Source organism: Phoxinus phoxinus (assembly GCF_949152265.1).
Source record: "Phoxinus phoxinus genome assembly, contig: scaffold_66, whole genome shotgun sequence".
Classification (NCBI taxonomy): Eukaryota; Metazoa; Chordata; class Actinopteri; order Cypriniformes; family Leuciscidae; genus Phoxinus; species Phoxinus phoxinus.
In genome coordinates this window covers 63,682-128,592 of record NW_027639422.1, presented here as the reverse complement: position 1 = coordinate 128,592, position 64,911 = coordinate 63,682, and the positions used below count along the sequence as shown (strand labels likewise).

At 40.0% G+C, this 64,911-nt stretch overlaps 2 protein-coding genes across 2 annotated transcripts; one reads left to right on the top strand and one right to left on the bottom strand.

The window, feature by feature from the left end:
• Positions 1 to 4,601: 4,601 nt before the first annotated feature.
• LOC306994239 (ribonuclease inhibitor-like) lies at positions 4,602 to 11,073 on the top strand. The gene is made up of 5 exons (XM_079639849.1): positions 4,602 to 4,769; positions 7,199 to 7,372; positions 7,466 to 7,639; positions 9,475 to 9,636; positions 10,415 to 11,073. Exons 1-5 carry the CDS (start codon positions 4,612 to 4,614, stop codon positions 10,485 to 10,487), a joined length of 741 nt encoding a protein of 246 aa, XP_079495975.1. The 5' UTR covers positions 4,602 to 4,611; the 3' UTR covers positions 10,488 to 11,073.
• Positions 11,074 to 33,223: 22,150 nt separating this feature from the next.
• Positions 33,224 to 34,717, bottom strand: LOC306994238 (zinc finger protein 862-like). Its single transcript, XM_079639848.1, has 3 exons — positions 34,495 to 34,717; positions 33,943 to 34,160; positions 33,224 to 33,752 (listed from the first exon to the last, which is right to left on the bottom strand). Exons 1-3 carry the CDS (start codon positions 34,530 to 34,532, stop codon positions 33,277 to 33,279), a joined length of 732 nt encoding a protein of 243 aa, XP_079495974.1. The 5' UTR covers positions 34,533 to 34,717; the 3' UTR covers positions 33,224 to 33,276.
• Positions 34,718 to 64,911: the final 30,194 nt, after the last annotated feature.

Genomic DNA, 64,911 nt, shown 5'->3' with positions numbered 1-64,911 from the left:
GGGGTGTAGTAATGATGGAATGAAAGATGATGGGCAGTGGTCTGAGGTTGGTAAAGATTTGTATACAGTTGAACAAATCAACTCTTTTCTTGACAAAACAAAAGGAAAACCTGGTGTTGAAATAGGGGATTACTTCCCTGATGTGGAAAAGTTTATTGCTTCTGTAATGTGTGCTAGAAAAAGGAGCAACTATGAAGAGCTTTCACAACAAAAGAGGTTTCGATTAAAGAAACATATAACAACTTTAAGATTAGGTAAGAAAGTAGGAAAAGCGAGGGGAAAAACTAAATAATTATGACAGTTAATCTCTCTTTTCTCTACTGCTTTCTTTTTCTCTCTCTCTTCCTTATGGAGACCTTACGGGTGGGATCCCTAAATGTAAATGGGATGAGGGATGGGAAGAAAAATTGGTTACTTTCAGAAACGATACGCCTGAAAGACCTAAGCGTTGTCTTTTTGCAGGAGACCCATAGTGACCAAAAAAATGAGGTTGACTGGGGTTTGTGGTGGGAGGGCGAGAAGGTTCTCAGTCATGGGACTAATCTTAGTGCTGGAGTGGCTGTGCTTTTTTCACCTGGCCTTAAAGCAAAAATTTTATTAAAAAATGAGGTAGAACCAGGGAGATTATTGCTTATTAGGGCTGAAATTAGAAATTTAGTTTTTGTGTTCATAAACATTTATGCTCCTAATTTAGGACCAGACAGGTTGCATTTTTTTGCCAAACTGGAGAAAATTTTAAGCCAACAACAGGATGGGGATTTAATCATTTTAGGAGGAGATTGGAACTGCACTTTAGATTTCACAAAAGACAGGAATGGAGAAGAACCTCACGCAAAGTCAGCTGCATTTTTGGCCAATGTAATAAAAAAACTAAATTTATCAGATGTATGGAGGGAACACAATCTATTAGCACAACAATACACATGGGTACATTTTAGTAATGGTAGGATTTCTGGGGCACGATTGGATAGGTTCTACACATCCTACAATATGAGAAATAGAGTTAAACATACAGCTATCACTCCTACATCTTTTTCTGATCACAAACTCATTACAATAGAGTGCTCATTGGTGGAAAGAGCTCAAAAGAGTTACTACTGGCATTTTAACATTAAACTTCTGGACGATAAGTACTTCTGTGAGAACTTTAGAGTTTTCTGGGAAACCTGTACAACTGAAAAATGTTTATATGAAAGTATAATTCAGTGGTGGGAAATCAGTAAGGTTCATATAAAAGGGTTCTGTCAGCAATATGCAAACCATTCATCTTTGGTTTTAAAAAAGACATTAGAGTTACTAGAAAAAGAGATCACTGACATTGAGAAGACCATGACTGATAATTATTCTGTGGATTTAAAAGAACTGTGGACAGAAAAGAAGAACCAGCTGAGCCATATTCTGAATGAAAAAGTTAAAGGAGCCCTTGTAAGGAGCCGTTTTTTAACCACAAGGGACATGGATGGTCCTACATCTTATTTTTTTAACTTGGAGAGAAAAGCTGGACAGGAAAAGCAGATGTACTGTTTAAAAGAAAACAATGGAAAAGAAACCTCTGATCCAGTCACAATGCGTAGAATCGCTGTGGATTTTTATTCTGATTTATTTACTGCTGAAACCTCAGATGAGCAGTGCACAAATGAACTGCTTCAGGACCTTCCTGTGTTATCTCCAGAGCACAAACACTTGTTAGAGACTGAGCTCACCTTTGAGGAGGTCACCGCTGCAGTCATGGGTCTCTCTTCAGGACGCGCACCTGGCTTGGACGGATTACCTGCAGAGTTTTATAAGAGCTTTTGGACTGTTTTAGGACACGACTACTTTGAGGTTTTGCAAAACTGCATTACAGAAGGAATCCTTCCTACAAGCTGTCGGCGGGCGGTTTTAACACTACTCCCAAAAAAGGGAGATTTAATGTTATTAAAGAACTGGAGGCCTGTAGCAATTTTATGCTCAGAATACAAAATCTTTTCTAAATGTCTGGCAAACAGGCTAAATACTGTATTGTATGAAATCATACACAAGGACCAGTCTTACTGTTTAAAGGATCGATCCATCACAGATAATTTACATTTGGTACGGGACATGCTTGATTTTGCTTTTAAAAACAATATTAATATTGGGTTTCTGTCATTAGATCAGGAGAAAGCTTTTGACAGGGTTGACCACACTTTTCTTTTTAATACGTTAAAGGCTTTTGGATTTGGGGAGGTTTTTATCTCTAAGATTAAACTGTTATACACTGGGGCTACGTGTATGGTTAAAATGGCTGGTGGCCTCAGTACTCCGGTGAAGATCCACAGAGGTATTCGGCAAGGGTGTCCTCTCTCGGGTCAGCTATACAGTATAGCTATTGAGCCACTGTTATGTAGGTTAAGAAGAAAGCTCATGGGCTTAAATGTTAGTACACTGGTTTTTAAAGAACCTACTAAACTCTCTGCATATGCAGATGACATTACAGTGTTAATTAGTGGTCAGAGTGAGGTTCAATCTTTAAAAGAAGCTCTAGCATGTTACGGGAAGGCATCTTCGGCTAAAGTTAATTGGGGTAAAAGTGAGGCTCTTTGGTGTGGTCTTGGTCTGAATAGTCCATCACTTCCTGGTGGATTACAGTGGGGGAGAACAGGCTTTAAATATCTCGGGGTGTTTTTAGGAGTAAACGAATTTAAAAGGAAAAACTGGGAGGGCCTAGTGGAGAAAGTGTGTGCTCGGTTGTCTCACTGGAAATGGTTGCTGCCTCGGCTGTCCTACAGGGGGAGGGTCCTGGTCTGCAATAATCTGGTGGCTTCATCGTTATGGCACAGGATGATGATTCTAGAGCCTCCAGAAGAGCTAGTAAAGGAAATCCAGAAAAACCTGGTGGACTTCTTCTGGTCGGGACAGCATTGGCTGAGGGCGCCAGTGCTGTATCTGCCTATTCAGGAAGGAGGACAGGGGCTGGTCGACATCAGTTCCAGAATCCGAGCCTTCAGACTCCAGGCGGCTCGGAGACTACTCTACGGGGAGCACGTGAGCTGGGCTGAGGTGGCCTGTGCCCTTCTGAGGAGAGCAGGCAACATGGGGTTAGACCGACACCTGTTTCTCATGGACATCGACAAGCTGGACTTAACAGGACTGACACCTTTCTATCGGTCAGTACTTAGAGCTTGGACACTTTTAAAAATATCTCGGGAGCCAAATGGTGCGCTGGACCTGTGGATGAGGAAAGAACCTCTGCTCCTAAACTCGGCACTGGCTTTGGACATTTTCAATTCAGTCTCCCTCAGAAAAGCTTTATGGACTGCAAACATTACTAAAGTTGGACTTTTGATTTCTGAGAATGGGTGGATATCTGCTGAAATTTTGGCTCAAAAGCTGGACATTAGATCAGTTCGAGTGGTGGAAAAGATGCTGACTCAAATACGTGAGTTTTTGCCCCAGGACTATAGACTGGTTTTAGAGTCGTCTGGTGGAGAGGAGGAAATCTCTACTTTCCCAGAACTGGCTTTTTCAGCAGACACTGGAGAATGGCAAGAGGCTGAGGGAGGCCTGCTTTCTTTTAAGACCCCCCAGTTGGAACTTTTTAGCAACACTGGGAAAAAAGCTTTATATGTACTGTGTGTGAAAGTGTCACATCTGCACTCGCTTGAGAGTGTGAGAGAGTCCAAGTGGCTGGAGGTTTTTGGGCCAGGCGCTTCCCCTAAAGGCTGCTGGAGGTCCCTGTACAAGACTCCTATAGAGAAAAGGTCTGGAGACCTTCAGTGGAGAATTGTGCATGGGATAATAGCCACAAACAGACACAGAGCACACCTTGACCCACAGGTAGGGGAGGGCTGTCTGTTCTGTGGGATGCAGGAAACAGTTTTTCATTTGTTTTTGGACTGTTTTAGGTTAAAGCCATTGTTTAACAAATTAGAAGAGTGGTGTCAGACCCTGGGGGAAGTTTTTATGCCTATGTTTTTTATTTATGGGCCTAAGTACTGCAGGAAAAAAAAAGAAGTTCATGTTTTATTAAACTTTCTATTTGGGCAAACAAAAATGGCAATTTGGTTGTCACGAAAGAGAAAATTGAATGATGGTGGATCAACTGATGTGGTTGCAGTGTTACAGGGGTTAATAAAATCCCGGATAAATATAGAGTTTAGCTATTACAAGTTGGTTAATGACTTGGATGGTTTCAGAGGTAAATGGGGCATAAAAAAATGTATTTGTGATGTTGACATTGATGGCTGTCTCCATATTTATGCATGAGTGAGTTTTGATCGTGAAAGGAAAAAAGGGGGAACCTTTTTTCTTTTCTTTTTTTTCTTTTTCTTGTTTTTTCTTTTTTGTCTTGAGACTCTGTGGTTGTTGTTGTTGTTTTTTTAAAAATCCATTGCTCTCTTTCAGTTTGGTTTTAAAAAAATATTTTTACAAAAAATGTTATCTTTAATATTTTTGTAAATAAAGTGATCTTAAAGTCAAAAAGTCTCTCTCTCTCTCTCTCTCTCTCTCTCTCTCTCTCCCTCTCTCTCTCTCTCCCTCTCTCTCTCTCTCTCTCTCTCTCTCTCTCCCTCTCTCCCTCTCTCCCTCTCTCTCTCTCTCTCTCTCTCTCTCTCTCTCTCTCTCTGCTAATGTAGGTTAAGCTGCTGTGGTATGACAGATGAAGGATGTTCTGCTCTGACTTCAGCTCTGAAATCAAACCCATCACACCTGAGAGAGCTGGACCTGAGCTGGAATACACTAGGAGACTCTGGAGTGAGAAACCTCAATGATCTACTGATGAACCCACAACTCAAGCTGGAGAAACTACAGTTAGTATCATTATACTGTACAGCAGTCACAGTGGCCCTCATTTATCAATCTTGCGTCGAAACGGGCGTATATGTTGGCGTAAGATTATGCTTACACTCCTCTCACCACCTGATTTTTGAAGCTGTGCGTACCTTTGAAATTCAGGTGTACGCAATACCTGCCTCTTGATAAATGCCGCGGCTGAAAACGATCGTCATTAGATTAACACGCCCCTATATATTCACGTCTCCGCCTCCCCCACGCCCTCATTTTACGCCATGGACACACGGAAGACGGCAAAGAGGAGAAACTTCTCCGGTGGAAATCCAGTTTAAATCGCTGGTTGGTTGAGCAAATTACCGTACCTATCACAATGCATTATTTTACAGCACGTGTTATGAAACTATTAGCGTTGAATTTCGCATGACGTCACATGTAATGGGGTGTACAATAGTGATGATGTGAATAATTGCATGACAATTTGTAATATTCTTCTTAATAGTATTATGATTTTGATTATTAATGACGCTTATTGTTATTTAGAAGAAGAATCTCTTTGTTATTATTATTATTATTTGTATTATTATTATTTAAAAGAAGAAGAATGTCATTTTAATTATTTTGTCAGTCTGAATTATTTTTTGGTCATTAAAAGCCTTTCATTACGGAACCCAGTCCGTGCGCACCTGCCGGGCTTAACTCACAAAAATAAACACTGAAGTTTATAATTTCTATGTTGTTGTTTTTTACAGTGGGTCATAATATATCACATCTTTATTTTGTCAGTGCGTTTTGTGGTGTTAGGAATTGTTTTTCTGCGCATTTCAGCACTAACACAAAATGTGCGTACATGTACACCTCCTCCTGAGCTGGCGTAGGATTTGAGCGTGCAGTACGCCAACGTCCATATTGATAATTCGCAAAGTCACCGTTGTTTTGGGTGTACGCACTTTTCATAAATGAGGGCCAGTGTGATTAAAGTTTGCTGTTTAGTTTATTTTAAGGCAACTGGACTCGAGTCTCATCATTTATAGCACTGCACTCTCTGGTGTTTCTCCATCTGAAGAAAGATTCAGAAATACTATTAACGGCTTGTTATGTGTATCAGTAGAAAGAGCTTTAAACTTTGAAGTATTTGAAACTTTGTGGCTATAAAATGATTTAATATGCTGAAATCTGACAAATCTTTGCTTTGAAACAATACAGAAGTGACAACAGACTAAAAACAGCGTAACAAATGACAGTAAATGATAGAGTTACAGTTATACTGGACTAATAGTACTTTTTCACAAAATCTTAATTTATTAAGCAAAATGTGTATGTAAGCAATAAGGTACGACCCATCAAACACATTTACGTTGTGGCAACATCTCTGGCACATTGCATTTCTGCTATGGCAACATCTCAGTCTACGTGCTCGCAACATTGTAACAAAACGTAGAATTGAAATGAAAATGTGAAATCAGTCCATTTAAATGTTAACTTGTCTATTGTTTGTATATTGATCCTATATATTAATCTACAGTGATAAATTCACTTATTTGTGGAGTGAGGACGGATCCAGACTTGGATTGTTACTAGTTTCCTCAAATGCTCCTGTCTTGGTTTGTTCATATCATTAAGTTTCCATTATGGCTGCAACAACTAATCGATAAAATCGATTATCATCAACAATGAAAACATGAATCAACAAATTTGATTATCGATTAGTCACGTCTATGCGCTGTGACCGGGAAACCACCAGCCAGTCACGTCGCTTCACAGAATACTGAATAACACATTTATATTGACATAACGCATATGGAAAATAGCGGAGGACACAGATGAGCTGCTGCGGGAAAGGTACAGGATCCAAGTTGTCCGAAACATGAGAATGCTTTATATTAATAAGCGCTCTGTTTATATAAAACAGAGTCTCAAAGTCTCAGTACACGTTTAAAATTCTACATGTAACACAATAAATTATATTTATGAAAGCAGTAACAGTAAAGTCATTATTGTTGGATTAGCCCATTAATGTAATACCGGTATAATTACTATGTTTAGAGGAGTGAATGTGTTCCTCATCATATCTCGTAAGTTAACATTTTGTGCTTTGCTTTGTTTATTATCATTTTTAATTTGTATTATTTTGAACACTTTTTTGCTAATAATGTTCTGCATCCTGCATAGATACATTCACTATATTTGTTGTCATAGGCTTTAGCTATATTACACATTGTTTGGAGGACAGCATTGGGGCAGGATTTGGAAAAGAAATAAAATAATGACTTAAAATGATTTATTAATAACAAAATTATGAATAATTGTTTTATTTATCTAATTAATTGAAAAAATAATCGACAGATCAATCGATAATCAAAATAGTTGAATGGCATTTATTAATGATGATTTTAACTCACACGTGAACTGAACATGGATCTGAGTCATTTTCTCTTTCTGTCTTCAGTCTGAGGGGATGCAGTATTACAGAGAATCAGAGTCTCATCCTGACTTCAGCTCTGCACTCAAACCCATCACACCTGAGAGAGCTGGACCTGAGTGAGAATACACTAGGAGACTCAGGAGTGAAGCACTTATGTGGCGTACTGAAGGATTCACACTGTAAACTGGAGAGATTGAAGTCAGTGACATTCACAGACAACAAAGAAAAATAGTTTTTAAATTTGAATGAAACAGAATACAGAGTTTGTTTTTCTCATCTCTCCTAATATAGGTTAAGCTGGTGTAATATGACAGTTGAAGATTGTTCTGCTCTGACTTCAGCTCTGAAATCAAACCCATCACACCTGAGAGAGCTGGACCTGAGTGAGAATACACTAGGAGACTCTGGAGTGAGAAACCTCCGTGATCTACTGATGAACCCACAACTCAAGCTGGAGAAACTACAGTTAGTATCATTATACTGTACAGCAGTCACAGTGTGATTAAAGTTTGCTGTTTAGTTTAGTTACACCGTTTATACCGTAGGATTGCATCTGGGGTCTCATTTATAAAACTGTGCGTAGGATCCTCACTAAAAGTGTACATGCGCCGAAAGCCAAAAATGGGGAACGGCAAAAGAATATTCCCTTATAAACCCGTGCGTACGCCAGAACCTGCGCACAATTCCCCATCGGTGACACCAAACTGCTCCGTCTCAAATGTGTGTACGCACGGCTCAGAGTTTGCCTGCAGGACCACAAATTTTCCTGTCAAGTTTGTTTTTATAAATCACTATTTATATGTCGGAAGTGGCGTACGCTTCTTTCAGGGCCAGTTTTGTGTTATAAATGAGGCCCCTGGCCTTCGCCATTGGTCAATATTAAAATAGGGTGTTGAACTAGTAAATAATTGCATATAAAGCTACAATATGTCATTTTTTCACCGCTAGGGGTCGCTAACCTCTTACAATAACACAGGCGTAGGTTGATGATGCATAAGCGGAATTATGGAACTTGCTGTCATGAATTATTTGTAATTACATGAATTATAAACCGCTGGCGGCGCCACCTAGCTGCGGAAAAATTTATATTGTTCAAACTACTGCTTTGATCAACACAAAATAAGTGTCATTTCAAAGCTTAGAGTCTAATATATATTTTCCATAATCTATGAATTTATGAAATATTTTTTGGTACTATGTACTGTAATATGTCAAAAACATCATACAGCTCAAATAGTCACGTGTCATGTCATTAGAAAGAGTAGAATATAACAAACATAATTGTGTTGGGCTTTGACCAAACTTGAGTGAGTTTTTGTACGTGAAGCCCCGCGAGACCCGTATGTAAATAATAAACAGATGCAGCATTTATGCCACTTTTTCTCTCATAACTTCATGAATTATGCTCCGATCATGGGAACCATAATCCGTCACACAGATCTACAGATATTCTCTCATGGAGTTATTATAACACATAAAACCCCACAGGTGTTGCTAAGTAAACTCAAATGTAGCTTTCTCGTGACATTTACGCTTGTAACTTCATGAAACATGCTCAGATCGTAGAAAATGGCTCATCATCACTCACAGTGGATGCTCCAGATTTATATGTGATCAACACTATGGATTATGTTAATTTTGGACTTGAGATATTCCTCACAGAGGAACAACTATTTTAATAATGCCTTCCAGATGTCCAGGGCTAAACAAAAAGGCTAGCTTGATTCCCAATGCTGTAACTTTTGATTACTTTATGCGATCACCACAGAACTTGATCCAGATGCAGATCACATGTAGAGGAATATATAGTTTGCTCATACCTTATTTCCTTCCTTTAGTTATTACATGTCAAATAAGAAAGATATTTAAAATTTCCCCTGAGCACTCTTTTTTTTGTCTTTTATCAGCAGTGTCTCAGCATGAGATGGTCCACATGTAATGAAAAATAATAATAAAAAATATATATATATATATTTATAACGTTTTCTATAAAATGATACCTACGTTTTAACTTTCCCTGATTTAGTTTTGGAGTTTTGAGTCTTTACTTTTGTGTCATTTAAAGCCTTCAGGACTTAAAGGGTTAATAAGATGTCCATCATTGATCTGAGTCATTAACATTCACATACAAGAAAGAAAATGTTTAAAATCACTTCAACAGTGTAAACCAAGACACTTTATATACTCAATATCTCATGAAGAGTCTGAGTTCACATTTTATTATCACATTATATGTAAAATTATTCATCTTAATGATCTGTTTGTAAGATAATCTCTCTTCCTCTGTTTGTGTCTTCTAGTCTACAGAACTGTGGCATTACAGATGTTTCTTCTTTAACTCAGTCTTTGACTGACTCAAAAGCACTGCAGTTTTTAAAAGAGCTTGATCTGAGAGATAATAAGATAGGAGACTCAAAGCAACGGCTCAGAGACGAGCTACGAGACTCAAACTGTGTCCTGAGGTGAGGAAACATCACTTTATGATATTAAAGAGATCTTCATTTACCTCTGATATGTGAACAAACCTTTCACACTTTCATTTAAGGAAATTATCATTACGCTTTATTGCAACACAGGGTTTGTGCGAGAATAAAATGTAAAGTTGATTAAAATGTTTAACACAAAGGAGGAAAGAGGACAAAAGCTCACTCTCACAGCTTTACACATCAACACCTGCTTTATTAACTGTGTCAGTCATAGTGGATCATGTCAGTGTGAAAGCAGACTCGGTCAGATTGTAGTGAAACGCTGCAGTCCTGCTAAACTCCTGCAGTTCAGCTTCAGCTCACAGCGTCCAGCTCACATGAGAAACGTCTCTGTCTCTGTGTGTTTTACTGGGACAAGCAACACTTTGCTTTACACTTACTTTACTCTCAGTTATTTACTAAGAGCCTATAAACAGGTTTAAACTAGAAACTACAAACGGCTTTAACTCGTGGAAATTGAACTGAAATGTTTTAACTGAAAGTAACGTGTGTATTTGCTGTCTGTGGTTTATTCCATACGCCGTACACTCATCAGTGTGTGTTTCTCTTTTACAGAGACTCAATAGGAGTCGCAGGTCCTTCTGCAGTCACACACACACACACACACACACACACACACACACACACATTCATGTTTTAAATCTATTATACTTAAAACTCAAATATTGTTTGATAATGGAAAGTCATTAAAGAAGTATTTTTCACTTTGTTCCTCTGAACACTGATTGTTTTCTCTTCTGGTTTCACTTTACAGAGTAGATGAAGATCGATCACCAAACGCCCCTAATAAATCATTACATCAGTTTAAATCTGTGAAACTGAGATGAGAGGATCAGTGACCATCAGGAGATCCACAGAAGAAACTCATTACTGTCTATGAGGAGAAATACATGTGTGATTAATGTGTAAATGTGGTTCATACAGGTGGAAGAGACTCAACAATTAAATAAAGCAGCATGTGTGATAGCATGCGTATCAGAAACATGTGATATTGAATGATAAATGTTGGTTTAGTATTCAGCAAATGTTGGTTTAGTTTTATTTAAAGGTGGAACAGAGGAATGAGTTCAGATGAGTGTCTGCAGAAATCTTCAGGATCTTCAGTTTAAGGCCTACAAATATATTAATGTCTGGATTAAACTTGTACATCATTATAAAAATATTTCTAATCAAAAATGTGATTGTCAAGTATAGCACATAAATGTATAATATGATATATAGTCTACAATGTGAAATTAGCTTGTTAAGAAAATGTATATTTTTTTTTACATCATCTCACATACATTTTATGCATAATATATTTGTTTGTTTGTTATTCTGTTTTATTTTATATTAAGTTAGATATGTGTGTGTATGTTGCTAATGCACAGATATTCAGTATATTCAGTGGTGGAAATGGGCAAAATTCACTGGGCGGACTCTATTTAAAAAATATATATATATCTTTTCATCCTGACTATCTCCTTTAAACTCTTCTCTATCTTTGTCGTTTTATTTTTATTTTTTTTACTTTCAATAAAAATAAGGTTGTCAAACTGTCAGTTTGTGAATGTCCTTGTATTTGAAGAACAAAATACATTTATTTACAAATATTTCATCAGAATGTTAGATATTTAAATTTGTCAACAAGTTGAATAAGAGGAAAAATCTGAAATGAAGCCGATACATCAGTCATACAGTGATATTGTGACTGTAAAGTGCCATTGTGACTGTAAAGTGCCATTGTGACTATAAGACTTTTACCTACAACCACTATATGGCTCCAGAGGATTACTCAATGTGTTTTATCTCTTTTATATTTAAGTTTAGACATTTCTAAAATCATTATTATATCAATACAATTTTGTTTTTGATGTAGCTGATTTATCTTTTTTAACAAATTATGTAAGAGAGAGCAGCTTCACCATTATTTTCTGTGTGTGATTTTGAGGAGGGGGGAGGGGGTCTGCGGTATTATTTAAATAAAATATTATGTACAAAGAGTGTAGCCTAAATTGATTACCTCACAACAAGGCTACAATTAGCCACAAAAACTTATTTTTTTATTTATTTATTCCCTTAAATGCCTATTACTCAATAACTAAAATAACACATTAGCTTGAAAACCCCTACAATTAATAAACAAACATTATAGACCGTTCTTATTTATCCGTACATTACCAGTAGATTGTATTTAATAGATTTCACGTTGTAACTGTTAAACACATTTGCAGTTGGTTTGTAAAAGGTATCATCATTACATGATTGGCCTGTATTACATTTACAGTTTTGACCAGCATGTGTCGCCATTTGTGTGTGTTTTGTGCATCTCACGCATGTATTTCTGGATTAGCCAACAGTGTGCGTTTCTGGATCTGTTACTGTTTTTTTTTCACTTGATACGTGTAACGGAAATTCGATTTCGAAATCCGAAAAGCTCTTTTCGAACAAAACAACCGGTTCATTTTAAGATGGCCATTTTTTTATTATTTTAGGCCGGATCATTTCAGCTACGTTAATACAGCTGACCCATACGAAAGTTTCTGTTATGACATCTGTTGAAGTAACGGTTTCTATTCAGATTTTTGAACAATATTACAGTTCATCATCCAAGATTAATTATTTACCTCAAGCTGCTGTTTTGAAGTTCTGTGAGTAGTAAGACGCCCATTGATAGAGAAGCATTTCCATTGGCTGCAGTCTGCAGGCACTGCCCAATAACAAAAAAGAATGCCATTGATAAATATCAATATCCCTCGAAGTTTTTATTATCATATATTGTGCTACGTTTATGTAGCTATTATATTGTAGATAAAATATAGTAATCGTAACAATATCCACACAAAAAAAAAATATATAGCCGATATAGTTTAACCATTTTTTTTCTTTCAACTGGAACGTCGTCTCTGATTGGTTGCCAACATTCTTCAAAATATCTTCTTTATGTTCCACAAACGAAAGGAAGAAAGAAAAATACAGGTTTAAAGCTACATGAGGGTGAATCAATGATGACAGAAAGTATATTTTTGTGCGAACTATTCTCTTAACCTGGCTTTTAACACTTTTATCTTAGCAACTTCAAAATATTGTGGAAACCAAATTAAATTCTACCATCAAAATTATATCATAAATTATATCTATAAGCATCGGAGTTTGCCTAATTAAATCTCTTAAACCTCTCTTTAACAAAATAAGAGTAAATAATTGTATTTGGACAGAATTGGCTGATTACAGTGATTTGGACAGACGGTCAGTGAGGTTTGTGATTCACTGAGGGTTTAAAAAATCATGTGACATACAGCATGAGATGGGGGGGGCATATTTTCGGCCTTTTTTCTCTTTAGGCCAAAAACCGAAAATGCCTTTTTCGTAAGATAATTTTCGGCGGACGAAAATTCGGTGCATCCAGCTTCCATGGTAGGCTATTTGAATTCAGCTTTGCTAATTGTACACAGCATCTTTGTTTTGTCAAACGCGCCATCAGGCAACTGTTTAAATGCAAACATTTCTACTAAAACTCCATCCTTGTCCTTGTCCATCATGACAGGGGGGGCTTGGTTCGGCACACGCACAATAACAGCCGCAACAGGAAGTCATAAAAACGAGGCAAAAAAAAAAAAGTCCATTGCGTTATTTTTTTTAAAACGTTAAACATCTCAAATGTTTATGAAGACCACTGTTTCATTGCCTGTGTTAGAAAACACCTTTCTGTTAAACAGCCTGTCGTAATCACTACTAAACGTAGTTTGAAACATTTTGATGCTCAAGCTTTCTTACGTGATTTGGCCCATGTAAACTGGTATAGAGTCAACCTGATTCCCTCTGTCAATGATGCATGGTTGTTGTTTAAAGATCTTTTTATTGCTGTGATCAACAAACATGCCCCAAACAAAAAGATACGCATAAAAAAACGTAACAGCCCATGGATTAATCGTGATCTAGCCATTCTGCTTCAGCAAAAAAATACAGCCTGGCGCAAAGCACTCAAGTCACATTCTGCTAAAGACAATCTTTTATTTCGTCAAATCAGGAACAAGGCCACACAAGCGGTGAGGGAGGCTAAAGCTGGCTTCTTTAAAGAGCAGTTCACACTCTGTGGTGCAAACCCAAAAGCATTTTGGAATACAGTAAAAAAAACTTGAAAACAAACCCCGGACCATACCATTGTCCATAAAAATAGATGACATTATTGTTACTAATAAAAATTCAATGGCTGAAGCTTTCAATCACCACTTCATAAATGCTGGCCTTGTTTCCAAGGCGTTAAACCATATTGCTATAGCCTCTGCAGCCTCTAATACCTGCAGCCTTGCAGCACATCCTCACAGTTTTTCCATCCGGCCTGTTTTAGTGGGGGAAGTCCTGAAGGAATTGACTGCTCTGGATCCCAATAAAGCATCTGGGTCAGATGATCTTGCCGCTTTCTTCATTAAAATTGCTGCCCCTGTCATTGCGGCTCCTCTAACAGCCATCATTAATCTCTCCCTTCATACAGCCGAGATTCCACCTGCTTGGAAAGAAGCTGTTGTGCTTCCTCTGTATAAGGGCGGTGATCAGGCTGACCTAAACAATTACAGGCCAATCTCCATCTTGCCGTGTGTGACTAAAATTTTGGAAAAACTTGTCAATAAACAACTAATCAGTCATCTCAATGTTAACGGTATCATCTCTGGGGCACAGTCTGGTTTCCGATTAGGGTATGGTTGTGTTACAGCTACCACTAAAGTGCTTAATGACATTACATCCGCGTTAGATACCAAACAACACTGCGCTGCTATATTCATTGACCTTGCAAAGGCTTTTGATTCCATGGATCACAACACACTTATCCACAGACTTAGCAGCATTGGTGTCACTGATCACTCACTGGTTTGGTTTTCAAATGATCTCTCTCACCGGGTTCAACGTGTCAAATTTGAAAACCTCTTCTCCCACTCCCTTCCGGTTACCAGGGGTGTCCCCCAAGGCTCCATCCTTGGGCCTACACTTTTCTCAATTTACATTAATAACATTCCCCAGGCAGTTGGTAATTCCTTCATTCACTTATATGCTGATGATACAATCCTTTATGCCACAGGTTCCTCTCCAGATGCTGTTCAGGCTATCCTGCAAGATAGCTTTTCCCAACTACAGCAGTCCTTTACACAACTCAAACTCACTCTTAATACCTCGAAAACAAAAATCATGTGGTTTTACCGTAAGGGTGCTACGCCACCTCCTGCCCTTAACATCACCGCCTGCAATGGGACTACTTTAGAACAAGTCACTGCATATAAGTACTTGGGCATCTGGTTGGAAACTTCACTTTCTTTCTCCATCCACATATCAAAGCTGCAATCTAAGGTCAAAGCCAAGCTTGGTTTCCTTTATAGAAACCACTCTTCTTTCACTACTTCGGCCAAACTTACTCTAATTCAAATGACCATTCTACCCATGCTAGACTATGGAGACACTATATATAGGGTTGCTTGCAAGTCCACTCTATCAAAACTTGACACTCTTTACCATTCTGCTATTAGGTTTGCTACAAATGCTCCTTTCAATACACACCACTGCGCACTATATTCTTCTGTTAACTGGCCCTCCCTTCACAATCGCCGAAAAATTCATTGGTTCACCTTCATTTACAAGACCCTTCTCGGCCGTTCACCTCCTTACTTAGGTCACCTGCTGCAGCCAAAGACTGTCACTTATAATACTCGATCCTCAATTCATTTTCAATTAAGCGTTCCCAAAACCAACTCTGCCTTTGGTCTAGCATCTTTTCAATCTGCTGCCGCTCGCGATTGGAACACGCTGCAAAATATTATTAAACTGGAGACATTCATTTCAATTGCATCATTCAAAACTATTATATCATCCTTGTTCACGGATATATGCAGCTGCTTCTCTACATAGTTATTATTTTTTTTTTTCATTTTTTTTTTTTTTTTCATCCATTATCACTTCTATGTACCTATACACTTAGCTGGTTATAAGTGTCTGTTGTCTACTGTGTTGTGTTTTAAACTGTATCTTGTAAGTATTTAATGTATTTATTTTAGCCCTCCTTCCCTTTCCCTAAGTGGTTATTCCACTTGTCAGGCCGCCATTGTAAATTAGAACTTGTTCTTAATGACTTGCCTGTAAAAATAAAGGTTTAATAAAATTAATCACAAATATTAACGCGTTAATTCCCCCAGCCCTAAAATATTTGAATGTTTTAGAATTGACTTTAGCAGAATTAATAGTATAATTATTTTATCAGTTCATCCCATGGACAGAAAGTATAATCAATTATCAATTCTAGGAAATAAATTATCTTCCTGGCCAAGAAAGAATAATAACCTTTTCCAACTAAAGTAAATAAAGTACTAGCAGGGTAATAGCATAGGTATAGCTCAAGATGTTAAAGTGACTTTGATAATTTTGTGAGTGTCAAACACAGAGACAGTAAAGCGTGGATATAATGGTTTAATAAACAAAACTACGGTAGGCTACAGACACAACTAAACTACAGATTGTATACAGAATCAAGAAAGTAAAGAAAAGTGAAGAAAGAGAGAGAGAAGAAAAGAGAATGGCAAGATTACAATTAGTTAACCACAACCTACAAGAAACATCAGAGACCCCATAGGCGATATCTTTTCCCTTCAAGGTTTAGTCACAGAACATCACTGGAACACAAGAATACATCCATACAGAGCAAACTGGAGCTAAAACAAACATCTACTTATGATTCTGTCACCGCTCCACCAGATCTACAGACTCCACCCAATCGTTCACTCTCCCCTGATTACTAATCACCACACCTGTACCTCGTCACCTGTTCACTATATACATTCACTTGCACCATTCTTCATTGTCTGATCTCGTTGCTCCATGGACACACAGATTCTACCTCGATCCTTACCTGCCATTCTCGTCATCCGATCCCGTTCCAAGAACGTTCTGCCATCTTCAGTGACTCTCATCTGTGTTTACCATCAGCCTCGTTCCGATCTCCATCTGTAAAGGACTATACTGTTATTCATCACCTAAGTTCCATTCATCTATCTTCATTGTGTTCAACTCACCATTTACATCTGCTGGTTTCTGTGCTTCTGTTCAAAATAAACTTCAGTATTATTTTACTCACCTGTCTGCTTCATCACTATCCGTGACAGAAGATCAGACCACATGCAGAATCCCACGGAACCCGCTGCGGATCCACCCCGCGATCCGTTTGCCGAGTTGGTTCACACAGTCAGATTATCACTTCAGCCACCCTCTCTGAATAATCCACCTTCCCTTCCCGCCGATGTTCACCACGCTGCTCATCCATCTCTTCTTCCGTCATCACCCATACCATCCGCTGCCTCTGCCAGTCCCATGGCCCGACCAGCGACATTCACCGGTGAGGCGGAGGACTGCAGCGGATTCATTCTACAATACAATTCATTGCTCTCTGTTCTTCGAGATGCAAGCTCATCAATTTCCCAGCAATTCTGCCTGAGTGGCTTTTGTGATGACCTTGCTGTCTGGCCGCACACTCCAGTGGGCGCAATCACTGTGGAATTCCAACGCCCAAGTAACTAAATCGCTCAACAACTTCATCGGTCATTTCAAAGAGGTGTTCGGTCAAGCCGCTTCGGAACTCCATCCACGATCAACTATTTAACCTGCGCCACGGTAAACAATCAGTCTGTTCCTATGCCTTGCAGTTTCGTACCTTGGTGGCACCTAGTGGGTGGAATGAGACCGCCCTACTCACTGCTTTTGCCATGGTCTTAACGCTGACATCCGTCAACTCATGGTTGTGTATGATGACTCGATGGGATTGGAGAGTTTCATACAGAAGACCATCTGCGTGTCTCAACGCCTAACCGCCTGCGTCAGCTCTTCCTCCGCCCACAACACCATCTGTCTTTCCTCCAGCACCAGAACCTATGCAAATCGACAGTTATCACCTGACCCAAGCGGAGCGTCAACGCAGAATCCAACATCGTTTTTGCCTGTACCGTTGTAACGAAGGTCATGTTATCAACATCTGTCCTGTAGGACCCCAACGCCCGGCGGTGAGTACAAATTCCTCCAAGAGTAGAAACCCTATCTCGTACCACAGTTTATGTTCTAACATCTGATATATGTGTCTCAGCACAAGCCCTCATTGACTCCGGTTCAGCGGGGAACTTCATCTCCACCCAGCTCCTTCAGAAATTAAATGCACCCAAGAAACGATGTTCCCAAAATCTTCGCATCCACACCATTCAAGGAAAGCCGCTGGGAAGGGGTTGCATTCGTCACTTCTCGACACTCCGCATTGGATGTTTGCACACGGAGGACATTACCTTCATGGTGCTGGAGGAATCAATGGCGGATCTCATCCTGGGACGCCCGTGGATGATTCAACACCAACCACACATCGACTGGAGATCCGGTGAGATACTTCGATGGAGTGCTGAATGTTTCCTATCCTGTCTACCTCCTGTTCAGAGAATTCCTAGCAACTCTTCGTCTTCATCTAACCGGAATCATCAGAACCTCGCCATCAACTCCACCTCCATGGAAAGTCCAGAAATCACTCACAAGGTTGAAATTCTGTCAGGATACCGGGCGTTCCAGGATGTCTTCAGTAAACAACTGGCTACCAAATTACCACCTCATCGGCCATGGGACTGTGCTATCGACCTGCTACCTATATACACCTTGTCCATCCCGGAGCAGAAGGCCATGGAGGAGTATGTCGAGGAAGCTCTTCAACAACAGTTTATTCGTCCATCCACGTCCCCTGCCGCTTCCAGCTTCTTCTTTGTCGCCAAGAATGATGGAGGCTTGAGGCCGTACATCGACTACCACCACTCACAGACTGTCAAGTTCAGCTATCCCCTTCCTCTGGTCCACGCTGCTCTGGAACAACTAAAAGGAGCCCGTATCTTCTTGATACGGGCCTGTATCAAGTTGGACCTGCGTAGCGCCTATCATCCGTATTCTTCGAGGCGATGAGTGGAAAACAGCCTTCTTCACACCCACAGGTCACTACGAGTACCGGGTTATGCCGTACGGCCTGCCCAACTCTCCAGCTGTGTTCCAGGGATACATGAACGAGGTATTCAGAGAATTCCTTAATCGGTTCGTGGTGGTTTAGATCGATGACATCCTCATATACTCCCGGAACCTCTCAGAACATCATCATCACGTTACGCACGTCCTAGAAAAACCATCAGCTCTGTCTCAAACTTGAAAAGTGCGAGTTCCACACTACCTCAGTCCATTTCCTTGGGTACCTCATAAATCAACACTGCATCCAGATGGACCAGAGGAAGGTGGACACCATCCGGAACTGGCCACAACCCACAACTGTAAAGGAACTTTAACGTTTCCTAGGATTTGCTAATCCGATCACTGTAATCTGGAGTATCTCAGAGAAGCAAAAAGACTGAATCCCCGTCAAGCCTGGTGGGAATTGTTCTTTACATGGTTCAACTTACCCGTAACCTACGGCCCTGGAATCAATAACTGCAAAGCCGATGCCCTTTCCCGTCTTCACCAAACCACTCCAGAGAAAACCCTTCCGGAACCCATCCTCCCTCCAGCCATGTTCGTCAGTCCCATCACTTGGGATATCGATGAACAGATCTCTCAAAAAAAACCATTCCACCTCCCCATCGTTTAGCCCTTCTGGACTCAGCCCACACATCTCCGGGCTCTGGACACCCGTTTGCGTGTCTCTGTTTAAGAGCCGATAGAAACTGAAACCAAATGGCTAGCTCAATAATAATTTTTGCACACAAAACCAAAGACGTTACACGTTCCGATCGAGCCTCCAACATGCTCCTGTTGCGTTGTTTTCACCCTCTAATGAGTCTGCACAAATAGCATAATATGCGTTTTCAAATAAAAACACTAAAACGCATTGCATGTCCTTTGCACAAATGTTCTATAGATCTGCGATCGACAGTCACGTCTTCCCATACGCTCATACACGTTCATGCACTATGACCCCAGAGTGTGTCGCATGTTGTGACGTCACAAGATGCGACATTTGACTCCCATTGCTACCTGATAGCTACTCTGATGCGATTTACTTTCGTTATTGTCTTTTTTATCATTGCTTCGTCATTTTATCATTTATTACTCTTTTACACATACATACAAACACACATTTACAAATGCAAGCGCATTCTCACACACACGCACGCGCAACGTCATGCCTGCACGACTAGAGAAGTACACGGACGCGGAGGTTTTGGCACACTAGCTGCTACTTGCGCCCGATGAATGAGTGTATCTTACAAACTAATTTATGTAAACAGTTCAAATCAATTGTGTGTAGTTTTAAAGTGTTTTATGCTAATTTTTTACATTGACAAGTTTGAGGTTGACATTTGCGATATTTCTGTATTTAATAAAATATGTAGAAAAAATAAACAATTTTAATAACATTTTTTGGTTTATTGCACTTTTCAGCTTTTTATCTAGTTACTATTGATTTATTACAAAGATAGCCTTCAAATTGGGGGTGTAAGGATTGTTTTGATGTATGGCATATGAAAATGCTCTAAAGAATGACAGCACAGCATGTAAAAATACTAAGATATAATCTGGCAGAATTGTTCTATGGCAGGTCATAAAGGGATAAGCTGAGTCCTCGATACATTGGACCGTTCACCGTCCAGAGGCAGATCAATGAAGTCAACTATAGGCTCAACTTACCGCCTCACTGTGGCTTCCTGCTCAGCTACTGTTCGGACGCTCTTGCTTACTGCTCTGTGCTTTGCTCTATCGCTTTTATATTTTTATATTTTATCTTCTTTTATTAACTAATTTTAACTTCAGCAAATCAGCACGGTGCTAAAACGCTTGGATTACTACAAAAAAGCTGAATTATTTTATTCGACCAGCCTCTCACTGAAAGCTTACATTCCGGGGAAGAGAAAACACAACTGCCTCATAAGGATAAGAGAAAATGCCTCTTCTGGAATCTACTTGCTGCAGTAACTGCCACAGACTTTTACAAAGGATTGCAGTTCTTGAAACAAAGTTATTTGCGAGACCACCAAACCAGACGGAACACACAACAGAGCTCCGTCATGGACGCCCTCAGCATACAGCAGGTGAGCCCCATGAATCTACTGCTATAGGCCATACTGAGTGTAGAGAAACAAGCTGATCGACTTGGCACAATCAGGGAGTGAGACCCAAAGGACCTCGAGACATCAGATTGTCATGAGTATCACATATTGCCGCAGTAGCATCCTCTACCCCAGATACGGCTCTGACAAGGATTGCAAACACTGGTCTCCTACCACCGCCTATTAGGGCTGGGCGATAAATCGATTTTATTGATTAACTCGAGTGTGTAGTGTACATCGATGTGTTTGAATGAAAATCGGTTTTCTCTATAATATCCGCCGACGCTCCCCTCTGGGCCCCCGTAGTTCCGAACGCGCTCAGCGCGTTTGCCAGAGAGCTACACAAACAACATGGCAAATGAACAAGACCGCGGCTGCACAAGCACACCCGCCAAAAACATTTACAAACTGAATCTGCAGTGCTGCCAACTCTCACGCATTCACCGTGAGACTCACGCAGTTGTCACTTTCCACTCGCTCTCAAGCCACACATCCATTTTCTCACGCAGAGAAAATCGCGAGGCAAAGAGGACACTGACACCGACAGAGAAGGTTTACGGTACTATTGATATAAAACAAATTCTCAGCTCTCAGATTCTGTCAATTTAATTACAAAATTCAATCAATAAACACCGTTTTGGCGCTTGTAAATGTGACGTGACAGATCGCAGACAGATCTCAGTTCAAGCGGCACGTGAACCGGTCATCTGTTGCTACTAACTTAGTTAACATAAATAAACACGAATGATCAATGGGTAATTTGAAAGATTTATTTATTTATTTATTTAAAAGGGACAATGCATATGAATGAACATAGCTTTTCAGCAATGTACATATGCCAAAGTTAGCCCCCAGGCTATTTTACATTTGTAGTCCCATGTGAGGTGATCAACAATACCTAGTAACAAAAAACTAAACATTTAATTTAAACATGATTTGACTTAATTTAAAAGACACTACAATTAACAACAACATATAAGAAATGCCGCAGTTAGCGGACAGGGCATCTAAAATGACATACTCATACATGACGAAACACACACATATACACATACATAGTAAAGTGCTACTCAAAGTGCATTAAGTGCATTATCAATTTCTTAAAGTACTATTTGATGCTGCAAAATGCTAGATCTAGTTTGGTGTGTACATACACTTATAAAGTAATACAATGAACCGTACTAAACTACCTAAATTACAACAATTATCATTAGTGGGCACATACTTGATTTGTTTTAAGCCATCGTTTAAGTTGGTTCTTAAAACTAGGGAAGGTCGGACTTTCTCTCACAGCAACCGGTAATTTGTTCCATATCTCTGTCCCCTTAATTGATAGTACATTTTGTCCGAAAGCTGTACGTCTGTGAGGCACCACACAATCACCTCTCGTGCAGGCCCTGGTTACACTTCTGCCTCCGCCCGTTGTTTTCACCTTAATGTAGTCACTTAGTGGGGGTGGGGCAAGACCATGTAGGATCTTATATATAGCACAGCCATATTTGAGCTTTAAGAAATTTGCAAAGCTTAGTAGGTTATATTTTTGTAATATTAAGCAGTGATGATAAGAGAGTGGTTTCCGGTCTAAAATTTTTAGAGCTTGTTTGAGAAGTGACTCCATTGTTTTAAGCGTTGTGGCGTTTGTGAGTGACCAGTTTGTAAAACCATATTCAAGATGAGAAAGGATCATAGAGTGAAGAAACATTAGCTACTTTATGTGACAGAGATGGTCTAATAAATCTAAAGTTAGCAAGATTAAATTTAACCGTTTTTGATAAACTTTTTATATGATTTTTAAAAGACAGTGTTGGATCTAATACAATGCCAAGGTATTTGAATTCGTATACAATCTCTAGTTCTTCTTGGTTTAAAAATATATTTGAGCGAGTCACTTCAATCTGCCGCTTAGAAAACATCATACAGTTTTTTTAGGGTTTAGTAGTAGACATGATTTAAAGAGCCACTCCTGTATACAGCTCAGTGTAGATGTAAGTGACTGAGAGGCTTCTTGAACAGTTTTTGCATGTGTAAAAATTACTGCGTCATCTGCATACATTAAAATATTGATGTTTTGGCATACTGTAGGCAGGTCGTTAATGTATAAAGAAAAAAGAATAGGTGCAAGTATGGAGCCTTGAGGAACCCCTACTGTACATTCTAAATAGGGAGATTTAATGTTGTCAATAGAGACACAATGTATTCTATTGGCTAAGTACGAGTTCATCCAGCTGATGGCTTGTTCGGAGAAATTGAAATGTGTTAATCTAGACAGGAGCATCTGATGATTGACAGAATCAAATGCCCTTTTCAGATCTAGAGAAACAGCACCAACAACAGGATGAGTGTCTAATAAATGTTTGACCCTTTCCATAAACACATTAACAGCTGTCTCAGTTGAATGATGAGTACGAAAACAAAATTGCATTGGATGCAAAGGGGAGCCGCATATATTTAGATGCTTTATTAATTGGTTTGCTATCCATTTCTCAATAACTTTTGATATAACTGGCAAGATACTGATTGGTCTATAATTATTTATATCTAATCTATTCCCTGATTTAAAAATTGGTGTAATTGTAGCCATCTTCCAGTCTGGTGGAACAACAGATTGTTTGATAGATAAATTAATCATATGTGTAATAGGGCATACTAAAGACTCCTTATGCAGTTTAAGGAAATATGTGTCCAATCCAAACTGATCCTTAGCTTTTGAGTTATTTAACTCGTCGATGATGGATGCCACATCTGGTTCCGTGATTTCTTCTATCATAAATATAGGCTGTGAGCAGTTTACAGGAGAAGAAACACATTCAGGTGTGATAAATAATTGAGATATTTCTTGGACAGATTTAAAAAAAAACGAGTTTAATTCAGACGCTAGAGTGAGTGGATCTTTCACCACTACATTATTAATTTTAAGTTCAGTTAATTTATCTTGTTTATTCTGTTTACCAGTTAGTTTATTAATGCTTTGCCATTTTTTTTTCCCATTCCCTTTTGCACTATCAATAATATTCATAAAAAATGTAGATTTGGCCTTCCGCATTATTTGTATAACTTTATTTCTTGCTGAAGTGAATTGTTGTCTATCTGAGGTAAGGCCAGTTTTAATCGCCCTTTTTAATAATTGATCTCTTCTCTTCATTTGCAGCCTACAATCATTATAAAGCCATGGTATGGCATTGTCATTTGTTCTTCTATGCCTCACCTTTTTTATAAATGATGCCATAACCGTTTTAACCTTGCTATGGAAAATTACACTATTGCCTATAACATCTTTGCTTGCGATTAGATAAGCCCAGTCCTGCCCATTCAGGGCTATTTCACAATTTTGATGTTGATTTTTAGGGATAATATTATAATACAGAGAATTATTTGAAACAATGGAATTACAAGATCGTGTTTTAGTTAATTTTCGTGAAAAAAAGATTCCATTATGATCAGACATACCAGTTAAAAGGTTATAGGTTTTAATAATTCTTTCAGGTTTGTTTGTAAAAATTAGGTCTATTGTTGTTTTGGAGCGATTAGTTATTCGGGTTGGCGTTTTGATTAATTGTTCCAAATTAAAATAATCAGTTATTTGTTTAAGGTTTTTCCGTTATTTCTTATTATCCCAGTTCATATTAAAATCACCTATTAAAATTAACTCTTTTTTTCAAATTAGTACGATTGATAAGGGTTTTGAGATCACTATAAAAATCTATTTTAGCTGAGGGTTTACGATACATGCATATGACTGTAAAAGTCATTTCTTTAGAGAGAATAATCTCAACTCCCACACGCTTAAGGTTAATGTCATCAGACCATACAATCTCATTGCATTTAAGGGTGTCTTTAATATATAATATAACCCCCCCTCCCTTCCCCTGACCCCTATCCTTTCTAAAAACATTGTAACCAGGTATTGTTATTGCTGCCTCAGGTGATGAAGAAGTTAACCACGTTTCTGTTAATCCTAGAAAGGAAATATTTGATTGAATTAAAAGATGCTCTAACTGTTCACGTTTGGGAATCAAAAAATCCCTATTTCTGCGTTGGTATCCGGGTGTTTCGAGTCGATGTACATGTCCAATTGCTGGGCAACATGTTGAAGGTGCAGACCCACAGGTGATGCCGCTGCCGCGCCGCCGACCTGGCGCATACGGTCCACACGAGCCAGGCCCAGACCCTCCCGCGGAGCCGACCGCACAAGCGGCACGACTCCACCACAGTGCCTCCGATCGGCATGAGCAGGTCCCGCAAACCTGGCGCACTGCGACGATGACCAAGCACGCCGCTTCAGCAACCGGGTAACGTTACGCTGCGCCGATGGTAGCCATGTTAGCTGCGATGGACGGCGAATTAGCTGTGGTGGTGGCCCGGTGAGCTGCGCCGATGGTAGCCAGGTGAGCTGCGGTGGTAGCCAGGTGAGCTGCGGTGGTAGCCAGATGAGTTGCAGCGATGGTATACAGGTTAGTGACGATGGTATCCAGGTTAACTGTGGGGGTAACGTTAGCCAGATGAGCTGCGGCGGTGGTCTACAAGTTAGCGGCGATGGTAGGCCGGAGAGCTACAGCGATGATAGGCCGGAGAGCTGTGTCGATGGTATCCAGGTTAGCTGCAGCGGTAGTATCCATGTTAGCTGCGGCGATAACCCAGTAAACTGCGCCGATGGTAGCCATGTTACAGATGGTACTCAACCAGAATGCCTATTACCGCCGCGACAGGCACCGCGGCAAAACTACCGCGGTAAAAATAATCCAGTCGCATTTCAAAGTCATTCGCGAAATGACCGCCAGGTGGCGCAGAGGGACATTGTGCAAAACAGCCGCTATTGCCGTATTTTGAAATGTAAGCGGGGTTAATGTCAATTAACAGATGAAATAGGCTACTATAGAACATTGTTTAGGACAGAAAAATAGAATCATAATTTAAAAATAGAGACGAGAACAATATAGCCTTTATTTCATATTGTAGCCTAGACGTCGGTGGGCGACATAAGCCTATTGCCCGTTGGGAGCAGCGTGATAAAATAATAATAATAACAAAAATAACGAACAAAAATAAATTAGGTGCAAAGAAGCTGATTATTTGTTTACTACTCTATTGAGGAATAAGACGAATGATGAGCGCTTCTCTGGAACAGATTGGATAAACCGGGCATTTCTAAATGAGTATATTCATGGCCGAGTGGTAGAACTTACGTATCGATCATTTGGATGATACGGGTTCGAATCCCGAACAAACATAGACTATTGTACATTTTATATTAGACTATTAGTGCATGTCATAGCCTATTATTAATGCAGACAATCAAACAAACAAAACGTTTTTTTATACAGGATTGCCTTTTTTTTGGTTCCTATAAAGAGTTTGTAAAACATGGTTTTAAGCAAGGTGTGATTTGCCAGGGGGACGGGGATTTCCTTCTGGTCTAAACATCCCTGCTTCTGCTGAATTATTTTAATCCCCCCTCCCTCCACAGTAATCAATTCTATAAATTACTTCACCAATAGACCATTTAAAATATATTAAATAAAGATATGCAACAGGCACGTTTAAACGACAAACAATAAAATCAGAACCAGTTTCAGTTTATGGTTCCAGTGGCCTTAATGCATGCACGGCTTTCAAAATGTCACAAAGCATTTTGAGATTATTTTGAATGAAATATTGAAGTTTATAATTAAGTATTTTGGCACACCACACCGAGTGGCGCTATCCATTGTTCTAAAGTCGGGTTTTATTCTTGTCACGACACACACAATGGAGAGACAGTAGATCCAAGTGCAGTAAGATGTATTTATTTGGGGTAATCCGTAAAGCGTAATCCGGTCCAGGCAAGGGTCAAATACCATATAAGCAATCCAACAAGAATAACAAAATACAGGAACAGGCAAAAAACTAACCAGGAAGTGTGAGGACATCTAACAAGGACTCCGTGACAAACACTGAAACTGACAGGGTATATATACACAAGTGCTAATTAAGGTGACAAGAAACAGCTGAACACAATGAACACTAAGTGACAGACAGGATCATGGGAAATGTAGTGAGAATGTGGATGACACCGTGGGGAAGAGGACATCTAGTGGACACCAGGAATACACAAACCAGACACTGTGACAATTCTGGCATGTTGAATTAGTGTTCGGCAGACGCGGCTGCGCGTTCATTTGGATTTATTTTTCTCATAACAGACAGCTAAAATAACTTAGGCCCTTTAGGCTACTCCGTAGTTTTTTAGTCATACAGATCAGAGTATTGTAGCCTACATCGTTCAAAACTGTAAACTTGTATTCATATTCAAACTTTTATTCAAAAGTGTATCTGTCGTCTCTGTCTCGGGAACTGCGCGTCACAAAAATGAACCGAAAGCCACTTGCCTCCGCTCAGTCACGATAAGAAATCGGCTATGTCTAAAGCCTTTAAATGTCTAAATATTTAATAAATGTTATCTGATTAGGTAATTCGTATGAAACCGAGAGGTGCAGAGGATCTAGCTGTGAGCGCTTCCCAATGATGAACGGACAAGGGTGAAAATCTCGCTATAATTAAATGTAGTCTAGGCTAAATCACCCTGAATTAAATTGTAAAAATAGATCAGATAATTTATTTGTCGAAATGTTGCGATATTGTTTCATTTAAGTTCATAATTATTATATAAATGTTATTTAGTTTAGCAGCAGCAAGCACTGTGGTTCGAGATTTATATATAAAAAAATAATAATAGCTAATTCACAAATCGCGCACCCTGGTTGTAATCCACAGATCCCCGTGGAATTTAACATTGAGTTGAACATTGTATTCATGACAACAAATGAACATGTGTTTGCATTTAGGTTTGCTTGGAAAAAGCTGGCCCAAACCGAGGTAGTGTTTTATTTCTTCAATTAGGCCTATTGAAATAATTAAATGTTTATTAATAAACTTTTATGACAGAAATATTAGCCTATTAGCCTACATGTAGCCTAAATAATTTAATTATTTCATTATCAACACTTTACTAGCCTAATGCTAATGTCTAGTGTGAATTCCGACTTCTCTTTGTTTTAAGTCGGTCTCAAAGTCAGATCGCCTGTGGGGGGTTGGGGGTTCAGGAGGTGTTAATGTTCTGTCTTTCATATGCAGAGAGCCTGATGACCAGGCAAAGGCAAAATACTTTTAAAGATAAATCTCTCGATGTGTCCAAATGTAGGCCCTTAAATTATAAATATTGTAGTTTATGTATTGTATTTAAAGAGGTTTCACACACACTTTCAGTTGAAGTGTTCAATCCATTTGTTTCAACTGGTTTTGTAGAATTTTAACACGTTTGAGTAGTGTGTGTGTCAACAATCTGGCATTATCTAAACATGAACTATCGACGAAACGCGTTCTTGCCAACTAAACGAATGCAAGTGAGCCGCAGATACAGAGCGCTTTTATTCGCGATCCACCTCGTTTTATTGTACGGTGAATTCAACCTGGCATTCTGTTTGAAGCAAGACTCAATCATTTGTTACAAAAATTTTTTTCGTGATTTGTATGGATGACACACAGCGACATCAGTAGCCTATTATCAGCTGTATAATGGGGTTTTACCCTGAAATTTTGTTTAATGTCGAGAGAGACCCGGCGCGCGCAGTGCAGGGAGACTAAATAAACTAAAATAAAAGAGATCCAGCGCGAGAGAGAAGCAAAGAAAATCTTAATTTATGTTGCTTTGAACTATTCGTTTTGTAGACTATAGCCTACTGTTTTAATTGTTTATTTAGATGCAATTTCTTTGGCAATACAGATTTAAAATGTCGCAAGAATAAGATTCTGTTTCTTACTTATTAAACTCTAACTCGATGCAACCCTGTTTTAAATAAATAAACTGCCCCCGACACTTTATTTAAACCTTGAAATGTCCAGGAAAAATGTAGTTTTTAAAAATTTCTTCCTTTGCTATAGCGGGAATCAATTGTCAGTCATCTCAATTTCGTGGATGATTCACAAAACAATAATTTAGCAGATTAAAGATAGCTTCATCATTTTCATTTTCTGACGCGATCGGCTGATAATCTGAGACATCCCTCGCTGCAGCCTGTAGCACGATGACGTAGTTGGATGGTCCAATACGTAGTGGATGGAGGTGTGTTTTGGTGACGCATGCGCAGTAACGATCTCTGGGTTATAATCGTACTGTCTATGGTTATAATTCGCCTGCGCTGGTAAAGGTGACATGTTTGCTCAATATTGTATTGAGATGATATTCTAATCTAACCTGTGTAGTAGTAGTAGTATAGTTTAATAGTAAGTAATTGTTGATGAATAAGTAATTACATAAATGGGATGCTAAGTTATCCGAGTTTCTCTCTACAAAATAGTTAATTTTACAACATTTCAATCACATGATTTTAAACATACATTTGATAGATTAATAGCATGTCCTCACTGCAAGTTTTTTTTTTTTAATGCGTGTATATAGAACATTTTAAAATAAAGCCTTTTTAATTTTCATTATCAACCCAGTATAAACCTGTCATAATTAAATGTTGCGGGGATATTGCGGGGTTGTTATTATTAGCCATTTTATTTTATTCAGGTCATATTTGCTGTTGAGTGGAAGCAAAAATGAGTCAATAATCTAATTGTCTCTGTAATTTTAAAGGTACAATACAATAAGGTCTGTAAACATCTTACAATACCAGTACACATCCAAGGGAAAATGCAAAAATAATAACAGCATCAAGAAAATAAATCTTGTCAGATGTCAAAAAAAAAAAGTGCTTAATGATATTTTGCCTGGTAAGAGTTTTTAATGGCTATTCGTTTTTCCAGTGATCTGTACATAAGGTTCTTGCTGTTCAGTGTCTGCAAGACATGTACGGAAGCTTGTTTTCGCCACGGAGTGAGAAATAAAAAAGGTAATTGCGATTTTTATCTCACTATTCTGACTTTTTATCTAAGAATTGCGTGATATAAAGTCGCAATTGTGTGTTATTAAGTCAGAATTGCGTAATATAAAGTCGCAATTGCGTGTTATTAAGTCATAATTATGAGATATAAACTCGCAATTGCGAGAAATAAAGCTTGAAATTCAGACTTTTTTTCTCAGAATTGCATGTTTATATCTCGCTATTCTGACTTTATAATACGCAATTGGGAGATAGTCAGGATGGCATGATATAAAGTCGCAATTGCGTGTAAGTCAGAATTGTGAGATGTGAGATATTAAACTAGCCTACTGAGGTAAAAAATAATAATATTTTTGAATAATATTTATTTGACTTTATAACCCGCAATTGCGAGTTTATACACAATTCTGAGAAAATATGTCAGAATTGGGAGATAAACTCGCAATTATGTGTTATAAATTCAGAATTGCGAGAAAAAAAGTCAGAATTCTGACTTAATAACACCCAATTCTGACTTTACAACACCCAATTCTGACTTTATAACACCCAATTCTGACTTTATATCTCGCAATTCTGACTTTATATCTCGCAATTCTGACTTTATATCTCGCAATTCTGACTTTATAACACGCAATTGAGACTTTATTTCACGCAATTCTGACTTTATATCTCACAATTCTGAGAAATAAAGTCAGTAGGCCTATGCTAAATGTAAACTCGTAATTGTGAGATAAAAAAGTCTCAATTATTTTTTTAAATGTTTTATTCTGTGGAGGAAAAGAGCTTGCATACTCAAGTGACCATTTATATATTCACTTTATTCTTCTTGGAAGATCAAAGCACGCGTGATTGTTTCCGTCACCAAAACACACCACCGCGCATGCGCGTAACAGAGTCCACTACGTATTGGACCATCCAGCTACGTCATCGTGCTACAGGCTGCAGCGAGGACCTCTTGGATAATCTTCCTTTATCAGTTTTGTCGTCTGTGCAGCGGCTCTAGCAAATGTATGTTGTAATGTGCCATTGATAATTAAACAAAATGCTTGACTTCAATAAACAGTTACCTATCTAAGCATCAAGAATGGTAAAACATTTAACGCTGTCAGCTAAGGCTATGAGATTCGATCTCGCATTGCTTGAAACTCCGTGAAGCTTGTGCTGTTGCGTTATCCACTGCGCTATCGTCGGTCCGCTGATAAGGCCTTGCTCTTGCAAAGCCTCATTGATGTAGCCTAATATTTTTCTATTGCAATGTTTTGTGTTGAAATGTTTTCATTATTTATTAAATGTATTAGGCCTACATTTAATTTCAGTCTTGTGATTATGAATTCATTTAACTACATGTTTAACTTGAATTGATCTGTTTTACCACATTTCAAACACTCTCAGATTACGCAATAGAGAGAATAAACTGACACTTTTCAAAGTCTGCGATTGTAGCGCCTCTTAGCGGTCAAAGGCAGCGGCGGTAAAAGTCTCATTCTGGTTGAGTACCATCTGTAGCTGCGATGGAAGGTGAATTAGCTCTGGTGGTGGCCAAGTGAGCTGTGCCGGTGGTAGCCAGGTGAGCTGCGGTGGTAGCCAGATGAATTGCGGCAATGGTATCCGGGTTTGTGGCGATGGTATCCAGGTTAACTGTGTGGGTAACCAGATGAGCTGCGGCGGTGGACTACAAGTTAGCGGCAATGGTAGGCCAGAGAGCTGCGGCGATGATAGGCCGGAGAGCTGTGACGGTAGTGTCCAGGTTAGCTGCGGCAATAACCCAGTAAACTGCGCCGATGGTGGCAAAAATTGCTGCGGAAGCTGCCTGGGTTGAGTTGATTGAGTGATAACAAAGCTGTTTACAATCATAGCCTGTGGACCAGGATTTGTTTCTACATCACCAGCTAGTAGCAAAATAGCTGTGAAGTATACAAATCCCATGGAAGGGCTGAGTGTGTTGGTCTTCTGGTGTTTTGTTAAAGGGGGCCTTGCACGGCCATTGTCCAAGAATCTTGAGAACAATAAATGTTGACTATATTTGGCTGAGTAGTAGACTTGATCACTATTTTCGCTTTTAGTACTACAAAGGCGTGACACACATAACAATAAATACACGCTTGTAACAGCGGTTAAATATACAGCAATTTGTGGAAGAGACAGAGATTTTTTTGATGGTTTTCGAGATGTTTGATACATCCACGCAGGACCCAACTGTCTGCGCGAATGTGTTCCGGCGGCTAAATATGATAACTATATTACATTTTTATTATATTTTTACCTATATCATTAAAATATTATAACGTTGTCATTATAAAAAACGCATTAAAATAAATTTGAGATGTTATTTTTAACCTTTAGGCTAATAATAATACCAGCTGACAGGGCTCTGTATGTTTGCAGTAGCTGCTAGGTGCCTTTTTTTGGGAGAGAAAAATATACACCCATTTTAATATACACCCATTTTATGTTATGTTAGGTTATGTTATGTTACATTTTCACTGTTTACAAAGTTGGCTGGCTGTTTACAAGCCTGCCATCTTGGCTTGTTGTTTCTGATTGCACTTTATATAATTAAATAAAGCTAAAACTTGTTTTGAATAATTTATTTGTCATCTGCAGATTGATTTTAAATAGAGGGAAAAAAATCGATTTAAATCGTAAATCGGATTTTTTATGAAAAAATCGGGGATTTTTTTTTTAGGCCATATCGCCCAGCCCTACCGCCTATACATCTTGAGAACAGATTTGAAGTATTAATGAATGTAAATGAGGAATCCCCAAACGTGATGAATGTGATCGAACACAGACTGAATAAGCCAGTAGCTAACACTGATGCTAACTGGCGCTCAAGGTCGAGCAGACAGCGGCACTCAGCTCAGAGCCTAGCCGAGCCCAGGACTCTGATAGTAGGTGACAACATAATCAGAAACATTAGTAGCAGGGATACAACTACATGCTGCCTTCCACAAGCAACAATTTCTGATGTAAACAGGGACCTTGAGAACATTCTGATGAAACATAAGACTGCAAATCGACTCATCATTCATGTGGGGGAAAATGATATTCATAAAGAGCAGTCAGAACTCCTCAAGAAGAATTTCAATGAACTTTTTGAAAAATCTTAAAAGACTGAAAGTTCAAAGATTTATCAGTGGACCACTCCCAGCAAGAGGAACAAACTTGTTTTCACGGCTGCTTGGGCTTAATACATGGCTCCAAAAAACCTGCAATATAAAAGGAGTGAACTTCATTGACAACTTCAATCTTTTCTGGAGTCAGAGGCAACTGTTCCAACAGGACGGACACCACCCAAACAAACTTGGTTCAAGAGTGCTAAAGGACAATATCTACTTCTCCCTCAATCATCCTTCTGCAGTGTGTGCCAATCCACTCAACCTGAATGGCACACACACACACACAGGGGCTGACGTTAACTTTTTTGACCACCAGCCACTGTGGCAGGTGGATTTAACCACAGTGACTTTTTACTAGCCAGTTTTTTTTTTTGCCTCATAAAGGTGAAAAACAGGAATTGCACAAACATTGTTCTTTAACTTGTAAGAATACACATTTAAGTGCTGTCAAGTTATTAACAAAATATACAATATAAGTAATAATAACTCTTAGAATATATATATTTTTAAATATTTGTATTCATTGATTTCCTGTGTCACAGATAGTCATACTGACTGCTGCTAATCTGAGTCCACAAAAAAGGAGCAGATGCACTCCTCTTCCTCCACCTCTGCTGCATCTTCCATGAGGTCTGGTCTCCTTGACCGTATGCTGCTGGCATGCCACATCTCAACTGCTGGGCTAGGGTTAAAGTCTTTGATTGTGGGGGAGGACAGATGGACAAAGAGCAGGTCAGACAGTGTCTCACACTTGAGACTGGACCGCCAATCAGACTTCACCATCTTCATTACATTAAACCCATGCTCACAGTCTGCTGTTGATGCAGGCATGCATAACACCAGATCCACAAGGTCCAGGAAGTCAGGACATGTCTCCCTCAGCATCCTGTTAACTTCAGTCCAGGTGACTTTCTCAAGTGTCGGTGGCTCCTTGTAGAGGCAGGACTTGATGATGGTCCATTGGTCTGCAATCAGATCGACATCAACTCCAGAAGAGATCAATATCGGCTTGAAGTGACTTGTGAGCCTTTCCACTTCTGAGTCACCAAAGTGTGAAATTATATAAAAAGATTATTTTAAAAGTTTGTTGTAGAAGTGTATGTTGTTTTGAGTTAAAAATTTGGACATTTTAAAGTTGTGTTCTTTAATAATAGAAAATCAAACTGCTCTCTGGCATTAGAACAAATTTGTACATCAAGTTATTGCAAGTTGCTTTGAGATGCTAACCTGCACTGTTTTCTGGATCAGGCCATTGTTGGAAGCTCACTATCTTTGTATCGCTCAGGATTCCAGACCCCACATCCCCAAATCTGTTGTCCATGCTGTCGGACAGCTTGTCCAGAAGTTTGTCTTTGTTAGCCATCATGTGGCTGGTGTCACTATGTCTCAGGTTAACACCCTGGTAGGTGTTGGAATCCAACACCTTCCTCAGCATCGCTCCAGGTCTGTAGTCAAAAATTAAGTTTTAGTTTACTTATTTCAAAAGGATTTGCACATCAAGACTTTACAGTCCTAATCATTACAATACAATCACAATGAGTGGTTCAGTGATACATGCTGTGTGTAAAAAGCATTTTGCCTTTTCATCAGAATAAATTCATTTAATACATGTGCGTCAAGACATTCATGACAAGAGGAAGGTCACATATTAGGAGGTAAAATTGGACTAGGTCTTTGGAATGGGAAAACCACTTTTTAAGCTGAAGCAAAGATTAATAACACTTATATCAAAGATTTAAGATTACACTAATAACTAAAAACAGTAATCAATCTATGTACCTATATTTGTATTTGAGGATCACAGCCTGGTCAGGCATCTGTGGACGTCAGCTACTGTTAAACATGACTGCTGCAATTTCACTGACAGGTTGCTAAGATGAGTCAACGTATCATGCAGGAAGCTGCTGAACTTAAGTGCATCTCCATCTGTCACCAATTTGTAGAACCCTCGTGCCTTGCTCTGTTGAGCAGCATTTACCCCTTCATCGTCTGGTGATTGCATCTTTAGAACACAAGAACAAGATTAAATATAGCTGCAAGCAGCAATCACCGGGGCCAAGCGCAAGCAAGACGACAAGACATGCCAAAGTGGCTGGAAGTGAGAGACCAACTGCAGCAAGGAGCAATTGAAGACATTTAAAGATGAATTTTGGCAAAATGGTTGAAAAATCACATACATTAACTAAAAATATGATTATCACTTTCGACCAATAGGTGGCGCAATTACGAAACTGATGTGATGTGGTCAGAGTGAAGTGACAATGACACATACAAAGTTTGGTGTCAATATGTCAAGGCATTGCAGATATAAAGCCTGAATAGTCATTTTGGCATCATGCCTCAACTTTGACACTGCGGTATACAAAAACGGTTTTGTCTATCGACACGAAATCCATAACTTTTACTCGGCACGGTCTGGAGATGACACGATCCGATTTTGGTGAAAATCGGACGTTCGGTCTAGGAGGAGTTCGAAAAAGTAGGTTTTAAAAGAAAATAAAGATGGCGGACAGGAAGTTTGGCTGACTATGGCAAAATTGGTATCTATGTTTTCAGCATAACCCAAGGAATCTATTGAGATCAGTGTCATTACTATAGGCAAATTTATTCAAAAGTTATTAGCATTTTTGGAAATTTCATTATAACTTTTGACCAAAAGGTGGCGCTGTCTCATAAATTTTTGAGTACCTTTAGGGCGTTGTACTGATGACCCATACTGAGTTTCGTAACAATACGTTCATGCGTTCATAAAATACAGTATTTTAGCACATAATTCAAAATGGCCGACAGCCAAAATGGCCGATATGGGAAAATTGGATATCAGTCAACTCAGCTCGACGCCCTGAATCTAACGAGACCACTTTTGTGATTTTTGGACAAACCGTTCAGAAGTTATAAGCAAAAACATAAATTATTCATATCTCCGGACCAGTAGGTGGCGCTGCGCCGAAACGCAGCATGTAGCCTCAGGTCATGCTTGTGATGACATGTACCAAATTTGGTCTGAATCTGATAAAGCGTTGTGGAGATACGGCCTTACGTCTGTTTTCGCAAGCGCTACGTAAAATTTATTTGCGTGGTATTCGAGAACGGTAATTCGAATCAACTTGAATTCCATAACTTTTGGTCGTCAAGGTCTGGAGATGATCTGGTTAATTTTTCGTGAAATTCGGAGCAACGGCCTAGGAGGAGTTCGAAAAAGTAGGTTTTTCGGAAAATTCAAAATGGCGGGAAAACTATTATGACGGAAAATGACGTCATATGGTGCAGTCGAATCGTCATGAGCTCAGGAATCAGAGGAAAAAAGAATTTTGTTTCTAGCCCTTGTGGTTCAAAAGTTATTAGCATAAACATGAGTGAAACTTTGGACAGCTGGTGGCGCTAGAGGGAATGAGTTGGAGACTCCAAATTTGCTATGGTGATAGTTCAGGCTGTCCTCTATCACTGTGCCAATTTGTATAAGTTTCCCGCAAACGGTTCTATAGGCTGCCATAGACGCCCAGTCGGAAGAAAAAAAAGAAATAAAAGAAGAAGAAATATAGCTGCAAGCAGCAATCACCGGGGCCAAGCGCAAGCAAGACGACAAGACATGCCAAAGTGGCTGGGAGTGTGAGACCCACTGCAGCAAGGAGCAATTAAAGACATTTGAAGATGAATTTTGGCAAAATGGTTGAAAAATCACATACAATAACTAAAAATATGATTATCACTTTCGACCAATAGGTGGCGCAGTTACGAAACTGATGTGATGTGGTCAGAGTGAAGTGACAATGACACATACAAAGTTTGGTGTCAATATGTCAAGGCATTGCAGATATAAAGCCTGAATAGTCATTTTGGCATCATGCCTCAACTTTGCCACTGCGGTATACGAAAACGGTTTTGTCTATCGACACGAAATCCATAACTTTTACTCGGCACAGTCTGGAGATGACACGATCCGATTTTGGTGAAAATCGGACGTTCGGTCTAGGAGGAGTTCGAAAAAGTAGGTTTTAAAAGAAAATAAAGATGGCGGACAGAACCTTTGATTGACTATGGCAAAATTGGTATCTATGTTTTCAGCATAACCCAAGGAATCTATTGAGATCAGTGTCATTACTATAGGCAAATTTATTCAAAAGTTATTAGCATTTTTGGAAATTTCATTATAACTTTTGACCAAAAGGTGGCGCTGTCTCATAAATTTTTGAGTACTTTTAGGGCGTTGTACTGATGACCCATACTGAGTTTCGTAACGATACGTTCATGCGTTCATAAAATACAGCATTTTAGCACATAATTCAAAATGGCCGACAGCCAAAATGGCCGATATGGGAAAATTGAATATCAGTCAACTCAGCACGACGCCCTGAATCTAACGAGACCACTTTTGTGATTGTTGGACAAACCGTTCAGAAGTTATAAGCAAAAACATAAATTATTCATATCTCCGGACCAGTAGGTGGCGCTGCGCCGAAACGCAGCAAGTAACCTCAGGTCATGCTTGTGACGACATGTACCAAATTTGGTCTGAATCCGATAAAGCGTTGTGGAGATACGGCCTTACGTCTGTTTTTGCAAGCGCTACGTAAAATTTATTTGCGCGGTATTCGAGAACGGTAATTCGAATCAACTTGAATTCCATAACTTTTGGTCGTCATAGTCTGGAGATGATCTGGTTCATTTTTCGTGAAATTCGGAGCAACGGCCTAGGAGGAGTTCGAAAAAGTAGGTTTTTCGGAAAATTCAAAATGGCGGGAAAACTATTATGACGGAAAATGACGTCATAGGGTGCAGTCGAATCGTCGTGAGCTCAGGAATCAGAGGAAAAAAGAATGTTGTTTCTAGCCCTTGTGGTTCAAAAGTTATTAGCATAAACATGAGTGAAACTTTGGACAGCTGGTGGCGCTAGAGGGAATGAGTTGGAGACTCCAAATTTGCTATGGTGATAGTTCAGGCTGTCCTCTATCACTGTGCCAATTTGTATAAGTTTCCCGCAAACGGTTCTATAGGCTGCCATAGACGCCCAGTCGGAAGAAAAAGAAAAAAAAGAAAAAGAAAAAGAAGAATAAGAACGGGAACAGATACAATAGGTGCCCGCACCTTCAGTGCTTGGCCCCTAAATATAGCTGCAAGCAGCAATCACCGGGGCCAAGCGCAAGCAAGACGACAAGACGTGCCATAGTGGCTGGGAGTGAGAGACCAACTGCAGCAAGGAGCAATTGAAGACATTTAAAGATGAATTTTGGCAAAATGGTTGAAAAATCACATACAATAACTAAAAATATGATTATCACTTTCGACCGATAGGTGGCGCAGTTACGAAACTGATGTGATGTGGTCAGAGTGAAGTGACAATGACACATACAAAGTTTGGTGTCAATATGTCAAGGCATTGCATAAAGCCTGAATAGTCATTTTGGCATCATGCCTCAACTTTCCCGCTGCAGTATACGAAAACGGTTTTGTCTATCGACACGAAATCCATAACTTTTACTCGGCACAGTCTGGAGATGACACGATCCGATTTTGGTGAAAATCGGACGTTCGGTCTAGGAAGAGTTCGAAAAAGTAGGTTTTAAAAGAAAATAAAGATGGCGGACAGGAACTTTGATTGACTATGGCAAAATTGGTATCTATGTTTTCAGCATAACCCAAGGAATCTATTGAGATCAGTGTCATTACTATAGGCAAATTTATTCAAAAGTTATTAGCATTTTTGGAAATTTCATTATAACTTTTGACCAAAAGGTGGCGCTGTCTCATAAATTTTTGAGTACTTTTAGGGCGTTGTACTGATGACCCATACTGAGTTTCGTAACGATACGTTCATGCGTTCATAAAATACAGCATTTTAGCACATAATTCAAAATGGCCGACAGCCAAAATGGCCGATATGGGAAAATTGGATATCAGTCAACTCAGCACGACGCCCTGAATCTAACGAGACCACTTTTGTGATTTTTGGACAAACCGTTCAGAAGTTATAAGCAAAAACATAAATTATTCATATCTCCGGACCAGTAGGTGGCGCTGCGCCGAAACGCAGCAAGTAACCTCAGGTCATGCTTGTGACGACATGTACCAAATTTGGTCTGAATCCGATAAAGCGTTGTGGAGATACGGCCTTACGTCTGTTTTTGCAAGCGCTACGTAAAATTTATTTGCGCGGTATTCGAGAACGGTAATTCGAATCAACTTGAAATCCATAACTTTTGGTCGTCATAGTCTGGAGATGATCTGGTTCATTTTTCGTGAAATTCGGAGCAACGGCCTAGGAGGAGTTCGAAAAAGTAGGTTTTTCGGAAAATTCAAAATGGCGGGAAAACTATTATGACGGAAAATGACGTCATAGGGTGCAGTCGAATCGTCGTGAGCTCAGGAATCAGAGGAAAAAAGAATGTTGTTTCTAGCCCTTGTGGTTCAAAAGTTATTAGCATAAACATGAGTGAAACTTTGGACAGCTGGTGGCGCTAGAGGGAATGAGTTGGAGACTCCAAATTTGCTATGGTGATAGTTCAGGCTGTCCTCTATCACTGTGCCAATTTGTATAAGTTTCCCGCAAACGGTTCTATAGGCTGCCATAGACGCCCAGTCGGAAGAAAAAGAAAAAAAAGAAAAAGAAAAAGAAGAATAAGAACGGGAACAGATACAATAGGTGCCCGCACCTTCAGTGCTTGGCCCCTAATAAGAACGGGAACAGATACAATAGGTGCCCGCACCTTCAGTGCTTGGCCCCTAAATATAGCTGCAAGCAGCAATCACCGGGGCCAAGCGCAAGCAAGACGACAAGACATGCCAAAGTGGCTGGAAGTGAGAGACCAACTGCAGCAAGGAGCAATTGAAGACATTTAAAGATGAATTTTGGCAAAATGGTTGAAAAATCACATACATTAACTAAAAATATGATTATCACTTTCGACCAATAGGTGGCGCAGTTACGAAACTGATGTGATGTGGTCAGAGTGAAGTGACAATGACACTTACAAAGTTTGGTGTCAATATGTCAAGGCATTGTAGATATAAAGCCTGAATAGTCATTTTGGCATCATGCCTCAACTTTGCCTCTGCGGTATACGAAAACGGTTTCGTCTATCGACACGAAATCCATAACTTTTACTCGGCACGGTCTGGAGATGACACGATCCGATTTTGGTGAAAATCGGACCTTCGGTCTAGGAGGAGTTCGAAAAAGTAGGTTTTAAAAGAAAATAAAGATGGCGGACAGGAAGTTTGGCTGACTATGGCAAAATTGGTATCTATGTTTTCAGCATAACCCAAGGAATCTATTGAGATCAGTGTCATTACTATAGGCAAATTTATTCAAAAGTTATTAGCATTTTTGGAAATTTCATTATAACTTTTGACCAAAAGGTGGCGGTGTCTCATAAATTTTTGAGTACCTTTAGGGCGTTGTACTGATGACCCATACTGAGTTTCGTAACGATACGTTCATGCGTTCATAAAATACAGCATTTTAGCACATAATTCAAAATGGCCGACAGCCAAAATGGCCGATATGGGAAAATTGGATATCAGTCAACTCAGCACGACGCCCTGAATCTAACGAGACCACTTTTGTGATTTTTGGACAAACCGTTCAGAAGTTATAAGCAAAAACATAAATTCTTCATATCTCTGGACCAGTAGGTGGCGCTGTGCCGAAGCGCAGCATGTAGCCTCAAGTCATGCTTGTGATGACATGTACCAAATTTGGTCTGAATCCGATAAAGCGTTGTGGAGATACGGCCTTACGTCTGTTTTCGCAAGCGCTACGTAAAATTTATTTGTGCGGTATTCGAGAACGGTAATTCGAATCAACTTGAATTCCATAACTTTTGGTCGTCAAGGTCTGGAGATGATCTGGTTCATTTTTCGTGAAATTCGGAGCAACGGCCTAGGAGGAGTTCGAAAAAGTAGGTTTTTCGGAAAATTCAAAATGGCGGGAAAACTATTATGACGGAAAATGACGTCATAGGGTGCAGTCGAATCGTCATGAGCTCAGGAATCAGAGGAAAAAAGAATTTTGTTTCTAGCCCTTGTGGTTCAAAAGTTATTAGCATAAACATGAGTGAAACTTTGGACAGCTGGTGGCGCTAGAGGGAATGAGTTGGAGACTCCAAATTTGCTATGGTGATAGTTCAGGCTGTCCTCTATCACTGTGCCAATTTGTATAAGTTTCCCGCAAACGGTTCTATAGGCTGCCATAGACGCCCAGTCGGAAGAAAAAAAAGAAAAAAAAGAAAAAGAAGAAGAAATATAGCTGCAAGCAGCAATCACCGGGGCCAAGCGCAAGCAAGACGACAAGACATGCCAAAGTGGCTGGGAGTGTGAGACCCACTGCAGCAAGGAGCAATTAAAGACATTTGAAGATGAATTTTGGCAAAATGGTTGAAAAATCACATACAATAACTAAAAATATGATTATCACTTTCGACCAATAGGTGGCGCAGTTACGAAACTGATGTGATGTGGTCAGAGTGAAGTGACAATGACACATACAAAGTTTGGTGTCAATATGTCAAGGCATTGCAGATATAAAGCCTGAATAGTCATTTTGGCATCATGCCTCAACTTTGCCACTGCGGTATACGAAAACGGTTTTGTCTATCGACACGAAATCCATAACTTTTACTCGGCACAGTCTGGAGATGACACGATCCGATTTTGGTGAAAATCGGACGTTCGGTCTAGGAGGAGTTCGAAAAAGTAGGTTTTAAAAGAAAATAAAGATGGCGGACAGGAACTTTGATTGACTATGGCAAAATTGGTATCTATGTTTTCAGCATAACCCAAGGAATCTATTGAGATCAGTGTCATTACTATAGGCAAATTTATTCAAAAGTTATTAGCATTTTTGGAAATTTCATTATAACTTTTGACCAAAAGGTGGCGCTGTCTCATAAATTTTTGAGTACTTTTAGGGCGTTGTACTGATGACCCATACTGAGTTTCGTAACGATACGTTCATGCGTTCATAAAATACAGCATTTTAGCACATAATTCAAAATGGCCGACAGCCAAAATGGCCGATATGGGAAAATTGGATATCAGTCGACTCAGCACGATGCCCTGAATCTAACGAGACCACTTTTGTGATTTTTGGACAAACCGTTCAGAAGTTATAAGCAAAAATATAAATTCTTCATATCTCCGGACCAGTAGGTGGCGCTGCGCCGAAACGCAGCATGTAGCCTCAGGTCATGCTTGTGATGACATGTACCAAATTTGGTCTGAATCCGATAAAGCGTTGTGGAGATACGGCCTTACGTCTGTTTTTGCAAGCGCTACGTAAAATTTATTTGCGCGGTATTCGAGAACGGTAATTCGAATCAACTTGAATTCCATAACTTTTTGTCGTCATGGTCTGGAGTTGATCTGGTTCAATTTTCGTGAAATTCGGAGCAACGGCCTAGGAGGAGTTCGAAAAAGTAGGTTTTTTGGAAAATTCAAAATGGCGGGAAAACTATTATGACGGAAAATGACGTCATAGGGTGCAATCGAATCGTCGTGAGCTCAGGAATCAGAGGAAAAAAGAATTTTGATTCTAGCCCTTACGGTTCAAAAGTTATCAGCATAGACATGAGTGAAACTTTGGACTGTTGGTGGCGCTAGAGGGAATGAGTTGGAGACACCAAAATTGGTGTATTTAATGTTGGGACTGTCCTCTATCAGAATGTCAAATAAAATCAACTTTCCCGCAAGCGGTTCATAGGGCTGCCATAGACTTCAATGGCGGAAGAAACGGAAGAATAATAATAATAAGAACGCCAACAAAAACAATAGGTGCCTCCGCACTTTCAGTGCTTGGCCCCTAACAAGACGACAAGACATGCCAAAGTGGCTGGGAGTGTGAGACCAACTGCAGCAAGGATCAATTGAAGACATTTAAAGATGAATTTTGGCAAAATGGTTGAAAAATCACATACAATAACTAAAAATATGATTATCACCTTCGACCAATAGGTGGCGCAGTTACGAAACTGATGTGATGTGGTCAGAGTGAAGTGACAATGACACATACAAAGTTTGGTGTCAATATGTCGAGGCATTGCATATATAAAGCCTGAATAGTCATTTTGGCATCATGCCTCAATTTTGCCACTGCGGTATACAAAAACGGTTTCGTCTATCGACACGAAATCCATAACTTTTACTCGGCACCGTCTGGAGATGACACGATCCGATTTTGGTGAAAATCGGACGTTCGGTCTAGGAGGAGTTCGAAAAAGTAGGTTTTAAAAGAAAATAAAGATGGCGGACAGGAAGTTTGACTGACTACACCAAAATTGGTATCTATGTTTTCAGCATAACCCAAGGAATCTATTGAGATCAGTGTCATTACTATAGGCAAATTTATTCAAAAGTTATTAGCATTTTTGGAAATTTCATTATAACTTTTGACCAAAAGGTGGCGCTGTCTCATAATCTTTTGAGTACCTTTAGGGCGTTGTTCTGATGACCCATACTGAGTTTCGTAACGATACATTCATGCATTCATAAAATACAGCATTTTAGCACATAATTCAAAATGGCCGACAGCCAAAATGGCCGATATGGACAAATTGGATATCAGTCAACTCAAAATGACGCCCTGAATCTATCGAGACCACTTTTATGATTTTTGGACAAACCGTTCAGAAGTTATAAGCAAAAATAGCCTTTTTTCATATCTCCGGACCAGTAGGTGGCGCTGCGCCGAAACGGAGCATGTAGCCTCAGGTAACGCTTGTGATGACATGTAGGAAGTTTGGTTTGAATACGATTAAGCGTTGCGGAGATACAGCCTTACGTCTGTTTTCGCAAGCGCTACGTAAAATTTGTTTGTGGGTTTTTTCGAAAATTGCTAAGCGAATCAACTTGAATTCCATAACTTTTTGTCGGCATGGTCTGTAGATGATCTGATTCAATTTTCATGGAAATTGGAGCAACGGCCTAGGAGGAGTTCGAAAAAGTAGCTTTTTCGGAAAATTCAAAATGGCGGAAAACTTTTCATGGCGCAAAATGACGTCATTGGGTGCAATCGAATCGTCACGAGGTCAGGAATCAGAGGAAAAAATAATTTTGTTTCTAGCCCTTGTGGTTCAAAAGTTATTAGAATAAACATGAGTGAAACTTTGGACAGTTGGTGGCGCTAGAGGGAATGACTTAGACACACCAAAATTGGTGTATTTAATGTTGGGACTGTCCTCTATCCGAATGTCAAACCATTACAACTTTCCCGCGATCGGTTCTATGGGCTGCCATAGACTCCCAGAGCGGAAGAAGAAGAAGAATTATTTTTGGTACGGGAACAGATACAATAGGTGCCCGCACCTTCAGTGCTTGGCCCCTAAATAGCTGCAAGCAGCAATCACCGGGGCCAAGCGCAAGCAAGACGACAAGACATGCCAAAGTGGCTGGGAGTGTGAGACCCACTGCAGCAAGGAGCAATTAAAGACATTTGAAGATGAATTTTGGCAAAATGGTTGAAAAATCACATACAATAACTAAAAATATGATTATCACTTTCGACCAATAGGTGGCGCAGTTACGAAACTGATGTGATGTGGTCAGAGTGAAGTGACAATGACACATACAAAGTTTGGTGTCAATATGTCAAGGCATTGCAGATATAAAGCCTGAATAGTCATTTTGGCATCATGCCTCAACTTTGCCACTGCGGTATACGAAAACGGTTTTGTCTATCGACACAAAATCCATAACTTTTACCCGGCACAGTCTGGAGATGACACGATCCGATTTTGGTGAAAATCGGACATTCGGTCTAGGAGGAGTTCGAAAAAGTAGGTTTTAAAAGAAAATAAAGATGGCGGACAGGAACTTTGATTGACTATGGCAAAATTGGTATCTATGTTTTCAGCATAACCCAAGGAATCTATTGAGATCAGTGTCATTACTATAGGCAAATTTATTCAAAAGTTATTAGCATTTTTGGAAATTTCATTATAACTTTTGACCAAAAGGTGGCGCTGTCTCATAAATTTTTGAGTACTTTTAGGGCGTTGTACTGATGACCCATACTGAGTTTCGTAACGATACGTTCATGCGTTCATAAAATACAGCATTTTAGCACATAATTCAAAATGGCCGACAGCCAAAATGGCCGATATGGGAAAATTGGATATCAGTCGACTCAACACGATGCCCTGAATCTAACGAGACCACTTTTGTGATTTTTGGACAAACCGTTCAGAAGTTATAAGCAAAAATATAAATTCTTCATATCTCCGGACCAGTAGGTGGCGCTGCGCCGAAACGCAGCATGTAGCCTCAGGTCATGCTTGTGATGACATGTACCAAATTTGGTCTGAATCCGATAAAGCGTTGTGGAGATACGGCCTTAAGTCTGTTTTTGCAAGCGCTACGTAAAATTTATTTGCGCGGTATTCGAGAACGGTAATTCGAATCAACTTGAATTCCATAACTTTTTGTCGTCATGGTCTGGAGTTGATCTGGTTCAATTTTCGTGAAATTCGGAGCAACGGCCTAGGAGGAGTTCGAAAAAGTAGGTTTTTTGGAAAATTCAAAATGGCGGGAAAACTATTATGACGGAAAATGACGTCATAGGGTGCAATCGAATCGTCGTGAGCTCAGGAATCAGAGGAAAAAATAATTTTGATTCTAGCCCTTACGGTTCAAAAGTTATCAGCATAGACATGAGTGAAACTTTGGACTGTTGGTGGCGCTAGAGGGAATGAGTTGGAGACATCAAAATTAGTGTATTTAATGTTGGGACTGTCCTCTATCAGAATGTCAAATAAAATCAACTTTCCCGCAAGCGGTTCATAGGGCTGCCATAGACTTCAATGGCGGAAGAAGAAGAATAATAAATATAGCTGCAAGCAGCAATCACCGGGGCCAAGCGCAAGCAAGCCGACAAGACATGCCAAAGTGGCTGGGAGTGTGAGACCCACTGCAGCAAGGAGCAATTGAAGACATTTAAAGATGAATTTTGGCACAATGGTTGATACATTAACTAAAAATATGATTATCACTTTCGACCAATAGGTGGCGCAGTTGCGAAACTGATGTGATGTGGTCAGAATGAAGTGACAATGACACATACAAAGTTTGGTGTCAATATGTCAAGGCATTGCAGATATAAAGCCTGAATAGTCATTTTGGCATCATGCCTCAACTTTGCCACTGCGGTATACGAAAACGGTTTTGTCTATCGACACGAAATCCATAACTTTTACTCGGCACGGTCTGGAGATGACACGATCCAATTTTGGTGAAAATCGGACGTTCGGTCTAGGAGGAGTTCGAAAAAGTAGGTTTTAAAAGAAAATAAAGATGGCGGACAGGAAGTTTGACTGACTATGGCAAAATTGGTATCTATGTTTTCAGCATAACCCAAGGAATCTATTGAGATCAGTGTCATTACTATAGGCAAATTTATTCAAAAGTTATTAGCATTTTTGGAAATTTCATTATAACTTTTTACCAAAAGGTGGCGCTGTCTCATAATCTTTTGAGTACCTTTAGGGCGTTGTACTGATGACCCATACTGAGTTTCGTAACGATACGTTCATGCGTTCATAAAATACAGCATTTTAGCAAATAATTCAAAATGGCCGACAGCCAAAATGACCAATATGGGAAAATTGGATATCAGTCAACTCAGCACGACGCCCTGAATCTAACGAGACCACTTTTGTGATTTTTGGACAAACCGTTCAGAAGTTATAAGCAAAAACATAAATTCTTCATATCTCCGGACCAGTAGGTGGCGCAGCGCCGAAACGCAGCATGTAGCCTCAGGTCATGCTTGTGATGACATGTACCAAATTTGGTCTGAATCTGATAAAGCGTTGTGGAGATACGGCCTTACGTCTGTTTTCGCAAGCGCTACGTAAAATTTATTTGCGCGGTATCCGAGAACGGTAATTCGAATCAACTTGATTTCCATAACTTTTTGTCGGCATTGTCTCGAGATGATCTGGTTCAATTTTCGTGAAATTCGGACCAACGGCCTAGGAGGAGTTCGAAAAAGTAGGTTTTTCGGAAAATTCAAAATGGCGGGAAAACTATTATGACGGAAAATGACGTCATAGGGTGCAGTCGAATCGTCATGAGCTCAGGAATCAGAGGAAAAAAGAATTTTGTTTCTAGCCCTTATGGTTCAAAAGTTATTAGCATAAACATGAGTGCAACTTTGGACAGTTGGTGGCGCTAGAGGGATTGATTTGGAGACTCCAAATTTGCTATGGTGATAGTTCAGACTGTCCTCTATATGTGTGCCAATTTTCATAAGTTTCCCGCAAACGGTTCTATAGGCTGCCATAGACGCCCAGTCGGAAGAAGAAAAAGAAAAAGAAAAAGAAAAAGAAGAATAAGAACGGGAACAGATACAATAGGTGCCCGCACCTTCAGTGCTTGGCCCCTAAATATAGCTGCAAGCAGCAATCACCGGGGCCAAGCGCAAGCAAGACGACAAGACATGCCAAAGTGGCTGGAAGTGAGAGACCAACTGCAGCAAGGAGCAATTGAAGACATTTAAAGATGAATTTTGGCAAAATGGTTGAAAAATCACATACAATAACTAAAAATATGATTATCACTTTCGACCAGTAGGTGGCGCAGTTACGAAACTGATGTGATGTGGTCAGAGTGAAGTGACAATGACACATACAAAGTTTGGTGTCAATATGTCAAGGCATTGCAGATATAAAGCCTGAATAGTCATTTTGGCATCATGCCTCAACTTTGCCACTGCGGTATACAAAAACTGTTTTGTCTATCGACACGAAATCCATAACTTTTACTCGGCACGGTCTGGAGATGACACGATCCGATTTTGGTGAAAATCGGACGTTCGGTCTAGGAGGAGTTCGAAAAAGTAGGTTTTAAAAGAAAATAAAGATGGCGGACAGGAAGTTTGGCTGACTATGGCAAAATTGGTATCTATGTTTTCAGCATGACCCAAGGAATCTATTGAGATCAGTGTCATTACTATAGGCAAATTTATTCAAAAGTTATTAGCATTTTTGGAAATTTCATTATAACTTTTGACCAAAAGGTGGCGCTGTCTCATAATCTTTTGAGTACCTTTAGGGCTTTGTACTGATGACCCATACTGAGTTTCGTAACGATACGTTCATGCGTTCATAAAATACAGCATTTTAGCACATAATTCAAAATGGCCGACAGCCAAAATGGCCGATATGGAAAAATTGGATATCAGTCAACTCAACATGACGCCCTGAATCTATCGAGACCACTTTTGTGATTTTTGGACAAACCGTTCAGAAGTTATAAGCAAAAATAGCCTTTTTTCATATCTCCAGACCAGTAGGTGGCGCTGCGCCGAAACGCAGCATGTAGCCTCAGGTCATGCTTGTGATGACATGTAGGAAGTTTGGTTTGAATACGATTAAGCGATGCGGAGATACAGCCTTATGTCTGTTTTCGCAAGCGCTACGTAAAATTTGTTTGCGCGTTTATCGAAAACGGTTTGACGAATCAACTTGAATTCCATAACTTTTTGTCCCCACAGCCTGAAGATGATCTGGTGCAATTTTGGTGCAAATCGGACAAACCGTCTAGGACGAGTTCGCAAAAGAAGGTTTTTTGGACAATTCAAAATGGCGGCCATATTTTTATGACGGAAAATGACGTCATAGGGTCCAGTCGAATCGTCGTGAGCTCAGAAATCAGAGGAAAAAAGAATTTTGTTGATAGGCCTTACGGTTTAAAAGTTATTAGCATAATATAAGTGAAACTTTGGACAGGTGGTGGCGCTAGAGGGAATGAGTTAGAGACACCAAAATTGGTGCAATTACTGTTGGGAATGTCCTCTATCAGAATGTCAAACCGGAACAACTTTCCCGCATACGCTTCTATGGGCTGCCATAGACGCCCAGTCGGAAGAAGCAGAATAATAATAAATATAGCTGCAAGCAGCAATCACCGGGGCCAAGCGCAAGCAAGACGACAAGACATGCCAAAGTGGCTGGGAGTGTGAGACCCACTGCAGCAAGGAGCAATTAAAGACATTTGAAGATGAATTTTGGCAAAATGGTTGAAAAATCACATACAATAACTAAAAATATGATTATCACTTTCGACCAATAGGTGGCGCAGTTACGAAACTGATGTGATGTGGTCAGAGTGAAGTGACAATGACACATACAAAGTTTGGTGTCAATATGTCAAGGCATTGCAGATATAAAGCCTGAATAGTCATTTTGGCATCATGCCTCAACTTTGCCACTGCGGTATACGAAAACGGTTTTGTCTATCGACACGAAATCCATAACTTTTACCCGGCACAGTCTGGAGATGACACGATCCGATTTTGGTGAAAATCGGACATTCGGTCTAGGAGGAGTTCGAAAAAGTAGGTTTTAAAAGAAAATAAAGATGGCGGACAGGAACTTTGATTGACTATGGCAAAATTGGTATCTATGTTTTCAGCATAACCCAAGGAATCTATTGAGATCAGTGTCATTACTATAGGCAAATTTATTCAAAAGTTATTAGCATTTTTGGAAATTTCATTATAACTTTTGACCAAAAGGTGGCGCTGTCTCATAAATTTTTGAGTACTTTTAGGGCGTTGTACTGATGACCCATACTGAGTTTCGTAACGATACGTTCATGCGTTCATAAAATACAGCATTTTAGCACATAATTCAAAATGGCCGACAGCCAAAATGGCCGATATGGGAAAATTGGATATCAGTCGACTCAACACGATGCCCTGAATCTAACGAGACCACTTTTGTGATTTTTGGACAAACCGTTCAGAAGTTATAAGCAAAAATATAAATTCTTCATATCTCCGGACCAGTAGGTGGCGCTGCGCCGAAACGCAGCATGTAGCCTCAGGTCATGCTTGTGATAACATGTACCAAATTTGGTCTGAATCCGATAAAGCGTTGTGGAGATACGGCCTTAAGTCTGTTTTTGCAAGCGCTACGTAAAATTTATTTGCGCGGTATTCGAGAACGGTAATTCGAATCAACTTGAATTCCATAACTTTTTGTCGTCATGGTCTGGAGTTGATCTGGTTCAATTTTCGTGAAATTCGGAGCAACGGCCTAGGAGGAGTTTGAAAAAGTAGGTTTTTTGGAAAATTCAAAATGGCGGGAAAACTATTATGACGGAAAATGACGTCATAGGGTGCAATCGAATCGTCGTGAGCTCAGGAATCAGAGGAAAAAATAATTTTGATTCTAGCCCTTACGGTTCAAAAGTTATCAGCATAGACATGAGTGAAACTTTGGACTGTTGGTGGCGCTAGAGGGAATGAGTTGGAGACATCAAAATTAGTGTATTTAATGTTGGGACTGTCCTCTATCAGAATGTCAAATAAAATCAACTTTCCCGCAAGCGGTTCATAGGGCTGCCATAGACTTCAATGGCGGAAGAAGAAGAATAATAAATATAGCTGCAAGCAGCCATTACGGGGCCAAGCGCAAAAGCAGACGACGAGATATGCCTACATGGCTGAAAGTGTGAGACAAACTGCAGCAAGGAGCAATTAAAGACATTTGAAGATGAATTTTGGCAAAATGGTTGAAAAATCACATACATTAACTAAAAATATGATTATCACTTTCGACCAATAGGTGGCGCAGTTACGAAACTGATGTGATGTGGTCAGAGTGAAGTGACAATGACACATACAAAGTTTGGTGTCAATATGTCAAGGCATTGCAGATATAAAGCCTGAATAGTCATTTTGGCATCATGCCTCAACTTTGCCACTGCGGTATACAAAAACGGTTTCATCTATCGACACGAAATCCATAACTTTTACTCGGCACGGTCTGGAGATGACACGATCCGATTTTGGTGAAAATCGGACGTTTGGTCTAGGAGGAGTTCGAAAAAGTAGGTTTTAAAAGAAAATAAAGATGGCGGACAGGAAGTTTGGCTGACTATGGCAAAATTGGTATCTATGTTTTCAGCATAACCCAAGGAATCTATTGAGATCAGTGTCATTACTATAGGCAAATTTATTCAAAAGTTATTAGCATTTTTGGAAATTTCATTATAACTTTTGACCAAAAGGTGGCGCTGTCTCATACATTTTTGAGTACCTTTAGGGCGTTGTACTGATGACCCATACTGAGTTTCGTAACGATACGTTCATGCGTTCATAAAATACAGCATTTTAGCACATAATTCAAAATGGCCGACAGCCAAAATGGCCAATATGGGAAAATTGGATATCAGTCGACTCAGCACGATGCCCTGAATCTAACGAGACCACTTTTGTGATTTTTGGACAAACCGTTCAGAAGTTATAAGCAAAAATATAAATTCTTCATATCTCCGGACCAGTAGGTGGCGCTGCGCCGAAACGCAGCATGTAGCCCCAGGTCATGCTTGTGATGACATGTACCAAATTTGGTCTGAATCCGATAAAGCGTTGTGGAGATACGGCCTTACGTCTGTTTTTGCAAGCGCTACGTAAAATTTATTTGCGCGGTATTCGAGAACGGTAATTCGAATCAACTTGAATTCCATAACTTTTTGTCGTCATGGTCTGGAGTTGATCTGGTTCAATTTTCGTGAAATTCGGAGCAACGGCCTAGGAGGAGTTTGAAAAAGTAGGTTTTTTGGAAAATTCAAAATGGCGGGAAAACTATTATGACGGAAAATGACGTCATAGGGTGCAGTCGAATCGTCATGAGCTCAGGAATCAGAGGAAAAAAGAATTTTGTTTCTAGCCCTTGTGGTTCAAAAGTTATTAGCATAAACATGAGTGAAACTTTGGACAGCTGGTGGCGCTAGAGGGAATGAGTTGGAGACTCCAAATTTGCTATGGTGATAGTTCAGGCTGTCCTCTATCACTGTGCCAATTTGTATAAGTTTCCCGCAAACGGTTCTATAGGCTGCCATAGACGCCCAGTCGGAAGAAAAAAAAGAAAAAAAAGAAAAAGAAGAAGAATAAGAACGGGAACAGATACAATAGGTGCCCGCACCTTCAGTGCTTGGCCCCTAAATATAGCTGCAAGCAGCAATCACCGGGGCCAAGCGCAAGCAAGACGACAAGACATGCCAAAGTGGCTGGGAGTGTGAGACCAACTGCAGCTAGGAGCAATTAAAGACATTTAAAGATGAATTTTGGCAAAATGGTTGAAAAATCACATACATTAACTAAAAATATGATTATCACTTTCGACCAATAGGTGGCGCAATTACGAAACTGATGTGATGTGGTCAGAGTGAAGTGACAATGACACATACAAAGTTTGGTGTCAATATGTCAAGGCATTGCAGATATAAAGCCTGAATAGTCATTTTGGCATCATGCCTCAACTTTGCATCTGCGGTATACAAAAGCGGTTTTATCTATCGACACGAAATCCATAACTTTTACTCTGCACGGTCTGGAGATGACACGATCCGATTTTGGTGAAAATCGGACGTTCGGTCTAGGAGGAGTTCGAAAAAGTAGGTTTTAAAAGAAAATAAATATGGCGGACAGGAAGTTTGGCTGACTATGGCAAAATTGGTATATGTTTTCAGCATAACCCAATGAATCTATTGAGATCAGTGTCATTACTATAGGCAAATTTATTCAAAAGTTATTAGCATTTCGTGAAAATTTGTTACAACTTTTGACCAAAAGGTGGCGCTGTCTTTAAATCTGTTGAGTACTTTCAGGACATGGTGTTGATGGCACATACTGAGTTTCATAATGTTACAGCAATGCATTCGTTAAATATAGCATTTTACATCACTAAACTGCATTGAAGTCAATGGGAATTTCATGTTTTGTTTAGTTTTAGCGCCACCAAGAGGCTCAATCCCACAGTTTTTTTTGTGTGTCCTCATACCGAGCCCATGCATCTGTGTGTCAATTTTGGTGAAAATATCTCAATTAGATTCAACGTTATAGACATTTATGTGAAAAAACACGTCAAAAACGACTGACACGTGACTTTGATTGAATTTTACTACCCCTTACGATCAATATTTTGAGATTTGGGCATTGGCGTATAGCTATCGACCTATGTTTCCAAACTTCTGACGGTGGTTTCGTCTCGATCGGACTAGCGGTTTCGAAGATATCGCCAAATGTTTTTTAAGCGCTAAATTACAACGCTGCACAAACCATATGCCGAAACCTGGCAAGTCTGGTATCGTTGGACTCGGCAACGATTCAGGAGTCTAAGGAGATGACTCCCGTGAGAATAAGTCGACCACACCCAAAGTTATAAGCATTTGAAAAAAAAATTTATCCACTAGGTGGCGCTGTTTCGAAACTTCTCAGGCTCCTTCAGGGCATTGTACTGATGACTCATACCGAGTTTCGTAAAAATTCGTTCATGCGTTCAAAAAATACAGCATTTTAGCACATAATTCAAAATTGCCGACAGACAAAATGGCCGATCTGGAAAAATTGGATATCAGTCGTCTCGGCCTGATGCCCTGAATCTAACGAGACCACGTTTAGGATTCTTGGACAAACCGTTCAGAAGTTATAAGCCAAAATAGCAATTTTTCATATATCTGGACCAGTAGGTGGCGCTGCGCCGAAACGCTGCACGCAGCTTCAGGTCATGCTTGTGATGACATGTACCAAGTTTGGTCTGAATACGATAAAGCGTTGCGGAGATACAGCCTTACGTCTATTTTCGCAACTGCTACGTACAATTTGTTTGTGCGTTTATCAAAAACGGTTAAGCGAATCAACTTGAATTCCATAACTTTTTGTCGGCACTGCCTGAAGATGATCTGGTGCAATTTTGGTTAGAATTGGACAAACCGTCTAGGACGAGTTCGCAAAAGTAATTTTTTTGGACAATTCAATATGGCGGACATATTTTTTTGACGAAAATGACGCCATAGAGTGCAATCGAATCGGCATGAGCTCAGGAATCAGAGGAAAAAAGAATTTTGTTGATAGGCCTTACGGTTCAAAAGTTATTAGCATACAATTTCTAAAACTTTGGACAGGTGGTGGCGCTAGAGGGAATGAGTTAGAAACACCAAAATTTGTGTATTTGATGTTGGGACTGTCCTCTATCAGAATGTCAAACCGGAACAACTTTCCCGGAAACGGTTCTATGGGCTGCCATAGACGCCCAGTCGGAAGAAGCAGAATAATAAATATAGCTGCAAGCAGCAATCACCGGGGCCAAGCGCAAGCAAGACGACAAGACATGCCAAAGTGGCTGGGAGTGTGAGACCCACTGCAGCAAGGAGCAATTAAAGACATTTGAAGATGAATTTTGGCAAAATGGTTGAAAAATCACATACAATAACTAAAAATATGATTATCACTTTCGACCAATAGGTGGCGCAGTTACGAAACTGATGTGATGTGGTCAGAGTGAAGTGACAATGACACATACAAAGTTTGGTGTCAATATGTCAAGGCATTGCAGATATAAAGCCTGAATAGTCATTTTGGCATCATGCCTCAACTTTGCCACTGCGGTATACGAAAACGGTTTTGTCTATCGACACGAAATCCATAACTTTTACTCGGCACAGTCTGGAGATGACACGATCCGATTTTGGTGAAAATCGGACGTTCGGTCTAGGAGGAGTTTGAAAAAGTAGGTTTTAAAAGAAAATAAAGATGGCGGACAGGAACTTTGATTGACTATGGCAAAATTGGTATCTATGTTTTCAGCATAACCCAAGGAATCTATTGAGATCAGTGTCATTACTATAGGCAAATTTATTCAAAAGTTATTAGCATTTTTGGAAATTTCATTATAACTTTTGACCAAAAGGTGGCGCTGTCTCATTAATTTTTGAGTACTTTTAGGGCGTTGTACTGATGACCCATACTGAGTTTCGTAACGATACGTTCATGCGTTCATAAAATACAGCATTTTAGCACATAATTCAAAATGGCCGACAGCCAAAATGGCCGATATGGGAAAATTGGATATCAGTCGACTCAGCACGACGCCCTGAATCTAACGAGACCACTTTTGTGATTTTTGGACAAACCGTTCAGAAGTTATAAGCAAAAATATAAATTCTTCATATCTCCGGACCAGTAGGTGGCGCTGCGCCGAAACGCAGCATGTAGCCTCAGGTCATGCTTGTGATGACATGTACCAAATTTGGTCTGAATCCGATAAAGCGTTGTGGAGATACGGCCTTACGTCTGTTTTTGCAAGCGCTACGTAAAATTTATTTGCGCGGTATTCGAGAACGGTAATTCGAATCAACTTGAATTCCATAACTTTTTGTCGTCATGGTCTGGAGTTGATCTGGTTCAATTTTCGTGAAATTCGGAGCAACGGCCTAGGAGGAGTTCGAAAAAGTAGGTTTTTTGGAAAATTCAAAATGGCGGGAAAACTATTATGACGGAAAATGACGTCATAGGGTGCAATCGAATCGTCGTGAGCTCAGGAATCAGAGGAAAAAAGAATTTTGATTCTAGCCCTTACGGTTCAAAAGTTATCAGCATAGACATGAGTGAAACTTTGGACTGTTGGTGGCGCTAGAGGGAATGAGTTGGAGACACCAAAATTGGTGTATTTAATGTTGGGACTGTCCTCTATCAGAATGTCAAATAAAATCAACTTTCCCGCAAGCGGTTCATAGGGCTGCCATAGACTTCAATGGCGGAAGAAGAAACGGAAGAATAATAATAATAAGAACGCCAACAAAAACAATAGGTGCCTCCGCACTTTCAGTGCTTGGCCCCTAATAACAAGCAGCCATTACGGGGCCAAGCGCAAAAGCAGACGACGAGATATGCCTACATGGCTGAAAGTGTGAGACAAACTGCAGCAAGGAGCAATTAAAGACATTTAAAGATGAATTTTGGCAAAATGGTTGAAAAATCACATACAATAACTAAAAATATGATTATCACTTTCGACCAATAGGTGGCGCAATTACGAAACTGATGTGATGTGGTCAGAGTGAAGTGACAATGACACATACAAAGTTTGGTGTCAATATGTCAAGGCATTGCAGATATAAAGCCTGAATAGTCATTTTGGCATCATGCCTCAACTTTGCATCTTCGGTATACAAAAACGGTTTTGTCTATCGACACGAAATCCATAACTTTTACTCGGCACGGTCTGGAGATGACACGAACCGATTTTGGTGAAAATCGGACGTTCGGTCTAGGAGGAGTTCGAAAAAGTAGGTTTTAAAAGAAAATAAAGATGGCGGACAGGAAGTTTGGCTGACTATGGCAAAATTGGTATCTATGTTTTCAGCATAACCCAAGGAATCTATTGAGATCAGTGTCATTACTATAGGCAAATATATTCAAAAGTTATTAGCATTTTTGGAAATTTCATTATAACTTTTGACCAAAAGGTGGCGCTGTCTCATAAATTTTTGAGTACCTTTAGGGCGTTGTTCTGATGACCCATACTGAGTTTCGTAACGATACGTTCATGCGTTCATAAAATACAGCATTTTAGCACATAATTCAAAATGGCCGACAGCCAAAATGGCCGATATGGGAAAATTGGATATCAGTCAACTCAGCACGACGCCTTGAATCTAACGAGACCACTTTTGTGATTTTTGGACAAACCGTTCAGAAGTTATAAGCAAAAACATAAATTATTCATATCTCCGGACCAGTAGGTGGCGCTGCGCCGAAACGCAGCATGTAGCCTCAGGTCATGCTTGTGATGACATGTACCAAATTTGGCCTGAATCCGATAAAGCGTTGTGGAGATACGGCCTTACGTCTGTTTTCGCAAGCGCTACGTAAAATTTATTTGCGCGGTATTCGAGAACGGTAATTCGAATCAACTTGAATTCCATAACTTTTGGTCGTCACGGTCTGGAGATGATCTGGTTCAATTTTCGTGAAATTCGGAGCAACGGCCTAGGAGGAGTTCGAAAAAGTAGGTTTTTCAGAAAATTCAAAATGGCGGAAAAACTATTATGACGGAAAATTACGTCATAGGGTGCAGTCGAATCGTCGTGAGCTCAGGAATCAGAGGAAAAAAGAATTTTGTTTCTAGCCCTTATGGTTCAAAAGTTATTAGCATAAACATGAGTGAAACTTTGGACAGCTGGTGGCGCTAGAGGGAATGAGTTGGAGACTCCAAATTTGCTATGGTGATAGTTCAGGCTGTCCTCTATCACTGTGCCAATTTTCATAAGTTTCCCGCAAACGGTTCTATAGGCTGCCATAGACGCCCAGTCGGAAAAAGAAAAAGAAAAAGAAAAAGAAGCAGAATAAGAACCAGAACAGATACAATAGGTGCCCGCACCTTCAGTGCTTGGCCCCTAATAAGAACCGGAACAGATACAATAGGTGCCCGCACCTTCAGTGCTTGGCCCCTAAATAGCTGCAAGCAGCCATTACGGGGCCAAGCGCAAGCAAGACGACAAGACATGCCAAAGTGGCTGGGAGTGTGAGACCAACTGCAGCAAGGATCAATTGAAGACATTTAAAGATGAATTTTGGCAAAATGGTTGAAAAATCACATACAATAACTAAAAATATGATTATCACCTTCGACCAATAGGTGGCGCAGTTACGAAACTGATGTGATGTGGTCAGAGTGAAGTGACAATGACACATACAAAGTTTGGTGTCAATATGTCGAGGCATTGCATATATAAAGCCTGAATAGTCATTTTGGCATCATGCCTCAATTTTGCCACTGCGGTATACAAAAACAGTTTCGTCTATCGACACGAAATCCATAACTTTTACTCGGCACCGTCTGGAGATGACACGATCCGATTTTGGTGAAAATCGGACGTTCGGTCTAGGAGGAGTTCGAAAAAGTAGGTTTTAAAAGAAAATAAAGATGGCGGACAGGAAGTTTGACTGACTACACCAAAATTGGTATCTATGTTTTCAGCATAACCCAAGGAATCTATTGAGATCACTGTCATTACTATAGGCAAATTTATTCAAAAGTTATTAGCATTTTTGGAAATTTCATTATAACTTTTGACCAAAAGGTGGCGCTGTCTCATAATCTTTTGAGTACCTTTAGGGCGTTGTACTGATGACCCATACTGAGTTTCGTAACGATACGTTCATGCATTCATAAAATACAGCATTTTAGCACATAATTCAAAATGGCCGACAGCCAAAATGGCCGATATGGACAAATTGGATATCAGTCAACTCAAAATGACGCCCTGAATCTATCGAGACCACTTTTATGATTTTTGGACAAACCGTTCAGAAGTTATAAGCAAAAATAGCCTTTTTTCATATCTCCGGACCAGTAGGTGGCGCTGCGCCGAAACGGAGCATGTAGCCTCAGGTCACGCTTGTGATGACATGTAGGAAGTTTGGTTTGAATATGATTAAGCGTTGCGGAGATACAGCCTTACGTCTGTTTTCGCAAGCGCTACGTAAAATTTGTTTGTGGGTTTTTTCGAAAATTGCTAAGCGAATCAACTTGAATTCCATAACTTTTTGTCGGCATGGTCTGTAGATGATCTGATTCAATTTTCATGGAAATTGGAGCAACGGCCTAGGAGGAGTTCGAAAAAGTAGCTTTTTCGGAAAATTCAAAATGGCGGAAAACTTTTCATGGCGCAAAATGACGTCATTGGGTGCAATCGAATCGTCACGAGGTCAGGAATCAGAGGAAAAAAGAATTTTGTTTCTAGCCCTTGTGGTTCAAAAGTTATTAGAATAAACATGAGTGAAACTTTGGACAGTTGGTGGCGCTAGAGGGAATGACTTAGACACACCAAAATTGGTGTATTTAATGTTGGGACTGTCCTCTATCCGAATGTCAAACCATTACAACTTTCCCGCGATCGGTTCTATGGGCTGCCATAGACTCCCAGAGCGGAAGAAGAAGAAGAATTATTTTTGGTACGGGAACAGATACAATAGGTGCCCGCACCTTCAGTGCTTGGCCCCTAATAATAAGGGAACCTTTTTGCCATTTATAGCGCCACCTATGGTCCGATCTGCATGAAACTCGGCACGCTTGTTCACCATGTCATGACACATATGCTCAGCGATTTTCGTGATGTTCTGAGTTTTTGTTTAGGATTTATAGGCTTTTGACTGTATTTTGCCCCGCCCATTTTCCAAATGACCCTGTTATAGCCAACCAAATGCAAAAATTCTACTTTTTTTCAAAAACTATTGATCGAGAGAGTCCAGAGAAATGTCCTAGACTGGTTTGGCTCCGGTCGGGCGAAAAACCAGGGACTAGTTCGCAAAAGTAGGTTTTGGACAAAATTCGACATAGCAGAAAATTTTTCTGGCCTAAATCGAAATCGGAGATGGCCATTTTGTCCGCCTTGAGCCAAGGATTCCAACGATTTGGGGCACTTGATCCTGGGACAAACGGTCTAAGAGCTATGATCAATTTTGAACTTTTGGTTGCTGTAGCGCCACCTATGGGCCATTCGGGGTCATACTCTGATAGGTTGTCCCCAAATTGAGGCCTACCATCTGGCCAGGTTTCACGTCTCTAGGCCTTACGGTTTGGCCTGCACGATGCGTTTTACGAATCCTTAATTACAATAGGGTTTCAGCATTTCATGCTTGAACCCCTAATAAGATTGAAGGCTTTTTGCCAGTTACAGCGCCACCTATGGTCCGATCTCCATGAAACTCTGCATGCTTCCTCACCATGTTCTGACACATATGCTCATCAATTTTGGTGAAGTTCTGAATTTTCATATGGGATTTATAGGCTTTTTAGTGTATTTTGCCACGCCCCTTTTCTAAATGACCCTGTTACAGCCACCCAAATGCAAAAGTTCAACTTTTTTTCCGATATTTATTGATCTAGAGAGTCCAGAGAAATGTCCTAGACTGGTTTGGTTCCGATCTGGTGAAAAACCTAGGACTAGTTTGCAAAAGTAGGTTTCGGACAAAATTCGACATAGCAGAAAATTTTTCTGGCCTAAATCGAAATTGGAGATAGCCATTTTGTCCGCCTTGAGCCAGGGATCACAGTGGTGTGAGACACTTGAGTCTAGGACAAACGGACTCTAGGAGTTATGGGCGATGTAGTACTTTTGCACTAAATCTGTAGCTGTAGCACAACGTAAAATTTGTTTGCGCGGTATTTGAGAACGGTTTGACGAATCAACACGAATTCCATAACTTTTTGTCGGTACAGTGTGGAGATGATACGATTCGATTTTGGTGAAAATCGGACAAACGGTCTAGGAGGAGTTCGACAAAGTAGGTTTTGACTGAAAATCAAGATGGCGGACAGGAAGTTCGGCCAAATATGGCAAACTTGGTATCTATGTTCTCAGCGTGACCCAGCGAATCTATTGAGACCAGTGGCATTTCAATAGGCAGATGTATTCAAAGGTTATTAGCCTTTTTGGAAATGTTGTTATAACTTTTGACCACAAGGTGGCGCTGTTTCGAAACTTCTCACGCTCCTTCAGGGCATCGTGCTGATGACCCATACCATGTTTCGTAACAATCCATTCATGCGTTCTTAAAATACAGCATTTTAGCACAAAATTCAAAATGGCCGACAGCCAAAATGGCCGACATGGTAAAATTGGATATCAGTCGACTCAGCATGTTGGCCTGAATCTAACGAGACCAATTTGATGATTTTTGGGCAAACTGTTCAGAAGTTATAAGCAAAAATAGCCATTTTTCATATCTCCGGACCAGTAGGTGGCGCTGCGCCGAAACGCAGCATGTAGCCTCAAGTCATGCTTGTGATGACATGTGGCAAATTTGGTCTGAATCCAACAAAGCGTTGCGGAGATACAGCCTTACGTCTGTTTTCGCAAGCGCTACGTAAAATTTGTTTGTGGGTTTTTTCGAAAATTGCTAAGCGAATCAACTTGAATTCCATAACTTTTTGTCGGCATGGTCTGTAGATGATCTGATTCAATTTTCATGGAAATTGGAGCAACGGCCTAGGAGGAGTTCGAAAAAGTAGCTTTTTCGGAAAATTCAAAATGGCGGAAAACTTTTCATGGCGCAAAATGACGTCATTGGGTGCAATCGAATCGTCACGAGGTCAGGAATCAGAGGAAAAAAGAATTTTGTTTCTAGCCCTTGTGGTTCAAAAGTTATTAGAATAAACATGAGTGAAACTTTGGACAGTTGGTGGCGCTAGAGGGAATGACTTAGACACACCAAAATTGGTGTATTTAATGTTGGGACTGTCCTCTATCCGAATGTCAAACCATTACAACTTTCCCGCGATCGGTTCTATGGGCTGCCATAGACTCCCAGAGCGGAAGAAGAAGAAGAATTATTTTTGGTACGGGAACAGATACAATAGGTGCCCGCACCTTCAGTGCTTGGCCCCTAATAATAAGGGAACCTTTTTGCCATTTATAGCGCCACCTATGGTCCGATCTGCATGAAACTCGGCACGCTTGTTCACCATGTCATGACACATATGCTCAGCGATTTTCGTGATGTTCTGAGTTTTTGTTTAGGATTTATAGGCTTTTGACTGTATTTTGCCCCGCCCATTTTCCAAATGACCCTGTTATAGCCAACCAAATGCAAAAATTCTACTTTTTTTCAAAAACTATTGATCGAGAGAGTCCAGAGAAATGTCCTAGACTGGTTTGGCTCCGGTCGGGCGAAAAACCAGGGACTAGTTCGCAAAAGTAGGTTTTGGACAAAATTCGACATAGCAGAAAATTTTTCTGGCCTAAATCGAAATCGGAGATGGCCATTTTGTCCGCCTTGAGCCAAGGATTCCAACGATTTGGGGCACTTGATCCTGGGACAAACGGTCTAAGAGCTATGATCAATTTTGAACTTTTGGTTGCTGTAGCGCCACCTATGGGCCATTCGGGGTCATACTCTGATAGGTTGTCCCCAAATTGAGGCCTACCATCTGGCCAGGTTTCACGTCTCTAGGCCTTACGGTTTGGCCTGCACGATGCGTTTTACGAATCCTTAATTACAATAGGGTTTCAGCATTTCATGCTTGAACCCCTAATAAGATTGAAGGCTTTTTGCCAGTTACAGCGCCACCTATGGTCCGATCTCCATGAAACTCTGCATGCTTCCTCACCATGTTCTGACACATATGCTCATCAATTTTGGTGAAGTTCTGAATTTTCATATGGGATTTATAGGCTTTTTAGTGTATTTTGCCACGCCCCTTTTCTAAATGACCCTGTTACAGCCACCCAAATGCAAAAGTTCAACTTTTTTTCCGATATTTATTGATCTAGAGAGTCCAGAGAAATGTCCTAGACTGGTTTGGTTCCGATCTGGTGAAAAACCTAGGACTAGTTTGCAAAAGTAGGTTTCGGACAAAATTCGACATAGCAGAAAATTTTTCTGGCCTAAATCGAAATTGGAGATAGCCATTTTGTCCGCCTTGAGCCAGGGATCACAGTGGTGTGAGACACTTGAGTCTAGGACAAACGGACTCTAGGAGTTATGGGCGATGTAGTACTTTTGCACTAAATCTGTAGCTGTAGCACAACGTAAAATTTGTTTGCGCGGTATTTGAGAACGGTTTGACGAATCAACACGAATTCCATAACTTTTTGTCGGTACAGTGTGGAGATGATACGATTCGATTTTGGTGAAAATCGGACAAACGGTCTAGGAGGAGTTCGACAAAGTAGGTTTTGACTGAAAATCAAGATGGCGGACAGGAAGTTCGGCCAAATATGGCAAACTTGGTATCTATGTTCTCAGCGTGACCCAGCGAATCTATTGAGACCAGTGGCATTTCAATAGGCAGATGTATTCAAAGGTTATTAGCCTTTTTGGAAATGTTGTTATAACTTTTGACCACAAGGTGGCGCTGTTTCGAAACTTCTCACGCTCCTTCAGGGCATCGTGCTGATGACCCATACCATGTTTCGTAACAATCCATTCATGCGTTCTTAAAATACAGCATTTTAGCACAAAATTCAAAATGGCCGACAGCCAAAATGGCCGACATGGTAAAATTGGATATCAGTCGACTCAGCATGTTGGCCTGAATCTAACGAGACCAATTTGATGATTTTTGGGCAAACTGTTCAGAAGTTATAAGCAAAAATAGCCATTTTTCATATCTCCGGACCAGTAGGTGGCGCTGCGCCGAAACGCAGCATGTAGCCTCAAGTCATGCTTGTGATGACATGTGGCAAATTTGGTCTGAATCCAACAAAGCGTTGCGGAGATACAGCCTTACGTCTGTTTTCGCAAGCGCTACGTAAAATTTGTTTGTGGGTTTTTTCGAAAATTGCTAAGCGAATCAACTTGAATTCCATAACTTTTTGTCGGCATGGTCTGTAGATGATCTGATTAAATTTTCATGGAAATTGGAGCAACGGCCTAGGAGGAGTTCGAAAAAGTAGCTTTTTCGGAAAATTCAAAATGGCGGAAAACTTTTCATGGCGCAAAATGACGTCATTGGGTGCAATCGAATCGTCACGAGGTCAGGAATCAGAGGAAAAAAGAATTTTGTTTCTAGCCCTTGTGGTTCAAAAGTTATTAGAATAAACATGAGTGAAACTTTGGACAGTTGGTGGCGCTAGAGGGAATGACTTAGACACACCAAAATTGGTGTATTTAATGTTGGGACTGTCCTCTATCCGAATGTCAAACCATTACAACTTTCCCGCGATCGGTTCTATGGGCTGCCATAGACTCCCAGAGCGGAAGAAGAAGAAGAATTATTTTTGGTACGGGAACAGATACAATAGGTGCCCGCACCTTCAGTGCTTGGCCCCTAAATATAGCTGCAAGCAGCAATCACCGGGGCCAAGCGCAAGCAAGACGACAAGACATGCCAAAGTGGCTGGGAGTGTGAGACCCACTGCAGCAAGGAGCAATTAAAGACATTTGAAGATGAATTTGGGCAAAATGGTTGAAAAATCACATACAATAACTAAAAATATGATTATCACTTTCGACCAATAGGTGGCGCAGTTACGAAACTGATGTGATGTGGTCAGAGTGAAGTGACAATGACCCTTACAAAGTTTGGTGTCAATATGTCAAGGCATTGCAGATATAAAGCCTGAATAGTCATTTTGGCATCATGCCTCAACTTTGCCACTGCGGTATACGAAAACGGTTTCGTCTATTGACACGAAATCCATAACTTTTACTCGGCACGGTCTGGAGATGACACGATCCGATTTTGGTGAAAATCGGACGTTCGGTCAAGGAGGAGTTCGAAAAAGTAGGTTTTAAAAGAAAATAAAGATGGCGGACAGGAAGTTTGGCTGACTATGGCAAAATTGGTATCTATGTTTTCAGCATAACCCAAGGAATCTACTGAGATCAGTGTCATTACTATAGGCAAATTTATTCAAAAGTTATTAGCATTTTTGGAAATTTCATTATAACTTTTGACCAAAAGGTGGCGCTGTCTCATAAATTTTTGAGTACCTTTAGGGCGTTGTACTGATGACCCATACTGAGTTTCGTAACGATACGTTCATGCGTTCATAAAATACAGCATTTTAGCACATAATTCAAAATGGCCGACAGCCAAAATGGCCGATATGGGAAAATTGGATATAGGTCAACTCAACACGACGCCCTGAATCTAACGAGACCACTTTTGTGATTTTTGGACAAACCGTTCAGAAGTTATAAGCAAAAACATAAATTCTTCATATCTCCGGACCAGTAGGTGGCGCTGTGCCGAAACGCAGCATGTAGCCTCAGGTCATGCTTGTGATTACATGTACCAAATTTGGTCTGAATCCGATAAAGCGTTGTGGAGATACGGCCTTACGTCTGTTTTCGCAAGCGCTACGTAAAATTTATTTGCGCGGTATTCGAGAACGGTAATTCGAATCAACTTGAATTCCATAACTTTTGGTCATCAAGGTCTGGAGATGATCTGGTTCATTTTTCGTGAAATTCGGAGCAACGGCCTAGGAGGAGTTCGAAAAAGTAGGTTTTTCGGAAAATTCAAAATGGCGGGAAAACTATTATGACGGAAAATGACGTCATAGGGTGCAGTCGAATCGTCGTGAGCTCATGAATCAGAGGAAAAAAGAATTTTGTTTCTAGCCCTTGTGGTTCAAAAGTTATTAGCATAAACATGAGTGAAACTTTGGACAGCTGGTGGCGCTAGAGGGAATGAGTTGGAGACTCCAAATTTGCTATGGTGATAGTTCAGGCTGTCCTCTATCACTGTGCCAATATTCATAAGTTTCCCGCAAACGGTTCTATAGGCTGCCATAGACGCCCAGTCGGAAGAAGAAAAAGAAAAAGAAAAAGAAAAAGAAAAAGAAGAATAAGAACGGGAACAGATACAATAGGTGCCCGCACCTTCAGTGCTTGGCCCCTAAAAAGAAAAAGAAAAAGAAGAATAAGAACGGGAACAGATACAATAGGTGCCCGCACCTTCA

Bases quoted from the DNA above. Each gene is read 5' to 3' on its own strand.
- LOC306994239 (XM_079639849.1), top strand. From the start codon at position 4,612: ATGACAGATGAAGGATGTTCTGCTCTGACTTCAGCTCTGAAATCAAAC. The intron at 7,640-9,474 runs GTTAGTATCATT...TGTGTCTTCTAG, and splicing joins CTCAAGCTGGAGAAACTACA to TCTACAGAACTGTGGCATTA. The intron at 9,637-10,414 runs GTGAGGAAACAT...TTCACTTTACAG, and splicing joins GACTCAAACTGTGTCCTGAG to AGTAGATGAAGATCGATCAC.
- LOC306994238 (XM_079639848.1), bottom strand. From the start codon at position 34,532: ATGCCTGACCAGGCTGTGATCCTCAAATACAAATATAG. The intron at 34,161-34,494 runs GTACATAGATTG...TTTTGACTACAG, and splicing joins ATCCTCAAATACAAATATAG to ACCTGGAGCGATGCTGAGGA. The intron at 33,753-33,942 runs GTTAGCATCTCA...TTGGTGACTCAG, and splicing joins TGATCCAGAAAACAGTGCAG to AAGTGGAAAGGCTCACAAGT.